Consider the following 72,089-nt stretch of genomic DNA (forward strand, 5'->3'; position numbering starts at 1 on the left):
GATTGGTGTTAAGGGATGGCCGAGCAAACTTTTGGTTGAATTTGTTTGTTTTTTAAGGTTAGCATTTACCCAAAAAGCGATGCCAAAGACCCCCCAAAATTGTTAAAATTTGAAAAAAGTCAAACTTTAACATTAAATATCTCCCGAACGGCAGGGAATATTTCAATTCTGCAAAAACAGGTGAATCCGGAGTAAAAAATTGGATATCCCTGAATTATTTCAGATTTTTAGGTCCCATAGCGGAATGGGAAAAATAAGGGGGGTCCATGGATTTGGTGCACTTGAGTGGTGGATTGCTTGTTAAAGCTATTCAAGATTTCATGTTATTAGCTTTTGCAACGAAGTTATTTTTTGTAGCTCTCATTTAAAGCGATATTGAACCATTCAGACCTTAAAGAGCCGCTGCCGAAAGTAAACCTTTGTAATCAAACAAGGAAAAGTCAAATGTTAACAAATAAACAACCCCCAAAACAACCCTTTGATGTACTTCCTCATATCGCTACAGCGTTAGAAAATCACTTGTAAGCAAGATGTTAACATTTGGTTTTTCAAAGGAATGCATCGCAATCGCAATCGCTGTTGAATGTTTTTATTAAATTTGGATTTCTCTTCTCACGTCGCGTGGAGTGTATCCTGTCCCGAGGGAAGAAGAGAAGAGGGAAAACTGCCGGACCCCTTTGTTCTATCCTATTCTCTTCCCTCTTTTCTTCCCCCGGGCTAGGATTTCGTCCCTGCGCCACGAAAATTAATCGACATTTTTTCTTTAAAAAATCGGCAAAAATCAGCATTTCATTAAAAAAAATTGAAACTTTTTCCAAGTTCCAAGTTTCAAGTAATAATTGACATATTTGAATATTTAGAATTAATTATATCTAATAGTCTAATATTATGCCAACTTGCCCCAAAAACCTGATTTTCAGATCTTCTTGTTGTTCAATAACGCGAAAAATATCACTGCATTCAAGTTAACAATATCCCAATTCCAAGTTCGATGACTTCTTTGTCTTCGTTGAGAACGTTGTATATGTCTGTCATCGTCCATCATCGAACTTGAGAATAGTCTACTCAGTTTACATCTTCAGGAAGAATATTGGTCCCTGGATCCCTTCAAGTATATTTATTTGGACGATATTTCATAACAGTCCATATGCAGGACAATAAGGAGAAAGAAAACAACGGCAAGGATTCAACAAGATTTAAATGGCATAAAATGTTAAACGACATAAAAGAATATGTCAGCAGATACGAAATTTGCAAAAAAAAAGCAATTGGAGGAAATAAAGCTCCTTTAACTCTGGATTTCTGGAAATATGCGTTCAATATTCATGTAGATCTTGCGTCAAGCTGATAAGCCGTATTAGTAGGACGGCAGTTCATAAATGTTTCAGGATACACATTTGGGTAGTAGTTTGTATTTTTCCTACACTGTGGAACCTATAACATATAAAAATATTCTTGTGTTTTTTTTTTATAAAATAGACTTTTCCACACTTTCACAATTCACGACAATAATGACCTTTGTTTTTAAAAATTTTAAAATATGCTTTTGTACACTGATTCACAATGTTAGTGCTCCCTAATATTTGTGAGAAGAAAAATTTGAAATTATATAAGTATACTTTTTTGGGCAGTTTTTTTGGTAATTTCTTTGATAACCATACAACTGTCGCTGTCGAAAACAAAAAAATCATTATTTGCGTGGAATTTTGGGTCGATAACGTTATTTTCACTCACCCACAACAAAGAAAGATCCTCCTTTGCAAGCGACTAACCAAAAAACTGGAGTTCCTCAGCCTCAACTGCCAGGTCAGTTGCCTAACGAGCACAGTAAAGACAGCAAAAACGTATACGCCACAAAATCAACGCGAAGAAGTGAGCTGAAACCAGACAAAGACATCCTTCGTCTCTATAATAATGGTGGTCTGTTGAAAATTCTTTAAGAATTAGTTCTGCGCCTTTAAGTTCTCTCTGGTTGGAAATCTGCTCACACCACCCCTGTCTACAAGAAAGGATCCACTGACCACTAGAGAAACATGCGGTCCATATACCTCCTTTCCAAACTCTATAAAAACCTTTCCAGTTCTGTTGCCTCTCGTCATTGTTACAAGCCACAAGGAATGGATGTTTCCGGAACAGAAGGTTTCTGTCCTGGGGTCCACGGGATCCAAGAGCAGAACACGGTACTAGAATTTTTCATCGAAGAGGCGAAGCTGAAGAAGGCCAACATAAATCCCGGTCAATTCGAGCTTTAAACAGGATCTTACAGAAATACATTAATTAAAAATCAAGAAAAAAAAAGTTTTTTTTGCTGAGTTACTTTACTGCAAAAAAATGTAGGGAATCGTGGAGGGTAAACATTTTAATACCGCTTCGAAATTCAAGATCACTTCCAGTTCACAAGATTTCAACTGATACCTATTCCATACGATACCACTTGCTATCTTCTTCATAGTGCATACACAAGTGCAGCCGGGTTTTGCGTTTGGAATAAATGGTTTAAGTTCACGCATATCCATTTCCAGTTGACAGGAGAAGTAGTCCTCGAGGAGCGCAATAAATAACTTCTTGAACTTGATTAGGTGAGATCTCCAGTTGCAGTCCTTGATGGATGTTCTCACTTAAACAGATTGCGTTGGATAACAAGAAAAAATAAATTAATCGAGAATAATTATGGCTCAATTTATCAAGTTTAGCTTACAAAAGTTGACCACGATTCAAACCACTTGTTGAAAGTACATCAACAAAATAGTTTTTTTTTAAATATTACCAGACTAACAGAGCAGATGCATTGGTGAATCCCATCCCAGTCTTGACCGGACGAGATAATGAGCAGCTTGGGTTGGTTTATAATGTCTTTCAACTGTTGTCGTATCTAGCGCATGGGTTTGTGGTCGATGGAAAGTTTCCGTTATCATGCAGACGAAAAACTGTAAACAGAAAAGAGCTGAACTTCAGCATTATTGACCAACTCTTTATATTATTACAATTTTTCTTGATTGACATTTCTACACATACTGAGTTTGTCAATCATTTGACTCCAACAGTAACGCCTGACTCCGACAGTACGCTTGTCTTTCAAGGTCTATTAAAACCATAATTTGGATGACAAAGATTATGAACAAATATTCTTTCACTTTTCAATTCATTACTGGAGGAATTTCCTGGTATGGATACAGGTTTTTGTGAACATCCATGGCAGAATCCACCGCGTTAGCTTTGCTTAGAAAATCCAGTTTTGCCCACCAGAAAATGTATTAACTATTATGAATCTATAATGCAATCAAGTAAGAAAGAGATAAAGTTTTGGTGATTTAAATATCAATATTAATTGGTTTCTTCTTAAGACGTGAATAGATTGCAGGTTAATAAAGTATGGAAAAGAATGCATATAGTTTCATACAAGTACAACCTTGTAAGAAATGTTAAGAACAATTTAATAACAATCCCGTCGACAAGCGCGAATCCTTCTGGGAACATAATCAAAAAGGAAATTGCCGAAACGTGGACTAGTGAGTTTTGATGGGTTTTGGGGCTACGGCCAACATGTTTATCATTTCTGGTTTTCACTCTACTCCTCACAGCGGGGATAACTTCTTAGGTATGTTCAACTTGGAAGCTTTTTTGTCAATGCGACTACCCGAGTTAGGGACAATAAAGGATTATTCTCTAGAAGTCTTGAACCTGGTACGGGTCTTTTATGGGATAAGCCGTTATTGAGGAGCGCTTCTTAATATCAATAGTTACTAGTCCATCTTAATGATACGATAAGTTTTTTCATCAGTACCTCCCCCAAAAAATAATCAAGAACTGAAGGTATATACTTGATATTTTATCACAATTTGATTATTAACTCAGTATGTTGCTTTTTATTGTGAATTTAGGGAATATCGGAATTATAAACACCGGTGAATTTCTATTGTGGATCTCTGAATTTGGTCAATCTTGCAAATTTCTGTTCCCGATGAAGACTAGAAAGCTTCTTTTTTACATCAAAACTTTTGACAGTGAAAGTGCTTTGCAAAAACTCAAGGTCCTGATTCAATGGGAGTTCGAATCGCTCATATAACAGGGCATACTGGCCGTCTTCCAACAAAGCAAATAACCGTGAATCGCGAGTTGTTTTTGGAAGAAAAAAAAATTTGCATTGGACAGGATGTAAAAAAAAACAATAACACAATTCTAGAAGTGAAGTTTGAAAATGAAGTGAGTAGTTATTTTCTACTGAATCGTCATGATCATTTAATTGATTTTTTTTACTTTTCAAAACTGACATGGGGTGGGCCCTACAAAAGAATTCTTTGCGATACTTTTCAGAGAAATTCAAAGGTTTCATCTGAAACTATGGCAAGCAGAAGAAAAATTCCAGACTAGAAGATACCGCAGTTGCTTGCGTTCACTGTGCAAATGGTCTTTTTTATTATTAGCATTATTACAATAGCAATTTTTAGCAATTCCCTACAAATATCAAGTCAGCCGGATCACACCGTCACAGTTAAATTACTTCCTTCAAATGTGTTACGGATTCAAGACAGGTGTGTAATAATAATTGATACGATTCTTCGTAAGGTCAACGCTAAATTTTGTCATTCTTTATTAAGTTGGATATCTTTTTAAACCCTTTGTTTTTCCATTGGATAGTTGGAAAAGAGCGATATATCTCTTATAGAAACATAAAATAGTTGGAGCCGGTCATGGAAAAATCATTCCATTCTTTATTGCATATTTTAAATGAAAGAGACCTATTGCCCAGGATTCTACTCTTACATCAGTCCCCAGAGAGGATATAATCCATGGCTTAAGGGAATAAGTTGAAGATCTTGACCTTGATTTTACCTTGCCCCGTTCGTTAGTCCTTGAACTGAAAAACAACAGAACGGCAGAACGAGTCTCTCTCCGTATTTGTGTAACTATTAGAGGTAACATTGCCGCTTATTTTGTTCACTAATACGATTTAAATTACACAATATCTTTACTTTATCTAGTTGTTGTCCTACTGGATATTGGTCGGTGGAGTAAATATCGCTATGCATGCTTTGGAAGCATGTTTTGAAAGTGTGTTCCCCATACGAAACTTAAATTTTTTTTTCTCTGACGAGCTAGAGTTCATTTTCTGTGGGGCGTCCGAGTTAAATATTTTTTAAGGGGATCTAAATAATTAAGAAATTTGCCAGCCAAGTTGTTAAAAACATTTTAAGTTAATATTCATATCGTGAAATAACCAAAGACTAGAAATATGTAAGAATTGTCAGGAGAAAGGGGAAAAATACGTGACGTCCTCGTGCAACGAAACTTGATTTCAAGACCACAAACTTCTTCTGGGAATATTTCAGGTTCTATCATCTACAGCTTCATCCTAGGTATTTAGCTTTTCATGAATCAAATGCAACAGCTGTTAATTTTTGATAATTCTCAGTGCTACTTTACTGTTACTGTTGACTTTCTTTCAGGAATTGGACATTCATCAAGGTTGGGAAACATCAATTCGGGGTTCTCCAATACTTCCCCTCATCACTTTTGCTACACTGCACTCATCTATTCTGCTACATTGCAAGTTTACCAAGTAAGTTCAGCAACTATTTAGGCACAGACCTAAACCTTTAAAAAAAGGTTCGTTCGTGTTGTTTGTTTTTTTGCCCGAGTCTTCTTTTTTTCCCGTTGACTATCTTGTTCGGAGGCCCATTTCTTTTCAAGTGCGGTGCTACTCTAGGTTAACTGGAGTTTTTTAAGGCTTTGGCTGTTGCTCTGGCTTGACTGTCTCATTTGTGTTCCACTTTAATTCATCCGGGCTTTCCGCTTGCTTGCTTTCTAGCTCGCTGACTGGTACTTCAGAGCGGGTTCGTTTGGCTTCTCTTTACCTTTGGTGGAATTCGCCATTCACGAGATCGGTCATTTACGATTGGTAAAAATTCCGAATTAAAGCTGAAAAAAGCCTTCTACGTCTACGCGTTCGAGAAAACGTGCCGGGTGGCTTTGTGACCCAAACACATCGCTTAAAATGGTAGCACACCTATACGTCGTCCTTGGAACTGGTGCAAGGCAAGTTCAAGTCGCGTGCGAGTCAATGCTATAGTCAATGTTACGCAACATTTTAGGTGAATTTCTGGTATGTGGGTTTTGTGAACTTGCAAATATTGCGAATCTGTGTTACGATCTATCACGTTATAGTCGGAGCGTAGTTCGAAAACAGTGACCTTGAACTGACGTCTTTCGAAATCACCTGAGTCAAGTTCGAGTCAAGTGTTTTCTTCTACCTTGTTAACAACGATAGAAAATACTTGCAAATCTGTGAGAGTTGTCGGTAGAGAGTGCAAACAAAGACGTGACGTTCTGGTGCAACGAAAATCGATCCCAGGACCACACAATTCTCCTTGGGGGATTTCAGCTTCTCCCATCAACAATTTCTTTATGAGAATTCTCATTGCTAATTTACTGCTAGTGTTGATTTTGTTTTAGGAATTGGACATTCATCAAGGCTGGCTAAACATCAATTCTAGGTTCTCCAAGACTTTCCCATATCACTTTTGCTATACATTGCACTTATCTATTCTGTTAAACTGCAAGTTTACCAAGTAAATTCAGCAATTATTTATACACAAACCTTAACCTCAAGTTAGTTGTAGAGAGTTTATACTGCATTCTTTTCACTGCGATTGAAAAGGGCTTAGCTAAAAAGGTCCACACTCCGACAACTTTTCTTTGCTGCCCCAGGTACTTTCCCCCGCATGAGGATTAATGTAAACTGAGTTGGCAAGGCAATTCTAATGCATTGCAAATTAAAACGAAAGAGACCATTTTTCTCATGATTCTACTGTGACATCGGTCACCCGAGAAAGAATATTACGTGGCTTAACGGAAGTAGTTGAGGCAGTCGACCATGATTTTACCTTATACCCGGTTTGGTAGTCGTAGAACTAAAAAACAACGGAACGACAGAACCCGTCTCCCTTCACAATTTGGATAACTATTTAGACGTAAGATTGTCTCTTGATGTGTTATTAATACGATTTAAATTCATAATTTATTTACTTCATCAAGTTGTTTTCCTACTTGATATTGGTCGGTGGAGGGAAAAGCCTATGCATGCTTTGAAAGCAGGTTTCAAATACGTTTTACCCATACGAAACTTTAAAACTATTTTTATCTGACGAACTTGAGCTCCTTTTCTGTGGGGCGTCTGAGGTATATATTTAAAGAAGAGATCTAGATAATTAAGCAGTTTTCGAATTACTGGATTGATTTTAGTTCTTTCCTAAGAGCTCAAGTTATGGCAGAGATGGCTTCAACTTATGAGAGCAACCAGAGAAAGAAATTTTTCCAATTTTCAACAGGAGATTCCCTCGCCTTCCGTGGGCGGCAAGTTGTTATATAACTTATCAAAATTTTATTTATAGTTTTTATATATAACGTTGCCATTAAAACAATGTGCAAATGAGGCTTCAAGGCCCTTAAACCAAGGCTTATGGTGATGGAGCGTCTACTTCAACCAGATGATGGCACAGACGAGATTTATCGGTCACAGATGCACAGATGTGTACTAATCTGTTGATGGAACAGTATCCTGCAAAAAAATCCGAACAGCGATTTTTTTTCAAACAGCCACCTATCAATATTGCAGGGAACTCTGTTTTGCTTCATATCATTATTTTTGATTTTGGGGGGAGGGGGTCTCTTTCTTTCCACCTTTCACTTCCTTCCTTGCCCCAAATTTCGGCTAAAAGCCCAACACAGTTCCTTGCAATATTGATAGGTGGCTGTTGGGTTCGTTTATTTGGTGGTAAGGTTCTTCCCGACGACACTAGGCTCAGCAGGGCTCGTAGTAGCGCTCTTATCATCTGTATTAATCGCCATTATAATAGTTTTATTTGTATGATTATGTACAGCGTTAGCAGCGAAACGGCTCTTCTTGTAGATGTTGCGGTTATGGCAGCGGCTATTGGAGCTCATTTGCAAGAACAAATAAGAATGAAACAAAACCGGTTAGATGGGTATAATAAATCAGAGTTTAAGACGATAAGATAAGACTGGATCTCGTGGCGGTAGAATCGGATACCCCAAACGATCTATTGCTAGAGCGGAAAGTGTCATACATTTCAGAAAACTCATCTTCAAATTCCTCTTCGTTTTCTAGATAAAAATTAATTATAGCTTGTGTAAACTAAATGAAATGACTTATTTTAGGTTATTTGTATATTCTTCTTCACATTTTTGCTCTTCGAGTCACATACATTTTTAAAAATGGAATTATTAAGCACACGCCAAACTTTCTCTCGCTTTACGTTCTTCATCAAAGCCGGTCTGTATTTTCTCTTTTGCGATGTTGTAAACTTCATCAAATTCGGCATTCAATACTTCTCCGTCAACTAGATAAGAATTAATTTAATTAGAACTAATAAATAGTTAACTAAATTAAATAACTTACTTTTGGACATGCTTTCGGAAGAACTCTGACCGTTTTCTGGTTTCCCCATAACGAGTTTGGATAACTCGAGAAACTATAAGAGTCACAAATTCCTGCTGAATTTCCCTTCTAATACTTCTTTCATAAATTCTATGTTGGTGTTTTCCTTTACTTTTCTTTTTATGGAGTCACCGACATTTTTTAATGGTCTCACTCAATACATTGCAATAGTCATCGCGGTTTACGTTCTTCTTCAAAGCAGTCTTGATTTCCTCTTTAGGTTTTTCTTAGCCTATAAAGCCAGTGTATGTGAGTTAAACTCAAGAAACATTAATCGGCGATCCTGAGGATCTCTCAGCGAGTAAATGATGGTTTTGGCTAGCCAATCTAAAGAATTAACGACATAAAATAAAAATTAAATACATGATTTAATATTTTGCGTGTGGAAAAAAAACTGGAATTAGAATGTGTTCGTTATACCTGCAAGCTTTGCGAATTTCTTTATTTCTAAATCACTCTTGCTAGTAGAGATCAGTCCAATAACTAGAAGCTGATTAGAAAAAAAAATCGAAGATGTAATCTGCCGCCGTTCGTTTCCAAATTGTTCATCTAAACAACAGAATTCAAATTTATCAAATTAATACACCCATTCTCAATAAACAAACAATTACAACAATACCTTAACCATGGCCGTTTGAGCTTCTTCAGTGGAAGTGTAGGTAATGAAGGCATATTTTTTATTAGAATCTGTTAGGGTCATGAGCCGAAGACTCCTGACAGACCTAAAATTTTCAAGCATAGAAAGGCGTACTTTTCAAGCATAGGACTTCGAATTGGTCATTATTTGGTAAGTTTCCACAAAATACCTAAAATAAGAACAGTTTTTAAAAATTTTCTGGTCATTATTGTTTAACGGTTTGTGGTAGGACGACTAACCTCACAGCAATTTGGTGGAGCAGATTGGAAAACCTTGACGCATGATGGTTTGCCTCTTACCCACTTTGTTTTAATTTCAAGCTTTTAAAAAAATTGTTTAGGTATATCTTTTAGTGATGGTTGGGATAGTAGGGCTTGTTGCTGTTCCATAATTTCCCTTTCTGCTCTCAATCTGGCAAGTTGGCTGACCATCAGTTCACATTGCGCATCAATGCTGCCTATTTCAGCTTCAACTTGAACTATCGCTTTCTGCCTATACACAACAATACAAAAAATGAGCATATCACTAAACAAAACATCAAAACGATAAGTAACTGAAAGAACTCTGACCGGATTTCTGTTTTGCCATAACGTTATCGGATTCATTTAGTGAATTCATTAAGCCATCCGCTTCTTTTTCTACCATGGTTTGCAGAAATGCATCCGTTTGAGTCTCTGCCAAGTAGTTGGCCATAGCTCCACCTAAATTTCTTCCATATAATTCATCAATGTCTTTCGTGAATGAAGTGATCCTTGTTTCCACACGTCTCATATCGAATGCCTTCACGGAAATCTTGACTACCGACATACAGTATCTCGATTAGAAATAACGCTGAGATGAAAACGCGCGAAAAAACTAATTGAGGCTACTTGGTCGTGAATTCCAACAAGCCAAAGACGATGCATTTGTTCCAATGCAGTCCAAGTTTCTTCAATATCCGTCTGGAGTTAAAAAATGCTTGCTGTTTTAAATGCTTCGCGCTTTTTTACAATAACGAATTCAGTTCTTCAAGACTTTGTACTTCACATTGGTTTCTGAAGAGTAACTTTGCAATTTTCGACTGACGGTGAATAGATTTTCCAATAAACGTTCCTTCTGAAGAGAAACGAAATGTCATGGCTTTTACCAAGCAGCTCACTCCATACTCGTAGGCGTCGGGATCTCCAAAAAGGATGCAAGCTTATCCGACGAGCTCGTGTGCATCAATAACTTGATCTTTGTTTTGTTCCTCGTTATTTTCCCGAAGCAAGTGAGGAAAGTAGTTGATTAGAAACTTCACCATTTCAGGCTGGTCAGTGATGATAGCAGCAAACAACGCCGGTATTTCTTGATAAGTAAAGCCATTGCTTAGAGAAATGTTTCCAATATTTTTCAGATCCACATCTTCATGGACCAAAATCTTCAACTTGGTTAAGTCTCTCTGTTGGATTGCGAGCTGGAAAGAGTCAATTTTTCTTTTCTTCGACGGATTACTTTGATCTTTATCTGCATCTTCATTATTGATGGCAGAATTCATTTTCAGCTTTTGGTTGTCTGTAACTTCTTTGCAGAGCTTGGTTAGCTTTAGCTAAAAAAATCAATTCAAATAAAATAAAATTTTTAATTGCAAATAACCGAAGAAATAAAAAAATGAAACACTCACCAACTCAAGCTTCAGATTCAAAACATCAATACAAGGTGTCCAAAAACCAACGAGATGAAATAAAAAAACAATACAGAGACCTATTTATATCTCATCACGTCAAAATAATCTGATACCTACAGAGAAAAAAGGAAATTCAGTCAGAGCATAAAAAAGATAACTAAACACCAGGTCACCAGTAGCTACTCACCAGAAGAGTAGGCTCAAGCTAGAGATATAAGACAACAGATTCAAGGCAGAAAATGAAAGGAGTCCAAAACCCGTGAGATGAAATTTAACTACAGGCCAGACCTACAAAAAAAAAGAGGAATATCAGTCAAAGCACTAAAAAAAATTTATCAAACACAATGAACAACTCATCAGAAGAAAAGGTTCAAAGCAGAGATATAAGACAGAAAACAAAGGAAGTTCTCGAGACGAAAATACGAAACAGTGCACAGGCCAAATTCTATCTCATCACGTAAAAAGAATCTAATACGGTCCATCGGTTCCTAATAACGGTGCGGAGGCCCCTGACGGCTTTGGCAGAAACACAGGAGATGTTGTCAGCGATCACTTTTGATTGCGATTCATCGCTGGATACATCGATCCTGGCTTCCAGTCGTCGTGCCGCCTTTCTTTTCCGCGACCAGGTGTTGGAGCCGGCCTTGTAAAAGCGGGTGTCGTGGAGACCACCCACCGTGGACCCGGAAAGATAGTCGGAGATGGGAAGTGGTTGAGGTGGCTTGCCGGAGAATTCCTTCGTGATGTTCTCCGCAAATTGGGCGCGCGCGGAGAGGCGAACGACAGGATCACGGCTATCAAGGAGTTTTCAGGCCTTGGCAATAATCCATACGTCAGCGTCTTTCTTGAGTTGAGAGGCGCCCAGGCCGCCGGCCCTATGGTCAGAATACAAGAATCCGTTATGAGCGGTGTGGGGGATGTTGGAAACAAATCTGAGAAATTCAGAGCAGCGAGCGTCCATCTCGCCCAGGAAGCCACAAAGGACCCGCCCTGTGGCAAGATGATGAGAGAGAGACAGAAGTAAGTAGGCTCTGAATACTTACAGTTTTTGCCAGGGCGCCAGATCACAGTCAGCTAGTTTGGTTAGCTTGTCAGGCAGATCGGAAACGGGGCGGAAGGTGAGACGAGTTCCCAGTTAAATGAAAAATGAAGAGAGAAAAAAGAAGAGGGAAACCAAGATAACTCTCAGTTTCGCCCTCTTCCAGTCCACGTAGAGGGGTGCCGTGTGCGGTTAGGTGTGTAGAGTGTGTTGCCTTTCCTTTTGATAATGCCAGGTAGGAGCATTTCCCAACGTTGAACCGGAGTCCAAATTGGCCGCCACCACAAGCATAGCGTCAAGAATGGGCTGGAGCTGTTCCGGGGTAGTGCCGATGAGAGAGACGTCCTTTGCATAGGCTGTGGCTTTCAGCATGGCGCAGAAAAGGGGAAAGCCAGAGTTGGAAGGAGATTTTGCGCAGCGGATGAGTGGTTCAGCTGCAAGGTTGAAGATGATGGAACTGAGACCATCACCTTGTCGGACACCAGAAGTGGGATGAACGGTGATTAGTTCTCGGCCAACCACAAACTGGAAGATGCTGTCGGTGTAGATGTCAGAGAGAAGGTCGCGCAGCTCAGTCGGAATCGGGAGGGACGCGAATAGCTGGTGGAGAAAGTCGTGGGGGAGCAAACCGAAGGCATTAGCAAAATCCAGCCAACAGATGGTGAGGTTGCTTTTCTTCAGTTTCGCCTTTTGAGCTTGTAGGCAATTTCCTGTCTTGAAGGTGGTAAGGAGATCAGGGAAAGATCATCGTCCGAAGGAGGTTTCCATAGGCATTCGTCGTACTACGCCGCTCTAGCTACCAAGACGTCATCTGGAGGAGGTCGGGGCTGCTCATAGGTGGTCTTGAGGAAAATAGTGGCTTTTTCAGACGAACCGGTGTAGCTCTGTGAAGTTTCTCTCAGCACCTTGCGGACAGCTCGCTTGGGATATCTCTTGAAAAGAGCTTGAAGTTTGCTGGCGGCCGCCCTGTAGAACGTCGCCCTGTGAGAAATCGTTTGACTGGTACAAGTACCTTTCGTCGCCTTACAAAGAGATTTGTGGGTTCGTCCACTTACTGATACTACAGGAAAATATCGGCAAACGTCACCAGAATTCTTTAGGTTTAATCCCGCAATGACTTATCGATTTGGGCCGTGGATGAACCGTGAATTGAAAGTTTTACAATACCACACGTGTTGGAGCAAATTCAACGACTTATAACTCATTTCCATATCCGTAGTCGACGGATATGGACGGAGTCCCCAGAACCGCTGGCCGAAAACCAAGCTCATACGGCACAGATTTCCTCACGCTCCTGTCTTTTATTTGCACATGATTAGTATCAAATCTGGTTCCGTTTGTTCGATAAACAAACATCCTTCCACATTCGTCGGATCTTAAATAAATGAAACATACATATTATTAATAATTAGACATTTTAGTATAATGTTAATCGTCAATCACAACTAATGTTTTTTCATCTGAAAAAAAAAATAATCCAAAAAATTGATGATAATGATGATGATCCTGATCTCTTTGACCAAATGTACATGTAAAACAACAACGAGAGCACACAAGTGGTTTTGCTAGTGTTTTTTATCAATTATGACTGGTGAAACAAATCAACTGATCCCCTACCAGCAGACCGTCACCCTGTGAGAAATCGTTTGACTGGTACGAGTACCTTTCGTCGCCTAACAAAGAGATTTGTGGGTAGTCCACTTACTGATACTACAGGAAAATATCGGCAAACGTCGCGAGAATTCTTTCGGCTTAATCCCGCAATGGCTTATGGATTTGGGACGTGGTTGAACCATGAATTGAAAGTTTTACAAGATAGCAACGATAATTCATTGCCACACGTGTTGGAGTTAATTCAACGACTTATAAACTCATTTCCATATCCGTAGTCGACGGAATTCAATTTTAGGTTTATGGTCATCGACAAGATTAGAGGCTGATCTCTACGATGGACCCAACCAATATTCGATGGACCAAACACCAAATGTTTTATGTCATTTTTGTCATTATATTGAAAACGTTTACGAGAACACAAAAAGAAAATAGTAATTTAAAACGTGATGCTTATTCTTGAATTTCCGGAAGTTACTATCAACATTTTCAACATTTTCGAGAGAGCGGGATCCAATACTAACTCAACTATCTGCCAGTCCATTGGCATTATGCATCGGTTTCTTCGAGAGCGCTCAGAGTAGACAGCTGGAACAAAGAATTCAACATGTTTTCCTTTACAATTAAAAAAAATATAATATCTCTCTTTGACTGAATAGTTTTAAGCTTGTTACCTGGGAAGGTGGATCCATATAAGGAAACTGGATGAGATCCTGAACGCTCAAGGATTTAAGAAAGAGGATGATATTGTAAAAATTTGTTCAATGGATTTCTGCCAATGTTGTGAAGATCATTTCATTGTTGTACTGCCGTTCCGTGAAGAGACTGAAACATTGGCAAGGGCTGGTACGTCCGGCTCGACCTTCCCACTGGTTTGCCTAAACTTGACTGATGAGTAAATTTGAAGGTCGTCAATACCAATGCGCGGATGCACTTTGAACTCCAAAATCCGGCGTCAATGACAAACATGATGCCGTAGACTTTCAGCGACATCTTGGCGATGTTGGTAGCCACGACGATTCAACCAGCGGACTTTTGGAAAATTTGGGCTTGCAATTCGGACGGAAGTTGAGAGTGGATGGGCAGCAGTAACGGCGGTTCGTCGTCAATTTGTCGCAATTTATTCCAATTGCTCTTGTATTACCTCACAAGTGACTTCAATGTCTTCCTTTCCGGTCATGAAGATCAAAATGTCTCCTGTAGCCAGTGAAATGAGTATTTAATGTATTCTATGGACTAGATTTCATCATTTTTTAGAAACGCTAACCTTAAGTTGGTTGCAGGTGGACTCGAATGGCCTGTTGAACCGCAGAACTCACGTATTCCTCGCACAGTTCTTACTGAAAATGAGACCCACGAGAAAAGTAGGACGGGGAATGATGAAATCGAGTACATTGCCGAAGAAATTTGGGCTAGTCCATCGTAGCCGACGTGAAGATCAGCTTCAAATCTCGTCTACAGCTATTGAGATGTCCATTTTCTATTGATGTTAACTTCTAGGCCAATCCGCAGAATCGGCGCCACACGCTAAAATAGTTCCCCTGCATTGAATCCATGACCCAGACAGTTGACTAGATCTCGCCAGATTTCAAGGAATTTTCCCCATACATATAGGTAAGGGAATGATAATGGTTGGGGGATGGTTACATAATGGTAAGGGAGCGCAAAAATATTTAAAAAAAATATACGTAAATTGTTCAAATATTCAACATGTTTCGAGCTGACCGTGGGAGGAAACATTTAAATGACCAAGAACGTGTAGCCATTGTTGCGTTTACTTTAGCCGGTCAAACTATGGCTTTAATTAGGGAACGCTTAGATGTTGTGGCTGCTAACGTGCCTTCATGGCAATATTGGTTCCGCGAAACCGGCAATGTAATGAGGCAAAGGGGCTCCGGTAGACCGAAAGAATAAACCCTTGCAAATGAAAAAGATATAGTGCTTGCCGTAAGGTTTCAGAAACAGACGGTGCATTGGAACAGATCAAAATGGGGATTGGGCAAATTAATGAAACGAAAACAGATATAGCTGCCAATGCAGTTTATTTAACGTGATAGCAAAGAGCTCACAACTCCAAACTACGAGTTTTTTAAGTTTAATCGTTGTTGACTTCTTCGTCTTCCGTTCCACGCCATTCTTTTTGCTTTAAAACTTATCTACGGCAGCTTTCTTAATGGAAGTGAGTTTCTTCCTATCAGCGACCCCACCATCCTCATCCACTGCATGGCAAAAGCAGCTGGTCCCATTTCCTTTAGAATGTTGTCGTTTGTCAATTCTTTGCTGGTGGTGCTGGCCTGACGCCAAATTATGTCTAAATTAAAGAATAAACAAAAAATATTAAAACAGGTAGAAAAAAAAGGAATTGCTTTAAAAATTTACCCATAACAAAGAGGCAAATCATCTTGATATCAGTAAAGACGTGTTTACCTTTAGTTGCCTTAAGAGCAAAGTACGTCATTCTGAGCTCTTTAGACATAAGGTTCTTTAATACACTTCTTACAATAGCCTTTAGGATCTCGTTGGTCCCCACCAGGGTAAGGGCTTTCCTGATTAGCGTTGCATCATGCCTCATCTTAACTAAGTTCCTCGAACAACTTCTGAGTTGTCACAGGAAACTCATCAGCACGGTCAGTTATTGGTGGGCCATTTATTGGTGTAGGCAGGCTGTTAGCGATTTCCGGTCTCATCGCCATGATTAATTCAGTCAGCTGCTGCATTCCCATTTCGATCTCAATCAGCATTTTTGCAACGCCAACCTGTACCTACATTGCTTTTTCTGCTTGCTGGATTGCTACAACAACAAAATAGTAAACAAAAGAAATCTTTAGTAGTTGTCACTTGGGTGTAGCAATAAAGACATTGTCCTTACCCAATATGTCTTCATCGCTTACAGAAATAACACCTGTATTACGTCGCCGTTGTACACCACAAATTCTCTGGTTTCTCCAACTTGGGTGTGAGCCACATTCCCTTCTATCGGTGGAGTTACCGTTCCATCTTCTCTGGTCTCTCCAGCATCTTGGGCGTGAAACCCCCCCCCCCCCCTTCTGGCGCTGGATAAGTTCCGGTTTCATCTGTATGCGTATTGCAGCCATTTGAATTCTTTTCTTCCGTCTCGTCCTCTGGCGTAGATTCTTTAGAGCTATTGTGATCTAGATTTTCAGCATTCTTTCTAAACGGACTGAAGGGTGGGCTTGTTACAGAACTGTCACTGTCTTCTGCTTCAGACGAATCAGACTCTGGCTTTTCTGTTGGAGTTACTATACCACAAATATAAAAATTTATAATCTGGACTTACAATTTCATAATTCAAATTATTACATATCGTACCTTTTGACTTCTGGGCTTTGGTTAAAGTCTTATTTGATGTTGCCGTTGTTAGGTTTTTTTGAAGCTTCTGAAATAAAGAAAAACCAGTATGTTATTTCACCATATAACCTTCAAATACCGTATAGAATCACCTGCTTGTGTTGCAGAGCCATCATTCTTTTCCTTGTGGTTACTCTCTTTCACTTTTTCATTCCGAGTTAACTTTCCTGAAATACACAAGGCAACATGATAACTGTATTGAGAGAAAACTATAACAAAATTTCATATTGAATATACCTTTGGGAATACGTGGTGCAGCTTCAGGTGTAACTTGCACTACTTGCTTAGACTTCTTTGTTGCCTGACGATGATGATGATGAAGGCTCGGCATAATTAGTATTTGGCAGTTTCCTTTTGGTTCTGTTTTTTACTAAATTTGGTTCTGGGGAAGGGGCACTATTAGCCATTTCACTGGTTTGGATCAAAAACACAATATTGTTGCGAAATCGGATAGCTTGGTGGGCCATGGTGGAAATCCACATAAACTGACGTGTCTGATTCACGGGAAAGAAAAAATATTGCTCACAATATTGCCCAATGTGTCAAGTCTATGTTCATTTCGGTTTGGTTCACATTGGTTAATCTATCTAGATAAATGCAAAAAGGCTTGAAAAATGTTTGGATTACGAACATTCCGCTGACACCGATTTTCTCAGCTTAGACCAAAGCAGACATAATGATGATTAGTTTGGTACCGCATTTGGTCAAACTTGCCAGTCCAATGCAGCAATTCTAATCGTAGCCAAAATTCTACCAACATTACATATTAAAGTGAGAATTATTCACAGTAGTCAGATAGGTTAACCAACATTTCGCTGACACCGATTTTCTCAGCTTAGACCAAAGCAGATATAATGATGAAGAGTTTGGTACCGCATTTGGTCAAACTTGCCAGTCCAATGCAACAATTATAATCGAAGCCAAAATTCTGTCAACATTACATATTGTTGCGACTCTCTTTTCGCTCGGTATTCTTTATTAACTCACTTCGACTTCGACACACAAATACAAATAGACTAACACAGAAAGACAAGACACACAAATATGACTCGAACAAAGAAACAAGACAGCTTACGACCTCCAAATTATACCTCCAAGATACAACTCAGACAACTACAGAATAAGAATGATAGACATTTGGTCATAGGTTCTGTCCTCTTATATACCCCCCCCCCCCTCTGCTAACGTTTACTCTACTAATGACTTCTGCGTAGGCCTTGTAGCCAAGGTCTACGCGGAAGGGCGGAAGTCGTCTCGTCTTCGCCTGAAATTGTGAATCATTCGAATACTCCGAATTGAGTCCGAATTTCACCCGTAACAATATTAGAGTGAGAATTATTCGCAGTAGTTGAACTCCTACATTAGTTTAGCATAGGACCCAGCTTGAAAATTACACCGCAAAATATAAGTTACATCGGCAAACCAACGTTCTGCAAATAATGCATTTCTGTATGACACTGATCAATGAAATGACGAGTACAACAATACGCCAAACTCTGAAATCCAAATGGGGAAATACAAGTGTTATTATTTATTATTAATTAGTAGTTATGATTGCAAATGACGGAATCCAATTCTTGGCTATGGCAATGAGCGAATTTTCCGCTGCAATCTGAGTGTATTGTTTTACAACGGTTATTAAGCAGAACAACCATGTATTGAAACAGTTTAAACGTCTTTCTTGGGGTGATGTTGACCTTCTGATATTTCGTCAATATTGGGTTACGAAAGAAAATCTAGATTGGTTAAAAACGGCCCTTCGTCCCATCTAGAAAAATAAAACTTTAAGAAGGGTGTTTATATTCAAATCTTTGAGCAATTGTAAAATAATCTGTTACATACTTTGTCGTAATATATGGTGCAGCAAAGGAACGATACAGCAGCCTCGGGTAGTGGGTATCACCCAGCATTTAGACACCAACAGCAAATCATCGATATGAACACATTTCTGTTGTTCTTTCATGCCCCTCGTTTTACTGATGTCTAGGTTTTTGGACTTGATTTTCTAGTGTTGAAGAAACTCATAATTATGACAACCATTCCAGTGTCGCAAAGGAAAAAAGAGTCTTTCCTTGTACAAGGTTTTACATGATGCTTTAGTGTTCTCAGCGAAGCAACTGGACTCTCATGGTTAAGAATAGAATTCTTGATCGGTGTTTCCATCTCAGATACTTTTCAAGTTCAGATATTCTCTTTGCGATTTGTGCGAGCACTTTGTTCGGGGATCTCACGACCATCTTCACCTGACCCAAGAAAGTTTCAAATGGAAAAGCAGAGCAAGAATCAAGTGAGCCATCGATCTCACAGTCATCAACTAAATGAATGAGTGAATGAACATTGTAAATGAGGTTGTTCTTGCCATAAATTTCTCCAAATTGAAAAGCAAAATATTGCGAACAATCTTGAGCCAATGGACAATAGCCTAGGGGTCGAATTCCAAACTTTTTATAAGACTTGGCTTGAACTTGACTTGAAACAGTCTTAGTTAAGTACGACTTAAGTCAAGTATTGGGTTGAAGTTCGAAACTTTAGTTTTCAAGTTGAAGTGTGATTCTGAACAAAAAAAGCTGTCTTTTTTCACTAGACTTAACTAAGATTTTTTACTTGGCTTAGGAACGCTACTTAACTTGAAAGTGGCAACAGAGCCAATGGCAGAAGGTCTTACTAAGAATGTTTTTCGTCTTTGCAGACGAATTTTAACTTTTCAAGTCCAGGTAAAAAGGACTTGGAAATCTTACAAACACAGACTTTTATTTCTAATTAGCGTGCCAACCAATTGAACCAATGGCGCTTGGGATAACTGCTTTTCAGCATATTAATATTTTGGCTATATGTTAAAAGGAATATGAAATGGAAATTTAAATATATCCTTCTATTAGTTTTTCAAGTTATTTTAGTTTTTGGGAAATGAACGTGGTTTTCCAATATAAAAGATAAGGGTTGAGAAACTGCAGTTGTGTAATATCGTGACACAGTTGTTTGGCGGTATCAGAGGACTGCGAAGAACATTATAAATACAATTTTAAAAAAGTTTTGGTTGCGTAGTTTTGCAAAATAAAATCAATGTGAAATCGAAAGAAAATGAATTTCGGCTTGTTTTTGCCTTTTGTGTTAGTAAAAGATGGACAATAAGTCATTGAAAATCCAAAGTTTATGATAGGGAGATCATTTCTTACAATATTTATTATAAGGTAAACCCTATGATGTATTCTAGTGAAGGTCAATCAACTTATAAAAATATGTTCCATTTTTCATAATATAGAATAAGACAAACAATTAGGAACTATTTGATTGTTATCACTTCCCGTAGTTAAATATTCCAAATCCTTAGTTAAATTATTCATATATTGTAAGAATTCAAGAATGACATCATTACAATAATCGGCCATTGTGTAAACAAACACAACGCCACCGCAAATTTTCACCGCAACTTAGTGGACTTAAGCCCGTAAGTCAGTTTCAAGGCACCTAGGAAGGTACCTTGAGATTTTGGAGACTTAACTAAGTTTGGTGACTCGAATTTTGCGTTTTCAAGTAGAAGTTTTCAACTTGACTTGAGATTTTTGTGTTCGGAATCCTACTTGGATGAAAGTCTGAAAAAACTTTCAAGTCAAGTCGGAAAACCACCTAAGTCAAGTCCAAGTCAAGTAAAAAAGGACGTTTGGAATTATACCCTAGGTTTTAGACAACGTATAGTAGAGCAGAGTTGCCAATGTAAATACAAAAAATGGGTGCACTTTTCTCTTATTAAAATTCCCTTGGAGATTACTGGTCCAACATAAAGAAGAATTTTACGCAGTTCGTTGGCTTTTAGCTGTTTGGGATATTTCAGTGTAGTAGTAATTCTGTGAAATTCTTCTGGATACGACAGACAAATCCCACGTAGTCTTTGCTCCACTTGAAACTTCTCCCGTGTGCTAAGTCGATGTTTAAAATGCTTAATTCCCCAGCATCCTGTCCAAATCGTCAACAACCATTTTAAAACACCAAGAAGAACAAGATGCATGTAGTCCAAAGGGAAACTCGATATTATGTTCATCTTTAAATGAAGCAGTTAACTACTTCTTTAGTGGTGGTTCTTGTGTACCTGATTGCGGAAAGTGACGTCTGTTCGAAGAAAAACATCGACTAACTCCGGGAAAGTAAGGCAGTGATAGACTAGATCAAATACACCAGTTTGGCTGCAACGTTCGCAGCCACCATAGCCCCCATGCCCAGTAATGGCCTTTAGAAATTGTCTAGCAGGAGCGTCACAGACGAAAGAAGTTATTTCGACTGCATAAACTTTGCCTTCAAATTCTAAAACTTAACTTTGCAATTGGATCAGCTCAGTAAGAAATGGCCGGAAAGGAAGAAGAAAAGGCAAAGAATCGAGTGCATTGGATACGCTACATAGTATTGGCCATAGGTCGACGGAATTTCTTTTGAAGTCACTAGTACCATCAATGTTAATTTGGATTTTGATAGTATGAATATGTTATGGTCAACCAAGCCTTTCTTCAACTTTGCCACGAGACCTTTTTTCAAAGAGAAATGATGGAATGACTTGCTATTTATTGGAGTATTGGTTGTTTGGAGTATAGTCCTTGCTTGGGTCAATCGGCATCTTTGTGACCCAGTGCTGCTATTAACTTAGCAATAGCTCCAAGGGTGCTAAGAGAAAGTCTTTTCTTTAAATATAGTAAGGCAAGTTCTTTCGTCCTCTTTAATAGAAATATAATGAACGTGATCGCTTAATTCACACCACTATCGGTAGTTTCCGAAGACGCAGTAATTTCAAGAATATTACCAGAACTGAGACTTGGTTATGTCATCCTGGTTTCCAACATTAATCTGCAGTAGTTGGCCTCCATCATCATCTGAGATAGTGGGGTTTTCTATCTCTTCATTTCTGTGCACGTAATTTAAAAAGTTTACAATGTAACGTTTTGATGTAATGTTTACAATGTAATGTTTTGAAAGTCCCGACCTGTATTGCCCAAATTAGTGCTATTATCTTGTAACTGGAAAACGTGTTGGCTGCTCAACAACAGTTTGACAACTGGCTTCTTTTGTAGTTCGGTCAACAGCACGTTTCCTTGCGAATCTTGACACTTTCTTCATGTTCTAACACACGCCAAGGAAAATACCAGGAGGTTATATAGTAGATCTTGTATTTAGAGTAGAAAAAATGTCAGTGTAGTGATGACAGTTTACGTGTTCTGGAAACTTGTAATCTTCGGGACGCGTGTTACAGATGGGAAGTATGCACATTTACAAATTAGGCAGTTTTGACATGTATTTATTTTTGCATACATTTTGAAAGATGATAATAAGATTCTGAAATGCGTTGCCGAGGAGGAAGTGCGTCGTTTGGGAGAGTTGTGTATTTCCCAGCCAAATCCGGAAATAGAGGACAATGGAGAACTTGTATTACATCAAAAATTATACAATCGTTTTATGTAATGATTCAGCCCTGTTTCAGATTAAAGCCAATTCTCATTGTTTGAAATACATTTGGTTAAGGCCCATATGGAACATTTATTTTCATAACATTTTCCATTTTGTTTGGTAACATACGTTATTCAGCTCGGTATTCAGTCATGAAGTAATGTAGGTAAAATCAGATGTGGAGTCTAACCTTTTTTGAATGGGTTCCTAATCTTGGTTATATGCTGTTTAAGTCTTGTTATTTTATTATTGAAATAAGTAAGACAAGTATTTATTGTTCAAATATTGGTTTACGGATAGAAGACTGGTAATTGCTTGGTATGATTTCCCAAACTGGGTCCTATGTCAAGTAGTTATCTAGTTATTTGGATCACTTTTCACGAGAAAGCTGTTTTGGTAGAATATTGGTTAGCCGATGAAACTCTTGAATTTTCGATGTGGGGTTCGTAAGCTTGACCACACATTTCTCCAATCTCGTAATTGAATTAACTTTTATAGCTCAGAAGTTTACCAATGCAACACTTTTAATCTTGTGGACCAATTGCTAAGTTTGACCCTATGACTACGTAATGTTAAAATTGGACTACTGGTTGTAAAGTGTTGGTTGAATATTGGTTTTACGATATGGAATAAAAACAAAAATACTTTTTGGATACCAAAATGAATCATCACGACTCCTACTTAAGCCTATGAAACAACGATTTCGGAAATAAAAGCGCTATTTCATGATTAGAATTTTTATTCTACAATTATGTTGCAGTGTACAACTTCATTCATTATGGTGGTGCCTTGTTCGCTTCTAATTGGCTCTTGGTTTAGACTGCGAATGCGATTGTTTGTAGTATGGTGGACAGGCAATGCATTTCCAATGCTATTCTTGCTGTTTCTTTCAATTTAATATCCTACTTGGTTATTAAATGTACGTATTTGACCTTGCCATTGTGCTGTCAAATTGCATTATTAAATGTAACAGCCGATACTCAATTTATAGTGTCACATATTTCCCAGTTTGATTACCTATATATTTTGCCAAAATAGATTTGTAATTGGCTGCAGTTTGAATAAGTAAGTACCAAAGGTTGAAAGTTTATTGGATATGTTATCCAATGCCAAGACTGTTCTTCATGCTTTTTAAATGTTTTCCTAGCTTGAAGCTATGCAAAGTTAACCTCAGAATTCTATATTTGGTTTCCCCTGTATGCAGTTTGAACTAGTTGTAGATTAGGTAATCAACACGTATCCAATTTCCAACTTGTGTTCTTACACTCTGATTGCCTTGGCCGGCCCTGTGCTAGTGGTCGGCATTCAATTATGGTTTAAGGTGGCGTAGGAGATTAATGGGAAGACACTGGATTTGTGTGCCAATGTTGATGCAATACATTATGATAATCTTTATGTGAATTTCTAGCTCTATCCAATGCTTAATTAATCTCGGAATTCTACTGTTGGTTACCCTAAAATATTTTAGAATTGTTTGTAGATTGGGTAATCATTGCGAAACCGATTTGGGATTTGTTTTATTACAACCCATTATCTTTATCAGCCTTGTGTAACGTTTGACTTGGACGGTAATTTTTTTGATTTTGGATAGTCAGTTCAATATCGGAGGTTAATTGGGTAACATTAAGTGTTTACCAAATTCATTTCTTCTCAAGTTTGGTTCATTGTCATATTTGGTGCGGCAGAACAGTTTAGACACATATAAAATCTTAGTGTGGCTCAATACCAATTTTCCTTCGGCTTTCTACTACTTGATTGTAAAAGAAATTTGGATGCTGACCCAATTCTGATGACATTCAAAAGCAGCAACTTGAAATTGTAGAGATTTGCTAAATATTGGCAATCAGTTAATAGATTGTCGCTTATTTGTCTAACGTGTCCCAAGCCGGAATTATGCCTGATGTTCTTAACATTGAAATGCCTACCATTGACTAAATATCCCTGTTCCATACTCATAATCTTAATATCGACAAATGGATCGACCAATGCAGAAGTTTTATGGACATTGGATGGATATTGGCCAATATAGCATGCTACCCGGGTAAGCAAGCAATAAATATGAATAGCCTATAGTTGTCTTTACATTTCTTTTTAGTGTCCTCAGTTTAGGTTTTGGTGATCTTGGTGTTTTAGGCTTCTTTTTCAACAAGTATTATATTTTTCTAATAATTGTTTTATTTGTAATTTAGACTTTAAATGAAGAATTTAATTTCGTGAGGCTGTGTGGACTGCTGCAACACCACATTCAACACCGAAGAAAAACGAACAGCAATAATCGGATGGAGAAAAAGAAGAATTGGTTGCACAAACTTGAGTTGCCGACAGAAAGAATCATCGTCGAGTGAAGAAAAATGGGAGAATGCAAAATTGACAGTTCCAGAAAAAATCGGTACTCCCAAACTGGTGGAAGACAAGATACCAAAAGCGGAGTTGATTCTCTCTCTTGATGCTGGACTTGATGACAGCCAATTAAAGGCTTTGTCCCATCGAAAACGAGCAGCCGAATCGGTGAGCAAGTTGTCAGAAGAGAAAAAACCTCCGTGTCGAGCAAAGCGCACTAATCCTAAATGCGATGTCCAAGTAATAGTCGAAGAAAATTCTGTGACTATCGACGTCAACTAAACTCACAATTTCTACTCAATAGTCGACCAGCGAGGGATAATAGGTGAATTCTTCGACAAAACCTAGACGAAGCCCAGGTCAACCACGGCATCCACAAGACTGTGAAGAAGACCTCTGGTTCAAATAACTAAACTTCATTCCGGTTGCTATTTTTATACAAGCAGTGTCGCAGTATTATTCTGAGTGTTGACTTTGTTTAAATTCGAAATTCAGAAACCAAGTTTGATGCTGTTTAAGCACGAACTATGTAGGGGAGAGTAGTAAGGGTTGCCACCATTTTTTTTATTTTCTCTCCCATATCCCTCCATCAATAACTTTTTGATATCTTTTGGTCTTAAAAAATGAGCAAAAATTCTTTGATCTTGAAAATATTTTTGGAAAATTTTATGAGTTACAATTCCAGCGTAATTAAAGTTAGAAACCGAAATTAAAAATGACACAACATGCCCCTACAACGGGGCTAGTTGCCTTTCTCTGTAATTCTAATGGGAGAACAGCCGATACGGGGGTTGATTTGAAACCTCGATTTTGATAAAATAAATCATAATAACAACAATTTATTTTTTCAGTGTGGTTTTTATATAATTCCCTTGATTAGTTTTTAATATCCATAAGTAATTTGAGCTAATTCTAAAATTCAGGTATTCTCAGCAATGGCAATTTTCCATAAGCCAACTAGCCCTACAGTGAAAGGCAAAAATAGCGCCAACAAGGTCGTCTACACAAAAATATATTTTAACTTTTAAGCCACTATAATTTATTTTTCTGTTTACGCCTTTACATATAATCGATAGAGGATAAAATTCTTTATTTCACTAGTATTTTAAATATTTTTATCATTATTCCAAAAGAAATTATCTGAAAAAGCTTTTCGAAAAATCTTACATCAGAAAAGTCAAAAAGTGTTTGTATTTTTTATCTTCAGAACGGCTAGTCATATATTCTTGAAATTTCCAATATAAGTGCGCATGATAATGATGCACACATGGTTAAAAGCTAAATTTTTTAAATTAAATACAGAGCTAAATAACTAGAGAAGAGCGACCTGCCCCCAAGCCTTTTGGCCCCACTCTTCCCTATTTAATTCTGAACTAAACCTTATTGAAAAGGCTATTTGTAGATTTATTAATATAATGTTATTTTTTTAAGTATTTTGTAGGTTATGTGCTATTTTGATTTTTTTCATGAAAAAAAATCGCAACCATTTCTTCGGGTAACGGGTACCTTGCTAACGCAGGTAACTGACAATTTAAAAAGTTGTAATAATTGACTACTAGAGGGCACTGTCGGTCGGATAGACCTGGCGAGTTTTTCGTCAATTTTTTCTTTTTGAATTCGCAGGCAAAACTTTCGTAAACTATTGATATTTTCCATGGCGCAATAGTATGTTTGTTGTCTATTTATATTTTCATCATATTTTTTGAATCTTTACGCAAAACGATTGCCGTTGGGAAGAGGAATTCACGTTATGTAATGCCAAGAATACCAAAAACCCATTCGAATATATGGACCCGATTAAAGTTTTGCGCTTTCCTATCCAAACGAATGCCATGCAAACTAGAATTATTCTAAATCAATATCTCATCAAATTACCATAGAATCGACTCCAGTTAGTTAGATAAAGGAAGCTTTTTATATCATCAAACTATACGATGCGGAAATAGCTGTAAATATGTGTCCCAAATAAGCACCTGGAAAGTAGCTCATCCATCAAGTTCTATTCCTCGACTAGTCCTTACATAGTTATGCGACTGAAATATCTCCAGTAAACGTGTCTACCTTATTATAAACTTCTGATAACGATGCATTTCTATTTCTTTTTATTTATTTTACCAACAAAAGTTTCGAGCCCAAAATGTCCAACTTTTTCCAAGAGGTTGGTAACAAACCCGAAAAAGTCAAACACGGTCCTTTCAGACGTCAATCTATTACCGACTCAATTTTTTTCTGCTCGACCATCCATATTTCCCATTGGAATCGGTCAGCCTATAATTATTTCAATCGATGAACTTGCTGAAATTGTTATTCAGTTGTCATAGACGGACATGCGCCCATCAAATATAACTCTCTGGTTGACGGTTATGTCGACAATTAAATGTTACACGATTTGCCGATTATTCGTCACCTTTTCTACATCATCAACTTGAAGTGGGGAGCTGCAAAAAACATTTCGAGGTGAGCAGACATGAACGGCACGTGGCCCTTATAATTGATGCGTGTCTAATGCAATGGGTCAAGTGATGAAAGAGTTGTTGAATGTACACTCCCGAAATAAGAAAACCGGTTCTGATAATAACGTGTCTGGCGACTTCTTGTTCTGCTGGACATCAACGGCGAATAAGATTGTTAGAACGTCGTCTGTGCATAGCTATAATAATGAATTGCTTCACAACTCGTTCTCATCAAACAGCACGACGAATATAAGTCCTTATAAAAACGAAGCAATTTGAGATAACAAAGTGCAAGTGATTCTTCTACTAGCAGACTAGCGTCAAACGTGATTGGGTTTTTTTCTCAGAAAAGCTTCCAGCGCAGCCAACTGACCGAATGTTCCAATTTCCCTATTGACGCGATGGCCCATTTGAAACGAATCTGGAAAAAAAGGAGGCTATAATAACTTGTATATTTTTCAGTAGTCTCGATCGAACCATCTACGTATATAATCGTTTGCTTCGTTTGTTTCTCTCGTCTAGAGTCATTCACGGGTATATATTCATTCATAGAATTATACAGGTGAATAATTGATGTTCATCCTCATTAATTTAATTCCGTGTTTGTTTGTTGGTTTGTTTGTGGGGTGTGTTATTATAGTATAGTTTCGGCATGAAGATATTTCTGGCAGGCTGCTTATTGGTTGCGGTTATAGCGGGTGCCCAGCCGAGTCATCGTGATGACGTCATAATGTATTCCAGCTCCAACGGCCAGGTGAAATATTGGCTCAACTGCGAGTTCCACGGCAACGACGTCGAGGAGAAGCCCAGCACCTTGGGGCAATGCGGAAGCGTCTGTCTGGCCAACGCGGACTGCATCCATTTCACATGGACCGACGGCGTTTGTTACATGAAGAACACCAAAGACATTGACTTCCGCACTCGACTCGACGGCGCCGTTTGCGGATTCGTCAAGTGCAGAATTTTCGACTGTTAATTCTAATTCTAATTCACAATAATGTATTGGATTCTCTTGCTAAAATAAATGGTAATTTATGCCAATAACCACGATCTCAAAACTTATATTTTTGTCAAGGGACAAATGAATTAGCCAGTTAAATTCTACAGCTAGACCTACTACAAGCAAATTGAATTAAAATAAAATAGGCCCTACAAAGGACGTTGCATTGGACAGTTGAGGGGCTTATCGGGATTGAAATTTCGACAAGAGAAATGTGAGCATCATAGCCGAAACATTTTGAAATGGTTTCCTATTTTTCCATTCAATAGTTTTTTTTTTTAATGCCATATGTTTTTTTTTAAATCGTTCGATTTTTAACTTGGGAAATAAGATGAAGCCGTAAAAATCAAATTGCTTTTCGTTCAAGTCGAGATTCTGCTGAAGTAAATTTACTGCTTAATGAATTCCCAATAAGTAATTGGACAATAAAATTGCAATTTGAACTTGGCGAAGGCCGCTGCCGCCGCGCCGCCCAAACTTGGCGACAATTTCTGCAATTATACGGAACTTGACGGAAGTTTGAGTCAAACTCCGTTAATTGCTTTTGCACTTTTTGTTCCACTTGTCGGCGTGAAAAGGTCACGCAATCATTAGGCGGAATTATAAATCACGACGATAAATCTGGGTCGGTCATAAAAAAAAAAAAAAGTCTATATATAACGGATGCCATCTTCCGTTGGCCGATGGAATAGGATTCACGGCGGGAATCTCTTTTATTCTTCTTCTCTCCTGGGCGCTTGTGTTAACATTGGACGACCTTGCCTCGTTTAGTATGCAAATCCACTTCTGCTGTACACCGGGCCCGCCTCAGCCAACAAACACGGAAGACACATTTTTCACGTCGCTGAATGTGTCCAAGTTGTACACACACCAGCAAAGGAGCCCGTGTGTATATATGTGGCTCCTGTGCTGTAATATAATAGCGTCCCATAAATCTAAACTTGGGCGCCATATGTCATGCTGTAGGTTGAGCGTGTATATATGCAAATTTCTCTCTCTCCCGGGTTGTATAACTTTGATATGTCAATCAGTCCGAGTTCCGGAAATATTCCCTTCCCCCATCTGAATAGCATACGTCGTCGTTCCAGTTTGGCCAGGAATATCTTAAAAAAACGGCCGTCATAAAAAGAAATGATTTTTTTCGGTTTATATAGTCTATCGATTTTGATTTAGTCAGTCCGTTTTTATATAATATGTTCAATCAAAGCGTCACTGCAGACAGGAAAGAAAAGGGGGGCGATTTCAAAAATATATAGCCTAAAACGATCGGCTTCTCCTGCTGCAGTCTAGTATATTATCATCCAATCATCTCGTGACTTATAAATACGTCAGTTGCCTTTTCTTGAACCAACACAAAAAAAGAGCACAGCTGATGTGTTTTTGTGTTGTCCAGAAAAAAAAAGAAAAGAGAGACACAAAGTTGTTGAGCTGCACACAGCAATTACTCGACGATAAATCCAATCTCTATCAAAGACAGAGCCAAGTTTCCCTTTTTTTTTTTTATTTCGGCTTGGCCTATTTCTTTTTCTTTTTTCTTTTTGGGTTCCGGCCTCTTTTCACCAAAACAAAAATTGTTCAAAGAAAAAAAAAAATAGTGTCGTCCCTTCCGCTTGACCGTCTTCCACTCCCCCCCCCCCCCCCCAACCATCTCTGCACGGAGCGTGCCAGGAGATATTGCGGTCACGTGATTGAACGAAGCGCGCTCTGGCCGTTCCTCTATCGTGTCATAAAAGTTTTTTTTCTATTCTTCTTATTCTTTTGTTGTTTATTTTCTTATTTTTGTGTAGATACCCCGGTGCTGGTATACACATGTCGTCTACCATTTATGTACCACCGCCACCATTTTTGCTCGGATTCGCTCGGATTAATTTTTTTGATAGAAAAAAAAATTTCGTTTAATCCAATCAGAAACGACTCTAATCCATTACGTTGTTATTAATTCAATAGACCGGGAATGGATGTCATTTTTTCTTTTTAAAAGGAAAATAAATATCTTAGCGCAGATTTCTTTTGAGCAGAGAGAGAGGAGAGATGATTGATTACAACGTCACGGTCTCCTTGTTATTATTGCACGATAGGGTGGGGCCGCTTTTCGTGAAAAAAAAAGAAAAAGAATAAAAAAAGGAAAATTCCCGTGATGAGGGATGACGTTATATTGTACACACACAAAATCCAATCCAGATGCGATCGAATAGTCGAAAAGAATTAGACAGACATGATCATATCAGATTTAGACCAAACATCTTTTTGTTTGCGGAAAGAGCTATAGAGCTCAGTATGTTTTCCTGCGCTCTTTACCGATAGTATGTTGAACGAACCCCGTCAGCGGGAATCCCGGGACAGCGATGAAAGAGATCCGGCCTTTTTAGCTGGTTCCTTATTTCTTTTGCCTATATTTCTTTTCTTTTTTTGAGAGATATATATTATACAAGATCTCATCTGTTTCTCTCATTTTCTTGTGTATAACCATCACACAACAGCCGAGCTTTCGGGAGAGGACTAAACCCCCTCCACCCCCTCACAATATAGAGGGTCGGGGAGGGGATAAGAAGTCCTTTTCAATTGTCGTACTATATAGTATATTCCCAGCCTATTTTTCTCTGCGAATCCAACCACAATCCCGCAATAAAAAAAAGAGCAGGATCACAGGATCCGCTATGACTATAAAAGATGCAGAAACGACCCGTTGAACCCGTGAAGTTCCGCTTAGATTCCAATCTCCGTGAACTATAGATGACTATATTATTACCGCCGTCGGGGGGAGAAAAAAATCAATCACCATGACGTTTGTGTATCTCAAAACATGCCAATTTCTTTATATAAAAAAAAACCCTTAAAAATAAAAAAATAAAAAAGCTGATCATAAAAATGTTTGTGCTGTGTTATATATGCGATTTAGACGCGAGTATATGTACAAAAGGGCGGCACATGTCTATCAAAGTCCCGTAGGGCTGTGTAGACGCCATTGTTCCATCTATACAAATAGGGATAGCGCAGCAGTGCTATACTACTACACCACATCATTATCCGTAGAGTATACTCTACAAAATACATATTCTCTCTCTCTGCAGTAGCAGCACATCGTATATAATCATCTCCCTCCTCTTATTTTTTTTAATTATATAGTTGCGATCGAATAATATTCCACAGCCCGCGAAATTCAATTTTCCTGTAGTGGACTACTACTATAGGCTGGCCTACATAGTAGTGTTCACCTGGTTACCATATTTCGCTATACCGCGCGCCCTTTTTTAAAGAAAGTTGATTTACCCTGCTCTCTCAAATTGTTAGGCGTCCTCCCTCCCTCCTCATTTGCATCTCTTTATGCGCGTTTGACTCGAGTGGATATACTCTCTCACCGGTAATGGCCGCCCAACGACGGATGGGCGGAGTGGAAAAAAAAAGAATAATAAAAACAGTTTTCCGTGAATTGAATCAATTTGTTGTTTTTTTGTGGTGTTATTTCGGTGTTTAAATAATAATAATCGTTTCACTCTCGTTGTTATATATGATGCCCCACAGATGGTTTAGGGGTTTAGGCTTATTTGATATTGACGGATAGATGCTGCTGTTTGGGCGCGAGTGGTTACGTAAGCGGTTTTCCCCAAGTCACGAACGAGTGAGAGAGACTTATGGATTTCCGATGGCTGCGTGAATAAAACGAAGTGAGCGGGAATATTTTGGGGTTACATACACACAACGGCCGGCTGCATATACATGTTCAGGCTTCATTAATCTAAAAGAGATTCTCTTTTTTTTAAAAGGTTTATTTTTTATTCTTTTTTTACACCCTTGTCCGTCCAATTTATTCGCTTTTACTTTCGTGTCAATAGGAGACGAGAGAAAAAAAAAACCTGACTGCCCTTGCATATTAGAATGTCCGTCCATCACACAGGCCAGCATCATCCAACCGGGCAGCCCTTTATCTTTTATATATGAAAGCGCGGATCTCATATATATGTACTATACAATGGGCCCTGGGACATTGTGAAAATTTCCATCTGCATTTAGACAACAACAACTGACTTTTGAATTATTCATACAGGGTAGTCGTCTACGTATATATATAGCCGGAATCTCCTCTCATCCGCCTGGACGTTCCCGCTGGCCTTCCCACACATTTGATGTGCTGCCCAGGACATTTCCGATTACTGGTGATATTCAGCATTAATAATCTCTTATATATTTGTTGGCCTTTTATACACACACACACGTCTAGAGATCTATATATTGCACATGTATAAAGTGGGTGTGTGGCGCACAGATCTATAATAGCGAAATCATAGGCCTATCGATCGCTTTTAAAAGAGATTCCTTGACTATATTTCCAAACAGTATTCTATTACCTTGCCCCATCAGTTGCGGATAGATCCTATTCTCTCCTTTTATTATTATACGAATAGACGGAATAGATAGTTATATAGTCTACATGTACTACCTGGATCAATAGGTTTAATTAGACCCTGGTGGCTGTTTCGTTTGGTGGATTTTTTCTTGTTCCTTTTCCTTATATTTAGCTGTTCCTTGCTGCATGCTGTTTCGGCGCATTATTCTTTATTTATATGTGCAGACATGTTTTTTCCTCACGTTGCCTCCGTGAGAAGATAAAAGGAAAACGGGCAAAGTCCTTACAGTGTGTATAGCAGTAGCACAGTCGCTCCGGGGGAGAAATCAACAACACACCAACAATTGGAATAAGGAGCTATATAGCTGCTGCATGGGCTCCTGCAGCAGTCTAGGATGTAGCCTATAGAAAGAAAGGAGGATATAGGATGGCGGAATATAACGATGCGCATCAATCGCCCGGGTCCAACTGCTGCTGTGTATATCACCTTCTTCAAGTCCCATCGCAGTCGTTTTTTTGAAGTAGTAGGGAGCGCGCGGGAGAAAATAGAAAAGGGACGCCGCCGGTCAGATCCTGATTCAGTCGTCGACGGGATCGCGTCGCACAACGACGTGTGCACAGCCCGCCGTTGTATATGTGTGTGTGTCTGCTATAGATTCGTGAGTGGGGGGTATACAACAACAACAAGAGAGTGAAGTTGTGCGTGCAAATCATTTGGTCATTCATCTCTCCGGGAATTAATAACCGCAGGTAAGAAACAAACAATATAAGACATAAAATAAGAAATAAAAGAAATAGAATAAAAGAAAGAGAGAATAAGGATTTCAATTTGTAATTGATTGATTGTGTCCCCGGAGGGCAGGGTTATTAGAGAGGGTGGGATGGATGTATTCCCGGACAGGGAACTCCACTTTGATTCATGATGGAATAACCAACGAGCTCTAATATAATGGCCAGTGCTGCTGCTGCTGCGCTGTGTGCTGTGTGACAGTTTCACAATTGATTACATTATAGAGCCAACTGGCTATATGATACAGCTATATAGGATCCCATTCTCTATCTCATTATAAATCCTGCGGATATGCATATCTCTCACCACCATTTTATTTTTATTTGTTGTATTTTGTTCAAATAAATTCCGGAATGACAACTCACAGAAAGGCAAAGTTTTCTCCCGGGAGGATTTTTTGGGGGTTTTAAAAATAATTGCAACACGGAATTATATTTTGTGCAGATTGAGGGACTCTTTTGAGTTGAGGATAGAAAAGGAGCAGCACGTCCTATCCACATGCGCCCGTCCATTTAGACTCCAAGTGCGTAATAAAGGCCAGCAGCTTGAAAGGGAAGACCCCCCACCCTATAGCCTACTATACAACACAACATAGATGGGACTTGATTGGATCAAATGGACTCGGCCGTTTAGAACGTGAAATGCTCCTTTTTTTCTTTGCAGGCAGCTCCTGCGCTGCTGGCTCCTTGCCCGAATGTGTAACTCCCGTTGATTGATTGATTGATTGACAGCTTACAAGCTTATACATCTGGACAGAGAAGAAAAAGAAGAAACTATATAGCCAGCACTTCTTTACTTTATTCTTTACTTTTCTCTAGCTCTCTCTGCCCGGGTAAATAGTGTGTGCACACTCGGACGTCATTTCGGGTCCGATTATCTAAGGAAGTCGACCCAAAAAGCCTCTCCTTCCTCTTATTTTCTTGTCCATAGCTCTTTCTCCGCCAGCAGAGAGGATATAAGCCAAGTCTCTATCGAATGTGTTTCCCATTTGGCCCAGTTCTCACAGGAGTTCGGCTCCTTCTTCTTCTTCTTCTACGTGAATTTGCGCGTGACGACCAAATGGCCAGACGCGTGAAAATGTCCGTTGTGTGTGTACAGCACTACAGACAACAGCAGCACACAGCATCGATTTGTTTTTGTTTGCCGTCCACTCCTGGAGGAAGGAAAAACTATTTGATCCTGGACGTTGCTCCTTTTTGGAGGGGGATGATGCTGGGCGAACGCGGGAGAGAGTCTGTTCCGGTCGTCGGGAGGCGTTGGAGCGAGAATCTTTCTCACAGCTCTGATATTACTTCCGCTTTTCTAAGCTACGTATAGTGATGTATAAAAATGTGGAGATAGGGTATAGGACTATAGGCGGCGCTAATAATCCAGCAGGCGGGGACCTCGTCCGTCTTCTTGGCCCCCCCTCCGGTCCGTTTAATCAATCAATCAACTATCCAATCAACACCAGACCCATCCCCATCCCCCGCGAAGAAACAATGAGAAAATGAGCTACTCTTTTTCGTATTTCTTTAATATTGATTTGTTGATGCAATTAACACTAACGTTGTCTATTGTTTCATTGAATAACATATAGCTACAGGACTATACACGAATAGCCATTCAAAGGCAAAAGAAGAAGAGAATACAAGGAGCCTCGATGTCACTGGTGGCCGTCATCGCTGGTTCGTTAACAAATCAATTATAATCAATGTTATATACGTAGATATGATGTATAGAAAATAACTGTGCGAGCGCTTGGGAGACGGCGAGTTGATTGAGATCAGAAGTAGATTACGTATAAATAATGATTTCTTCTTCTTCTACTTTTTTTTCTTGTTTGCAACTCATCTCCGGTCTGTCTCAGCTTTTTTCTTCTTCTATCGTCGTTTCTAACATATTGCTTCGTTTTTTCTTCTTCTTCTTCTTCTGTCTTGGCCTTTTGATCTCTTCTTCTTCTACTTTTTATCTGGTGGGCGTCGCAGATTGCATATCCGGCGAAGCGCATTCCGGCCGCCCCCTCGCGGGCCCATTATTATTCAATCAGATCTATCGGTCGTATAGCTTATACATATAGCCACGGCAAAAATAAAAAATGTCTGAAAAAGCCACAGATTATAATATTTGAAAACTTCTTCTTCATCATCTTTTGTTTTATTTCTGTCGGCTTTGCAGATTCTTCTGCAAATCGATCGATATTTGTGTGTATAGACATGTGGGAATTCGAAATTGCCGCCCTGTACAAATATAGAACGTATTATTATCAAGGAACCCCGGGAGGGAGAGATAGTCCAACAATCATTTGAATCCGTATAATTGCAGTTCAGGGGTGGTGTGCTGCTGGTATTCATCAAGAAAGAGTGCTGTGTGTCTATATATATAGAGAGAGTGTGTCCATAGTGTTTTTTAATCAAGCCAACTTGATTTTCTGGCTGCGCGCTGAGTCGACGAGTTAAATAGAAAGAAAGAAAATGGAGTTTGTGTGATGTGACGTGCTGGGTTTCTCTTGTAAATTTTCAAAAAGGGGCTTCCGGTTTAGTTTGTTCGTTTCAATTCAATCTCTTGCGTATAGTCTACTCCGCTCAACAGACAAAAGGTTAAGTGCACACACTGATGCTGTCTGTCTATGGTGGCAGCAGTGACAAAAGGGCATTCTCGAGTGCTCAGACACGCACAGCACATCACCCAAAAGTTGAATGGATCGGCGGTGTAAAATTTCAATGTTGTCGCTTTTTTTGTATTTTTAAATATTTGATTCCATCTAGCTCACTTCCGGTGTGTTAGTAGTGTGGGTGTCGTCTGTAATGCGAGTCGGCACGTACTGCTCACCTCCGTACCTCGCCCATTATCTATATTGAACGTGCTGCTGTTCACTCGCCGAAATCAACTTCAACCGAATGATATAACAAATAAGGTCCTAGATTCAATTGTCGATCGATTCAAAGTTAAAGGTATTATTTATATAAAATAAAAGGGAAAGCCTTTTGGTTTAAAAAAGGTGACGACGTTTGAATCAAAAGCGACGCGGGAAAAACGATCGCGAATATAAGCGACGAGGCACATACAGTTGAGCGGTCAGAGACTTTATAGAGAGGCGATAGAGAGGGAGAATATAAAGGGAGGAGGTTTCTCCTTTTATGTGTGGAGGGGTCGGTTTGAAGGAGGGGAAAAAAGGGGGGGGGGAAGGTTTCGGGCGAAAAAGGCAATATTGCTTAAAAGGGGGGTGCTCTATATTATGATTATTAAGGGAAAAGGGAATTTTTTTTTTCAAGCGATAGAGGGAAAAAGTAAAAATAGTAGCTACAGCAAACCTATCGTCTTAGACAAATTAAAAAAACAATTTGGTTGTTACCCGATCAAGCAGGAGGCCACTGTGAGGACGAAATAGTTACTGTAGACGAATAATCCGCCGCAGATGTGCTCGTCAAAGTGAGTCAGAGAAACTGTGTATGGGAATTCCCCAAGTAAAGCGTCATCGCCTTGGTAAAAGGCTGCAATTATTGCAGTAGGGGCCCCAGTCAAATCAAAAAGTCAAATCAGATTAACGATTGATTAAAGCACGTCTACGTAAACTATTATACCCAAGGCTGATCCTATATGAAAATGAAGGCTATCACAATAACAAACTTCATTCTACTGCTGTTACAAAGCGACCTTAAAAATTCGTTCGGGTTTTTTTTATTTCTTAAAAAGTCAGCATTCGTTCCCGTCGACAAGATTATCGCGTTGTCCAACCCATTATCGTGCCCGTTGCTTAACTTGTTTTTAATTTTTTTATATTTTCACCTCCATTGCTCGTATACGTACTGTAGACGTCAAAGAATTTATATGATATTATCTAAGTCAATAAAAGCCTGTTAAGGGTTCGGTAAAACCAGTTTATCTGGTAGACTTAAATTCATATTGCTTTATTTACATTTGAATAGTTACAAAACAGTCTTATTTATTTATTATTATTTTTTTAAATTTAGGCTGCACTGCAAGCCGGTGGTTGTTGGCCAGCATTCCGGTTCAACCACGCATAATAAGAGGACAGAGACCTGAGTAGCACCCAAGCCCATGACAGTAGCTTCTGGAAAAGTCGTGTTATCTTCGTTGTAGCAGATGAAGTCGACATGGCCCGCAGTGAATGCCATTGACGAAGATGTCTGTGTCCCAAAAGTCAAAATTGTGACAGCTGTGCGATAATGATTAATCTCTATGTACCGACCTCGATGACTGCCAGATTATTCAAGCCTAGATTCGCGTCATAGTTCTCGTGTGGAATGATGCTGATGACTTGATATCGACGCTCGTACGGCTCGGTGCTGGAGATGAGAGACAATTGTCCTACAACAACTGAAACTTGCGACGGTGACAAACTGTTGGATATTGACAAATATTTATCCTGGAATTAATTGTAATTTTTAGATTTTCTTTTTACTTTTGGACGCATGTGACTGTCGCGACGATAAATCGCGGATTGTAAATAAATCCGGCGCAGAGGTGCTCACCGTTTGTCGTGATGGAAACGACAAATGGGAATTCTCCTTCTTGAGCTTTAGTTCCTTCTAAAATTCGCTCTTGGTCATTTATCACATTTTCTCCTGTAAAATCACGACATTAAAAAGAAATCCAGTTAAATTGAGATGTTTGCGTACCTGCTAAAGCGTTATGGAGAAGACAGCAGAGAAAAATGGGAATGGTAGTCGTCAGTTTCATGACGGCGGCCGATTTAAAACCAAACTTTCCAAGTTTGAATCAGAGCAGCTGGTATCTATTAAAGCGGTTGAATTTTTCCTAGTTGATCACTCACCACTGGCGCTCTGCTACCTTTTTTACTTATGGAACGGCGCGGGGTGATCCCATAGGGGAGAGTGGGGCGATCTGGCGTTCGAGTTGGTTGGCTCAATTGAATTCTTGATAGGTTAGAATTGCAATAAAATATTGAAAAAATCAGGAGATGTAGATGTTAGTAATGCGCATCTTAAAACCAAATTTCATGGTAGTACGACGAACGGTTGAGGAATGAAAGGTAAAATAAATTTTTCGTCTTAAAATTGGGTCTTCCTACTTTGACTTTCGAATCAAATATCGGCTTTCCCGATTACTTTAAAATTATAAAAAAATCTGTAAAATACTCTACGTTATCTCTTCTTTAAGCCTGTTTAGTTTGTTTCATAATTACAATAGTTTAAATAAGAGATATTCAATAATATACTAAGACCCCTTTGTTTTATGACTTGAAACTTGCACCAACGGTAGACGACATAGTCTTCTTCATTTGGACAAAGTTTCAAATTTTTTTAATTAAACGCTGATTTTTGCCGATTTACATTTTTCATTTAAATGTCATAATCTTCAATATACCCAACAATAAGACAATTTCGGGAAATTTAGGAACGACGATGGTGACGGTTTTTGTGCCTATTGAAAGAAGGACGTGATGGTCTCTTGTTTTTTTAGCTAGCTTTTCCATCATAAATAAGGCAATTGGTCCTGGCGACATAAAGTTCGCACTCATATGCGAGTTAAACCGAAGGATCGTTTGACGGTTCATTTGATTTTGATTACCCTGCGGTCTAAATTGAAATTGTTGTTGAGAATTATAGAAGAAAGGGATTAATTGTGAATTATTATCCTGTTTTTTTTTCTTGTACCAACATCAAGTTTATTATTCTGTTTTTTTTTCTTACGTGCCCGATATAATGTTTCAGTGAGATTATTTATTTGGATTATCGTGTGATGACGGACGAGGAAATGATTCAGTTTGACGTCGTGTGGCTCAAATCACTTTGATTGCGTTTGTTGGATCTATTAGAAATATATAGACTCGAAGTTAGCGCGGGCCCAGTTGAGTGTAATGGATTTCCTTCCACCAGAGAAAGAGATCAGAAATGACTGTAAAGGGAAAACGTCAAACGATTGTTGTATTTTTAACGAAAAAAAGAAGGCAAAATACGTTTTGTTTTGTTTTATTCGCATCATCAGGTCTCATAAGTGGTGCTCCCATTTTTCCAACGTGGAAGTAATATTTCCCTTCGCAGAGGTTGATGTCTTTGTGACACTTTTCTAACCAAAGGCGTATCATGGTTTATAAACTGGAGGTCGAAGAACTGTAGTCTGCTTGCTTTGGTGTCTGCTTAAGCTTAAGAAAATGTTGGTGCATCTACTACGCGGAATTTTTGCGCTGGCTTCCCGGATCTTAATTGATCCCCGGATAGTCGAGAGCTGGACTAGATGTAGCCGCTGGTATTGCTGATCAGGTAAAGTAAATCTCGTTTTTATTGGGTCTCCCAGTTATTTTAAAATCTACCTACGAATTTGTGCACTTTCATCTTATTTTTTCTACTTTTATCTTATCAGCTAGAATTACACCCAAGCAGCTGGGAGAGGCTTCCTCAAACTCGCTCTAGCTCGTTTGGTAAGAACTAATGGAAATTTATTTTTCTTACATTGTTCTGCCTTTTTAAAAATTACCCTCCTTTCTCTCTCCTTTTCTCTTATATCCCTTTTAAATAATCATAAAAGAAGAAAAAAAGCGTGCAAAAATGTAATTGGAACAAATGCTTAATGATAAATCATTTTAATTTTTCGTTCTGACGGTCGACATGTAGGATTGAATCGATATAGTCGGATTGAGAAGAAGCTGCTTGCTTTTTCAGATTGTTTTTAATGGAAATCTCAGTCGTGTATCAGTCCTGTAAATCATTAATCTTAGTTTTTTTAAATGTAATCTTTGTAGATGACAAGGAAATTTGATTTAAAACAAAATCAGTCGTTTCTGTTTGGATTACTCACAAGATATGTGGGAACTTCCTTTTGCTTGAAGACAATGAAGCATCCCAATGGGTATGAAACCACATTGTCAGTCTACGGAGAGTCTTCTGCAGTAACACATTGTGATCGTGTGATGGATCGGTCGAATAATTATTGCCTATTACGGTACATCAACAACCTTGTAGTCAATAAGTACATGACTTGGATGTCCGGGTACGACGGGCATCGAAATAACTATCCTGTACGATATCGTTATCCGGCCCAGACAGAAAGGTTTCGAATCGCTATAGTACCATCAATCAAGTTTATCCTGAAAGTAATGAGCGTGATGATGATTCCGGTCGTGAACGAGCTGGGGTCGTTCATAATTACGCTTACCAGAACTCTGTATTAAACTACAACTACGGATGTCAACGTAATACCAACGAATATCATCAACCTGACAGTAATGGGGTAACACACAATAGAATCACACAACAAATGAGTCCTGGACAATTGCCCGTTTCTTGCTTTATTCCGGTAGGTGCGTCTGCCGAACCTGATACGCAAATACAAGACGACGCTCCATATGCTGACTCTAATAACCCGGTTAGTGTAATAGAATTTGAAAGCCCAGACCATGTTCCACCAAAAAATGATAACCCGGGTCCCGGACTGGATTATGATCCAATGGACGCTAATACACAGAACCAGAAACAACAGATGCGGCGTACGAAGAAGAAAAAGCCGATCTGGAAGCAGAGGACCATCACGAAATTTCACCAGATGCAGCACCGGAAGCAGATAAGGAAGTTGGTCAATCAAATTTTGAAGATCCCCCGTCATATCAAACTATGATTCCAAATGTATCGGAGAACATTGAAAAATCCCCGAATAGGTCCATGAAGTAGGCCTACTACCTCCAATTAAAAAAAGCAAAAATGGGTTTCTTAAAAAAATAAATTTGTTTTAACCAAGGAGACCGGGTGATGCAAAAAAAAGATAAGATTAAAGATAAATTTAAAAAAAAAAAAAAAAAAAGAAAATCCACGCAAAAAAAGAGCGCAGCCCTCTGTCCTTTTTGCTGGACTCTCCTAAGTGTAGGCCTAAGTGACGTAACCAAGAGACAAAAAATTCAAGTCATATGATTTCTTTTTCATCGACATCAACATCCTCTTCTTCCTCACTAGCTTGTTCGCTTCTTCATCATCAACACCCACTTCTTCCTCACATTCTTCTTTATCAAATTTTCAATTCACCCGTGAGATGTAATCTTGGAATTATATCACAACCAAATATTGTTTTGTAGTGGTGAAATAAAAAAAAATAAAACCTATAGTCAGCAGGACAAATCGTTGGTAGAACTTTGAAACATATTTTCAAATCTTCAATCGCCGAATCAAGGTTTTTTTTACAATTGCTATATCGGATGACTGCATAAGAGCTTCGTAAAGGTTTTGCTTAGCAGTAGAATCTTTTCGACTTTCCTGGAAAAATACAAAATCAAATAATAATGAGATAAAAATGTTTTAGTAAAAGTAACAAAGATTACCTTTAACAAGCAATCCACCACTCAAGCGCACCAAATCCATGGACCCCCCTTTTTCCCATTCCGCTATGGGACTTAAAAATCTGAAAAAAAAATTCAATATTCCCTGCCGTTCGGGAGATATTTATTGCTAAAGCACGGTCTAACAGGAGAGGTAGACAAACGCCATGGCAGCAGACTAATCAAGGGACTTAGAAGGTTCCTTAAAATTCCGCTTGGATCGCGGGCGTAGCTTGGTCAGAACTCTTCAATGCTGCCATTGCCGCTAATTGCCGCTGGCGGCTTGGGGTGGGATTCCACGAATATATCGAGGGAGGGGGGAGAGGGAGACTGTGCAACACAAACACAGCTGGTGGCCAAGCCACGCCCGCGATCCAAGCGGCATTTTGAGGAAGCTTCTAAGTCCCTTGATTATTCCGGCTGATCAGAGGGATAGGGCGTTTGTCTACCTCTCCTGTTAGACCGTGGTTAAAGTGTGGGTTTTTTCAAATTTTAACAATTTTGTGGGGTCTTTGGCATCGCTTTTTGGGTTAATGCTAACCTTTAAAAAAAAAAATTCTTACAAAAGTTTGCTCGGCCATCCCTCAACACCAATCCAAAAGAAATTTACATTCCGGATTAGATTGGCCGAGTTATTCCCAATCTAGTAAAGTGTAATTTTGACAAGTTTCCCACCCAGCTTAATCGCCATTTTTATCACTCTCCCTCGCGTTCCTGGCGGATGACAGCTGAAGCATACGAATTCTCTGCACCTCGGGCTTCATATTGCTGGCCAATAGACTATATGAAAGGGCCTACAGTATATTACCCGGTCTAAAGTGAAGGCCAGGAAAGCGTAGCTTTATAGCCGGCTTTATGCCGGCTTTGTTCCCATCGTTCCTGTGGCTTTATGCCGGCCTTGTGCCCATCGTTCCTGTGGCTTCATGCCGGCTTTGTGCCCATCGTTCCTATGGCTTTATGCCGGCTTCGTGCCCATCGTTCCTGTGGCTTTATGCCAGCTTCGTGCCCATCGATCCTGTGGCTTTATGTCGGCTTCGTTCCCATCGTTCCTGTGGCTTTATTCCGGCTTCTTGCCCATCGTTCCTGTTGTTTTATGCCGGCTTCGTGCCCATCGTTCCTGTGGCTTTATGTCGGCTTCATGCCCATCGTTCCTGTGGCTTTATGCCGGCTTCGTGCCCATCGTTCCTGTGGCTTTATGCCAGCTTCGTGCCTATCGTTCCTGTAGCTTTATGCCGGCTTCGTGCCCACCACTCGGACATTATATTCTTTCCGGTCGGTGAGTACCGTCTCGAAAAAACCAACCGTCCGAGACACAACAAAAAAAAGTCTTTTTCTTTTTCCAGCAACAACAACAACACGAGAAAAAAACAATTTCACGTTCCATAATTTTGTTTTCATTCATTCTTTCTTCCCAAAAAGAAACAATTCAAGAAAAACGGTACTATACAGAACAAAGTGTGCATTATTATTTCCCATTGATGAAAACGCTGGAATAAACAAATTCATCAGCCGAATAGAGAAAACCAGAGCCCAGTATTTCTTCGGAATGATGAGTTTGCTGGAACTTGTTGTCGTCCTTTTTTCTTTTTAGCCCTCGACTTGCTCTTTTTTCTTTTCACGATTTTATGAATGATGAGAAGCGCTCGTGGGGGACGACATTTACTATGTAGGAATGCGAGTGGCTTTTATGTTGTTGGTTGCACCGATATAAAACAAGATCTGCCTGTCGGGGACAAGCGCGTCGCATCGTTCCTGTGGCTTTATGCCGGCTTTGTGCCCATCGTTCCTGTGGCTTTATGCCGACTTTGTGTCCATCGTTCCTGTGGCTTTATGCCGGCTTTGTGCCCATCGTTCCTGTGGCTTTATGCCGGCTTTGTGCCCATCGTTCCTGTGGCTTGAGAAAGAACTGAGAGACTAAGAAAAAAGCCACCCCACCGCGGAAGAAGAAAAAGAAACTACGATTCTGGTCCGTTCACTGCGGAAAGATCCAGCTAAACTAAATGCCTCATTGAATCACGTTCATAATTTTACGCCTTTCGATCACACTGGCTGGTCATTTATGGTTATGGCAGTAGCCCATTTCTTATCATTCATGATTTTTCCGTACGCTGGACTGCCTTTCCTGACAGTCATGTCATTGAATTGTCATGTCTCTCTTCAAACTTAATTCCATCTTCTCTTGTCCTTGGGACCGTTTCTTTTTACACTTTCACTATCTTGTCCATATGGGATCGTCTTTATATATTGCATCAGCACACTTACACTGTTCAAAGCTACTAACCTCTATTCTTTTTCTGTTTTTTTTTAAATGATGAGTTTGATCAATTCTATTTCCACAAAATCGCCTCAAAAATTTGCCCGACAAGCTCCTCCTCCATTCCTCCATCATGATTTCGTCAATGCCATCGGGCAAAATTACGAACACGGCTTCAGACTCTGTCAAGAAAGAGTTCAGTTGAGTTTTAGTTTAGTAAAAAAATGAATTTAAGTCACTTTGAGTTCGATAAAAAATAACGCTTAATGCTCATGTAATTGGATAAAAAGTTAGAAAAGAAAAATAGTTGTGGTTGTAGTAATAAACCTTTTTATAAAATTAGTTTTTGCTATTGCTCCCCAGCTTTTCAGAAAAGCGATGTCAAAGAACCCCCCCATTTCTGACAAAATTCAAAAAACCCTAACTTTAACTCTTAATATCTCGTAAACGGGTGGGAATTTCGTCTTTTTGCAAACGCAGGTAAATTCGGCTTGCAAAGACGAACATGATAATATTAATTTTTTATTTTTAAGACCTTTTCCGGATTTAGACCTGGAAAGCCGTTCCGGGATTTCGTTCTACTTGATTCGTGGATCGCTTGTTAAAAAATTGGTTTTTCTTCAAAGATTCTATCGATATACATTAGTTCACCATCTGATTCCAGTTTTAATTATGCATTCAAGGATATAGTAAGCGACGAGTCAGCTAAAGCGTTAACTGAGGATCTAGATGCTTAAATTCGATTCCCATGATAAGAAACGATGCTTTTTGACTCCGGCACTACTAAACTTCTTTTAAACACGCAAAACTTGAAAGTTTCCTCCTGAAATTATACCAGAGTCTTAAATTATACAATATCAAGCCAACAACCTATAAGGACTCACGCGTTCCAGGCAGTATAAAAAGCCCAATGTTTCCCTCCAGAAGGCAGTCTGCTCTGGACTTGCCTCTGGTTATATCCCTCTTAACTATTCTCTGTGGTCTATTGTGAAGTGTATCTGTATGTCTAGTGTTTAAGTGTAATACATAAGCGTCATCCTCTGATGATCAATTGTGTGTTCATTTATCATAAAGGAAGTAAGGTCTTGAACGACCCTAACAAACCATATCTGGACTGTTATTTTTATAGCAAGATAATATACACTTGAGAATCAGCCACGCTTTTCTCCATGATGCGTAAATGTTATGCAATTACCGGTAGTTCCTCCACGTAGCACAAAAGGAATTTTCTTTAATTTCTTTAATTGTCCTGTAAATGTTTCAAACATTATATTTATGCTTTTCAACTATCACCCACAAAAAATTGATTCAAAAACACAGCTATATGTTTTGAAAAAATGTTATATGTTTGAAAAAAATTATTTTTTCGACTACTAGATGGCTCCCGTGGGCTTACCCGTGTGAAGAAAAAATAGGGGATGGGTGAGAATAATCGGATTCAATTTTTTTACACCCCATTTTTTCCCAGAAGTTATCCCCCTTCAGGACCGCCCCTACCACCAACTCGCCAAGTAAGGCAAAGCTTCCGGAGCTCGTGGAAAGGAGCAGTGGAGTCAAATTCGCCGTCTGAGGAGGAGGAGGGGGCAAAATGTCGACTTCTTGACTTTACAAGAGTGACCCATCTCCTTATCTCAGCACTATTCCTTCCTTATTTCCTATATAGACAACTGGTAAAAAAATTGACAGTTTTTAAAGTGTCAACTTGAGAATAAGTTGAAACTGCGCACGATTAATGATTTTGTGCCAGGCAACGCCGCATAAAACATCTTTAGCTGAATTTTGACGCCCTCCATTCTCTTTGGTTTCCTTAAATGTAATAGGCTATGGGGATACCTTACGAATATCCCGCTCCATTTTTGTGATTCTTTCTCTTACGCGCTCTCTCTGAGAGTAGGTCGACATGTAAACCCTCCCAATTCATTACGGATCGTTCTTTTTCAAGCATGTAATGTAAAAACAAAGGGTTGAAGGAAAGATCAAACTTTACAAAAAAAGACAAAGACCTTTACTTAGAATGGTACCAGTCACTACATACATTTATGGAATCCATAATAGATTTGGGAATTATTGCAAGCACATTGTCGATGAAATTGAAGTTCATATGGGGACGTTATCGTGTGGTTTACTAACTTTACAGCATTAGTAACAAGAAAAGGCATTTTCAATGAACGTAGGCAACTGGGGCAACTGTTTACTTAAGTTGTTTAAATTTCCATGCCAACTGAATCAATACTCCTTTCCACTATGTAATATCAAACCTTTGTAGTCATACTAGCCAATTAACTACAGGCAGTTTCTAATGTCCACAATAAGGAATTGGAAGAATGATTCATGTTAAGACTATTTGGCAACTTGACAATCTCTTGGTTTGGTATTTGTACAGGCTCTCCTTCACCCTTCAGCGTAAAAAAGCGGCAATGATTACAAAAACGGGCCATTACGATCCCGGCATGTTGTTCGTGATTGTAAGCAAGAAAATCAACACTCGTTTGTTCTTGAAAAGAAGAGACACACACACACACACACACACACACCGAATCACAATCACACATTAGCTTACCTATGAGCTAAAACAGCTTCCACGTGATGGCGTGATCCAATTTCCCAGGTCCTCCTTTCAGGTGAGAAGCCATCATGTGGTTCCTGTTTTACAACTATACAAAAAAAAATTAGAAAAAAAAAATTTAAGAAACAAAAATTTTAACCTTACCTTCGGCTGGACGATTTCTTGGACGATTTCTTGTACGATTTTCTTTCGGAGGAAAAAACTTCGTATAGTCCACCGCGTCGTTTAACCGAGAACTTCGTCTCATTGTGACGAAAACCTGATTTCCAAAAACTGCAATCACAAATAAAACAGTTAGATAAATTTTCACATAAAAGTAAGAAAATATAACATTCACAATATCACACGAAAATGTAAAAACTGTTTATGCTAAGAGGCAAAATAACATGATTCGTACAATACAGATCTATCTAGGAACAAATCCAGGTGTGCCAGATGCTGGCTCACCTTGATTTTCCAACTTGACGATCGCTTGGTTGGGTATAAGTAAAGGCACTCCTTCACCAGCTTCAGGACCATCCAATAGATTGATAATCAATGGATTTAGATTTCTAAAAGATAAAAAAAGATATTTATTTTAAAAGTTTTAATAATTATATTTAAAAAAATTACCTTTCCAAGTACTGAAGAATAAGTGCATCACAATTGCAGTTCTGCGACTCTTCCTATAAATTGTAGTTCTCGTTGCTGGGATAATTTACCCATTTCAACAAATATTCTAGTTTCCCAGCAGCGTTATATCTGTAAAAGAAAATAATATTTAAAATTATTTTGCCATTGCCATCACACACCCTGTTATATAATCCCCCGTCATACTAGCCATCCCAACAACGGTCGTGTGTGATTGGCAAATCAGAAAATTTTTCCCAAAATAAAACAAAAAGGGAGTGAACGAGAGAGAGAGGGAGAAAAGACAGTCGCTAGTTTCATTGGCAATATAAAAAGAAAAAAAAAACGTAGGAGAGGTACCGTGCCGTCGGTGCCGAGCAGTGCCGTGCGTGTTGCAACGGACAGGGGGGTTTGCTGGTGCACATGTAGGGGGGGGGGGCGCTCAAACAAGACACACACACTGCGTGTAGCTCCTATGGACGAGCTTAGTCGGAGAGTAATAGAAAAAGAAGAGCCCCAAAATGGAATAAAAAAAGAAAAAAAAACGAACGGACGACGTCCAGTTCGATGGAACACATCACGCTGTTCGTTCTCTCTGGCCTCTCTTGCAATTCAAAAAGAAAACCTGGCCAGCCATGACTTGTATGTATATATACTGCTGTCCCGTGCTTCCATCCCCCCTTTGAAAAGAGAAAGAAAAAAAAAACTTTACGTGTAGTTACTGCTCAGCACGAATATGACCGGCGAATGGCAATAACGCCACAAAAGCCAGATTCAATCGACCTCACCTCCCCTTAAAACTCTACACTCTCTACGGTGTTGGAGATATAGGAGCTACTATTACCGGGTAGTGTGTTCAAATATCTAAAAAGAAATAGGGAGGGGAGAAGAAATTTACTCCATTTTTTCCGTCCTTAGGAAGTAAAAATTGGACGCCCATTTTACGACATAATAAGGAAATCCAATGGATATCCTCACAGTAGTTCCAAAAAAGACAAAACGTAGTTTGGAAAAAGGTAAAAAAACTGCACATCCTATAGATTATGCGTGCTTGCAAGGTTATGTGCTAAATAGATCTGAAGCTGCCTTAAGATCTAGATCTGGATTTGAAAATTGATCAAGAAGGTTTTTAGTCTACTATCGTTTTTAATATGAGACAGTTGTTAAGTAGGTAAAATATAAGGCGTACACATAAAAAACCTATATTGGTGATCATCGACAATTTTGGGGTCTATTTCATTTGTCATCAGGAAATAACAGCAAATCATCCCAAAACGAATTTTTTTCCAAAACTAGCTATAATAGTAAAGAAAAAACTCGATTTTGACAAATTTTGATTTGGTTTAAAACTACTTCATCAACCCAAAATTTCATGCATTTTTTACGATAACTGTGTGGATATTGAAGAAAAATTAAAAATTATATTCAAAAGTGTAATCTAATATATTTTCTTATCATGTTGGAGAATATCCCTCTCACAATGCGCAAGATCACATTGAATCAGTGTGGGAAAACTTTTTCTGCAATAAAAATAAAAGATATCTGATAGTTTGCAGAGATAATGAAGAAACAACCAATAATACTACACAGTCTACCCTAGTAGTGTATCCCTAAAACTTTGCCATAAATCGTGCTAGAGCCCTTATCCCTTTATACTTATAAAGTTCCTTATGGTTGTGGATGAGTGTGAAATTATCTATTTTACAATAAAACAAAAGATTACTCTTTTTATAAATGATCTTTCATGGTGTTGGTAGAAGCTATTTTTTTCTTGATGTGTCCATGGAGTAGTCTGGAATCCATCCTCCAGGAAATTTGCAAAAATAAGCGATGATTACTAAAAAATGAAAAGAAATATATAAAATTATAAACTGGTCATGATTATAGACTTATAAACATTGTAAATGGTATCAAGAAATTATTGCACTGGAGCATCGAATGTTGCTAAAAACATTAACAAAAAAGACCAAATTTAAAAGCTTGCAGCTTGGTAGTATGCTGTGTACTCTTAAAAGGGCTTAACAGAAATATAAATTTGCTTTTAAATTCATTTTCTCTACAGCAGCACGTATTTAAATTTTAAATCAAATAAAAAAAACGGTTTCGTCCAATCGACGGATCAAGTACGACATAGTTAACTCGGTACAGACGATAATTTGACAGCTGAGAGCTGACAGAAAATTGCGAAGAAATAAAAGCAGCCCGCAGCCCTGTCTAGTGGCGAATGTTAACATTAGAAATTGTTTGAAGCACGCGATTAAAAAAAAATGCGGGGATAGCAGAATCTTTGCCAAAGTTTTCGCATTATTTAAGGCCTATCGTGGCGTAAATTCATCTAACGACACGAAATTCTGATATAGTTACACCGACTAGTTTTTGATTTTTTAAAAATCCTAACGATAGTTTGGTTATTTAAAAAATAATATCGTTGAGTTTGGGGGGAGAGGGGAAAAGCAAATATCACAATAAAAAATGTAGTTTCTAATTAGCTTATACAATATAAAATGAATTAACTATGTCAAGTTATGGTTGCAAAGAATTCAGGTTGGTCGATTTCAAATCGACAAGAATCATTTTCTCTCAGAATGTCATGACTATTCTTATCAAATTTGTCATCAAAATACGAGTTCACAGCAAACTTCTTTTAAGTTTATTGTTTTCTCATTCTAAAGACCACACCCTGTAATGAAAAGAGAAATAAACTTTGTCAGGTGCTTTTTGACTAAGTAGCAGTTGGTTCATTGGTTCATATGACTATTGACTATTACTATTATTTGTTGACCACGGACACTCGAAAATGGACGGAGGGGTTAGTCCGCTCCTGAAAGGTAACGGAATGGAAGTTGATGAAGACGTGGTGGAGATTTCAAGTAATTTGCCATCACGAGACACGTCGAACAAATGAAAGATCGCCAAACCAAATAAAATATCTTTAGAAGATTTGCAATACTCGTATTGAGTTTTCACTCAGGCTATAACCTTAGTCTTACTTTACGGGGAAATTTAACTGGAATGAATTTGGACGTTGGATGAGTTTGGATTGGCGTCGTGGATAACTAATTGACTGGATTTAGAGAAGGATTCACCAATGAATTGATAATGAATGGATTTAGCATCCTAAAAGATAAAAGAGATATATATATTTTTAATTTTTAGAATTATATTACAAAAAATTACCTCTCCAGTTATTGAACAATAAGCGCATCACAATTGCAGTTCTCCGGCTCTTCCCATAAATTATAGTTTTCGTTGCTGGGATAATTTTCCCATTTTAACAAGTATTAAAATTTTTAAGCTGCGTTATTTAAAAAAATTTAAAATAATAATCACAGCCTTCTTTATCTTGTAAGAAAGGAATACCAATTAACAAGAGCAAGTCACTTATTTTATGCTAATTGTTTGTTATTTTTTTCACCACGCATATGTGTTTTTATTATTTCTTAGATTGTGAATCTATTCAAAGGAATATTCGAAATAGATGATAACATTTATATTTGTAGACAATATTTATTTTTAGTTCATCATTTAACCCCATTTGGTGTTTTTGTAATGGAATTAAATCTTTCTGATGAAAGTGATGCTAATGAAAACGATGTCGACAACAGGAAATTTATTGATTACATAGCAGTAGGTAATGAATATTTTGTTGTTGAATTCTTTTACTAATTTTTTTATATCATAGAGTATTGATGTAGAATTTTTGAACTTGTGTTAACAACTTTTGGAAAAAATTTGTCTTATGCGTCAAAAACGTCAAGATTCTATCGGTATTAATCAAAATTATTATAGGTTAAGTATTATAATTTTTTAAAATTTACGTTTATATGTAGATGAATTAAAATTAACTGATTTTTGCCAGATCTGTGATTTTCCTTTTCTTGTGTCTAAAATATCAAAATTGGACTCGAAAGATAAGAAAATCAAAAATTTTTCAGTACTGCATCTATATTTGTATAAATTCCGGCAGTTTATCAAGACACTACAGGATTCACAAATGCTTGGAATATAAAAAGGAAACAAAACTACATATTGATGAAGTTTTAAAAACAGCGAGATTTAATAATTTTTTCTTTATAATTTTTATTCTTTTTTGTTGATTTTATATTCTAATTTTTTTCCTAGGCACAGTATAATTGTGATGATGATGTCATTTTTGTTCACGAAGTAAAATCTTATGGTACCCACAAAAAATTGCCTTCTTCAGATTCCGTCTTCATCCATTCTTCTAAGACAGTATTGGGGCCAGCCGATTGCCAGCCATATTCTAAGATTGTTGTTAATGTCAACCTGAAGAAAGCCACGATTCAACAGCTGTTGAAACGCTTCCTGCTGCCACCGAGAATGAAATGATTTTGCTGTCGGACTTTGTGTCTGTTGATACTTTGGATGTTAAACTTCTTTTTCCCGTTACCACTGCCACCATTAACAATAACTTGACTGTCGTTTCTAACGTGTCGAAAGTTTCGAACGTTAAGGAAAAAGTCTCTTTCGACCCGATTCTATCTGGAGCGACAACTCCATCAGAGACAGATCTGGTTATTCGGTCCCTTCGTCGTTGAGGTCGCGTAAAATCATTTCGTTTGAAGAGGAAACCAAAGTGGAATTGGTCAAAAAGCGACGTTTATCCCTCGAGGAGATGGAACGCTATTCCGAACGCGATCGCCTAAGAGCTGAGGAGGATCGTCTTCTTGAACAGGAGCGACTAAGACAGGAAGGACTTGAGGAAAATTTGGCCGACGAAGAATTTGACTGGATGGCGATACAAGTCATTCAAGCCGAAGAGGAATGCTTTCAAAAGTATATTTCTAAAATATCAAAATGTATTTTTTTCAATTTCTTGTTTTCAATACCATTTCTCTTCTTCCAGTGCCAATGAGGAATTGCAGCGCCGTGAAGAGGAAGAGCGATTAGATCAGAAAGACCTAGATCTTCTTGCAATTAGAGCATGTTTAAAGCAGAAGGTATTTAAAATAATTTGTGTCCAAACATTTCCCAAATCTGATTAATTTTTTTTTATAGGCAATAAAACAAATAAGCCTCAATTCCCATGTTACAACGGATGTAATTCCTCATTCAACTACTGGTGGATCTCGTCTTGCCTCTGCATCTCCCGGTGTTGTCATTCAGCCATTCTTAGCCAACAGAGAAAATTTATCTTTCGGAGCTTTACCAAAACGAGGACTTGCTATTCAAAGTGATCGAGCTGTTCCTTTACAAGACCAAGTATATAATGGTCAATTTCTGTCATGCCCATGTGGGATTAAAGATTGTTTTGGATTTACAAATTTAACCACATCAAAACTTCAAGAACTCGGTTTGTCCTTTGGAACAAATCAATGCATTTGGGAACAAATTGCTGGAAACAAACAATTGAGCATAAAACATTACATCGTTGGAAATAATAATGTTTTTTTTTCTGCAATTGTTTGTCACTAGCGCAAATTCGAATTTCTGCACGAGGTTCTAGATATGTCAATTGTTTTAAGAGGTCAGTAAAGGATGGAAGACGTAATTTTTTTTAGATTACATTGCCTTGATTCCCATTTGTAATTCTTTCATTCATTTTTTATTAACCCCCTTTTTTCTGAAACTGCCAATTAATTGTAACCCTTACTGGTTATTTATGGTTATTTCATTGCCATTCTTTGTTATTTCATTCATTTTTCATACTTATTTTTTTCTACCTAAACATGAAATGTTAACTGAAATACACAGTAATCGAATTGAATAATTCATTCTCAAAAATTTGTCCGACGCGCCGACGCGATACAATACATCTCAAACATATCTGGTCCCTGAGGGTTTGGTGAGACGATACAGTTACTGGCTTTCATGTCAAAATGTTAATTAACAAATAAAATGTCTTACTTAATTAGAAAATGCCTTGAAAATTATGCAAATTATGGCATTGATTTCATTTTTCAATTCATATTTCTAGTCTTGCTATCCCACTGATATCTTTGCAATCTTTGTCCTCGGTAACTGCTCCTCAGGAACCTGTCCTATTTTTTCTATATTCAGGCCTTTTGCAAAAACAGCGACCAATAGCTGGCGAATCTACTAACACAGCTTCAGCAGTTGAACCACAGCAACAAAAATATGTCCTCCGGCGTCTGGCATGGCAAACTTGGAGATTACCGTGCATCCAGCATTAACAGTAACCTTGCAGCTCCGACACCACACCCTTTGGCGCCAACCTTAACTCAGCCAACGACTAGTATTCCGACGCAATCGGATTCGATGCATCTGGTCGTGCTGTTGCCTCGATCAGCTCCATTGCAGCAACAATCCTAACTGAAACTGGTGGTACCAATTAACGGTCAAACAAACAATTCATCCGGACACATTCCTCTTCAATCACATCAGCCGATAGGGCATCAACCACAGTAGCAGCAGGCAAAGGCGGGATTCCTTTCCAATTCGCGGTTGAATCCTTTTTCGTTTTCGTCAGTGGAAGATTCGGGTGGAGAAGAGTAGTCCGTTGAATTGGTTTCTGACCAACAAAGTTTAAGCTCGTCCTCTTCGACTGGCTTGGTAGGGCGAGCTCTTGGAGCAGCTGACCCGGCTACCTCCCACTCCTTTTCGTTTTCGTCGTCTGGGCCGATTACCGGCTTAGTTGGAGCCGATGCTGCTGCCACTGGCTCCTCACGAGCTGGCTGAAATTATCTTGGAGCTAAAACTGGTGCCACTATTTCAGCTGGGGTTAGATTCGGCAATGGAACACGAATTGGAGCTTGAACTGGTCGAGGGGCTGGGTACTCTATTGCGGGTAGTGCGGGCGAAGAGCATCTCTCAATGGTTTCGCGTTGATAAATTGTCGTGTTATTGGAAGAAGGCCTTGCAAGTGTGGAGTCAAGGTTTCTCGTGGCAATTCATCATCCAGAATTGGAGTTCGTACTGGTGCGACGTCACGGGAAAGGGAAAAGAACGAGATATATTGGTCGGGTGAAGTCATCCGAGTGTCGAAACAGGACGAACTGTTGCAATGGGTTGCTAGGTTAATGGGCTCCAAGATCTAGAAAAATCAAATAATTGGTTAAATGACAAAATGTTCGGAAAAAAAACATGGAAAATAAAACCGCTAATTTTGCTGTTGAGCAAAAATTAATTAAACATAAATTAAACAAGATACAACTACAGAGTGAAATTGCACAAACTTTCAATTCAATTTCAAGAACATCTATTCAAATCACAAAGTCACAAACTGTTTTCTATTACTTGTTTAGGCAAGTGAACAGTAATTTGAAACATCAGCAAAGTTTTACCTCAATCTGCTGTTGGAAAGTATTTTGCATGCTCTTTATTGGGTGGTGGAAGCTGTGTGCTGGGATGTAGAGAGTTAGTAAATCACTACTTTATTATAACACTATCAACAATAACTTCTTCGTAAGTATCATCAGTATTACAGAATCAATAGGGAGCCTGTTAAATAAAAGAAATATTATTTTCTTGATAATATGAAGTATTCAGGGACCTTTTGTTGAAAACGAGAATAATCATTATCCATGACTAGAACCTCATGAGACAACACACCATTTCTGTGAATAGTAAAATACTGGATTTGCGTAACAATACTTTACTTTTGGTTTTGCCTCATGATTCCCTTCATCAAAGCGAATCTGTTTAAATTCTGCTATGACTTCTTCAATAGGCGATTTCTTTTTTAGGGTCTTGTTAGGAGCCAAGGTTAGCAAAGTGGGGACAGGGGATGTGAATCACCTATATAATGACGATCCAATTGTGGAAGTGTATACCATCAACAAAATTAACCAGAAATAAATTCACGACAATATCAAGTGATCACAAAATGTGAAAAATGAATCTTTTAACCTATTTTAGGGGGTGGTGGTTGTGGCTTCATTCAAGGTGGCGGAATCCCTTCTCGACGCAGCTGCGCCTTCCTGATTGTCTGCGACTTCTTGCCTATATTTTCGTTGAGGTTTGGAGTTCCTTTCCATTTTCATCTAAAACATTTGCGAAAGACAGAGAAAGGAGAATTTGTTGCTGGTTACGGCGCAATAATGAAAGAAAATTGAAAAAAATGGCCGTCTATATGAGAGACGGCACACACCCAAAAAAATTTCAAATGGCCTCCTAAATTTTAGAGACGGCTCACACAAAAAAATATGCAAATGGCCGTCCAGAAAAGAGACTGTACCGAAAAAATACAAAATTTTCGGCTTGGTGATGATTTCAGCCATATTGTCAATTGTTACTGCCCAAAAAATAATATTTGCCACACCTTCAATGAAAATGAATTCGTATCTCGTGGGAAAATCGAACACGCTAAAGATTTGAGAAAATTGGAGGAAGCAGAAGGTTAAGTTCTTGCTTGTTAGAGGCCAAAAAAGGGATGGTGTGCTACATCGTTCAAAGTATTATCACACTTCTGAAAGTGGAACTATCGATATAATGCGTATTCTTCCAGAGGATTTACATTTATGAGTTGTGTCCTTTTCGAGTTTATACAGGTAAAAGAAAATAACGCTCGAAACGCTTAACGCAAGGCGTTTGAACAAGTTTTCTGTTCGACGTAGAAAAGGGAATGCGCCTACTCAGCTTAATGATATTAAATCCCCTGGCATTGTTTTATCTCCTAAACTCACCGCAAATGAAAGTTTGTCTTTGTTCCACCAGCTTACCTACATTTTGTCTGATTTAGTCCAAGACTAGGATACCGATAACCACTGGAAGTTGATAATACAAATTGCAGGAGGTCACAGCCATCGTTTTTGCCACAAAATTAACAGAGAGTTTGTTAAATTATTTTTTAAAATGTACACGAAGCATTTTAAGTTATTCCAAAAGCTCTACCCTCATTTGCCAATGAAACTCAATCAACACTTTCTACTGTACTACTAGTTTCCGTCTGTTGTACATGACAACGGCCCTCCTCATGTTTCAAATACGAATTAAGAAACAGTTTCAACAAAAAATTACCCGCATAACATGTAATCTAAAAAATATTTCTTGCACATTTTCAATTCGGAATCAATTAGTTTCTCTAGCTTATTCGGTAAACCAAACAAGATTGAGAAATAAATGCGAAGAGACGCACAAATGTGAAAAAAATTTTAAAGGTAATATTGTTATCTTAAGAAATTGTCCACAAAATCGTGTTTTTAGAATTTGGCCAAATCATGTCTGTTGTTTGGTGTGAATCCGATGCCTATTTACTTGTTCAAGAGTTTGATATGCGTTAGGCTTCGATAGCTACATGAACTGCTAAAAAGTGGAAAACAAGACAGAGAGTTTATTTGGTGTACATTCTCCTTCCGACCTGCTTGATTATCACCCCCTGACGAATAAATGCCGTTTCTCGACGGCAAGTTCTATGTAAGGTTGAAATATTTAGTGAATTGAGTGTAGATTTCTAATTATTGACTATAGTTACGTCCATGTTTTTTAAATATTTTAAGCTATTCAAGATTTCATGTTATTAGCTTCTGCAAAGAAGTGATTTTTTCTAGCTCTAATTTAAAGCGATTTTGAACCATTCAGACCCCAAAGAGCCGCTGCTGACAGTAAACCTTTGTAATCAAACAAGGAAAAGTCAAATATTAACAAATAAACAACCCCAAAAACAAACCTTTGATGTACTTCCTCATATCGCTACAGCGTTAGAAAATCGCTTGTAAGCAAGATGTTAACATTTGTTTTTTCAAAGGAATGCATCGCAAGCTGTTGAATGTTTTTATTTAATTTTGATTTCTCTTCTCACGTCGTGTGGAGCGTATCCTGACCCGAGGGAAGAATAGAAGAGGGAAAACTGCAGGACCCCTTTATTCTCTCCTATTCTCTTCCCTCTATTCTTCCCCCGGGCTAGGATTTCGTCCCTGCGCCACGAAATTAATCTACATTTTTTCTTAAAAAAATCGGCAAAAATCAGCATTTCATTAAAAAAATTGAAACTTTGTCCAAATGTATGTCGTCTACCGTTTGTACAAGTTTCAAGTAATAATTGACATATTTGAATTTTTTGAATTTATTATGTCTAATAGTCTAATATTATGCCAACTTGATGACTTAAACCTGATTTTCAGATCTTCTTGTTGTTCAATAACGCGAAAAATATCACTGCATTCAAGTTAACAATATCACAATACTCACAAGTTCGATTACTTCTTCGTCTTCGTTGAGAACGTTGTATGTCTGTCATCGTCTATCATCAAACTTGAGAATGGTCTACTCAGTATACATCTGCAGGAAGAATATTGGTCCCTGAATCCCTTCAAGTAAATTTATTTGGACGATATTTCATAACAGTCCGTATGCAGGACAATTAAGAGAAAGAAAACAACGGCAAGGATTCAACGAAGATTTAAATGGCATAAAATGGTAAACGACATAAAAGAATTTGTCAGCAGATACGAAATTTTCGCAAAAAGAAAAGTAATTGGAGGAAATAAAGCTCCTTTAACTCTGGATTTCTGGAAATATGCGTTCAATATTTATGTAGATCTTGCGTCAAGCTGATAAGCCGTATTAGTAGGACGGCAGTTCATAAATGTTTCAGGATACACATTTGGGTAGTAGTTTGTATTTTTCCTACACCGTGGAACCTATAACATATAAAAATATTCTTGTGTTTTTTTTTTATAAAATAGACTTTTCCACACTTTCACAATTCACGACAATAATGACCTTTGTTTTTAAAAATTTTAAAATATGCTTTTGTACACTGATTCACAATGTTAGTGCTCCCTAATATTTGTGAGAAGAAAAATTTGAAATTATATAAGTATACTTTTTTGGGCAGTTTTTTTGGTAATTTCTCTGATAACCATACAACTGTCGCTGTCGAAAACAAAAAAATCGTTATTTGCGTGGAATTTTGGGTCGATAACGTTATTTTTCACTCACGCACAACAAAGGAAGATCCTCCTTTGCAAGCGACTAACCAAACAACTGGAGTTCCTCAGCCTCCACTGCCAGGTCAGTTGCCTAACAAGCACAGTAGAGATAGCAAAAACGTATACGCCACAAAATCAACGCGAAGAAGTGAGCTGAAACCAGACAAAGACATCCTTCGTCTCTATAATAATGGTGGTCTGTTGGATATTCTTTAAGAATCAGTTCTGCGCCTTGAAGTTCTCTCTGGTTGGAAATCTGCTCACACCACCCCTGTCTACAAGAAAGGATCCACTGACAACTAGAGAAACTTGCGGTCCATATTCCTCCTTTCCAAACTCTATAAAAAGCTTTCCATTTCTGTTACTTCTCGTCATTGTTACAAGCCACAAGGAATGAATGTTTCCGGAACAGAAGGGTTTCTTTCCTGGGGTCCACGGTATCCAAGAGCAGAACACGGTACTAGAATTTTTCATCAAAGAGGCGAAGCTGAAAAAGGCCAACATAAATCTCGGTCCATTCGAGCTTTAAACAGGATCTTACAGAAATACATTAGTTAAAACTCAAGAAAAAACAATTTTTTTTGCTGAGTTACTTTACTGCAAAAAATGTAGGGAATCGTGAAGGGTAAACGTTTTAATACCGCTTCGAAATTCAACATCACTTCCAGTTGACAAGATTTCAACCGATACCTATTCCATACGATACCACCTGCTATCTTCTTCATAGTGCATACACAAGTGCAGCCGGGTTTTGCGTTTGGAATAAATGGTTTAAGTTCGCGCATATCCATTTCCAATCGACAGGAGAAGTAGTGCTCGAGGAGCGCAATAAATAATTTCTTGAACTTGATTAGGCGAGATCTCCAGTTGCAGTTCTTGATGGATGTTCTCACTTGCCCAGATTGCGTTGGATAACAAGAAAAAATAAATTCATCGAGAATAATTATGGCTCAATTTATAAAGTTTAGCTAACAAAAGTTGACCACAATTCAAACTACTTGTTGAAAGTACATCAACAAAATAGTTTTTTTTTTATGTTACCAGAGCAGATGCATTGGTGAATCCCATCCCAGTCTTGACCGGACGAGATAATGAGCAGCTTGGGTTGGTTCATAATGTCTTTCAACTGTTTTCGTATCTAGCGCATGGGTTTGTGGTCGATGAAAAGTTTCCGGTATCATGCAGACGAAAAACTGTAAACAAGAAGCAAAGAAAAGAGCTGAACTTCAGCATTATTTACCAACTCTTTATATTATTACAATTTTTCTTGATTGCCATTTCTACACATACTGAGTTTGTCAAGCATTTCTGGTTTATGGTGATGGTTCTTGTTGGTGAAAAAAACTAACAACTGAATTGAATCTCTAGAAGTCGTGTAACTTCTGGATTGCCAGACTTGGTTCTGTTTCTGCCTGCATTTTTTCAATTGCCTGACTCCAACAGAACGTTTGTTTTCAAGGTATATTAAAACCATAATATGGATGACAAAGATTATGAACAAATATTCTTTAACTTTTCAATTCATTACTGGAGGAATTTCCTGGTATGGATACAGGTTTTTGTGAACATCCATGGCAAAATCCACCGCGTTAGCTTCGCTTAGAAAATCCAGTTTTGCCTACCAGAAAGTTTATTAACTATTATGAATCTATAATGCAATCAAGTAAGAAAGAGATAAAGTTTTGGTAATTTAAATATCAATTTTAGTTGTTTTCTTCTTAAGACGCGAATAGATTGAAGGTTAATAAAGTATGGAAAAGAATGCATATAGTTTCATACAAGTACAACCCTGTAAGAAATGTTAAGAACAATTTAATAACATTCCCGTTGACAAGCGCGAATCTTTCTGGGAACATAATCAAAAAGGAAATTGCCGAAACGTGGACTAGTAAGTTTTGATGGGTTTTGGGGCTACGGCCAACATGTTTATCATTTCTGGTTTTCACTCCACTCCTCACAGCAGGGATAATTTCTTAGGTATGTTCAACTTGGAAGCTTTTTTGTCAATGCGGCTACCCGAGTTAGGGACAATAAAGGATTATTCTCTAGAATTCTTGAACCTGATACGGGTGCTTTATGAGATAAGCCGTTATTGAGGAGCGCTGCTTAATATCAATAGTTACTAGTCCATCTTAATGATACGATAAGTTTTTTTTCATCAGTACCTCCCCAAAAAAGGAATCAAGAACTGAAGGTATATACTTGATAATTTATCACAATTTGATTACTAACTCAGTATGTTGCTTTTTATTGTGAATTTAGGATATCGGAATTATAACCACCGATGAATTTCCATTGTGGATCTCTGAATTGGGTCAATCTTGCAAATTTCTGTTCCCGATGAAAACTAGAAAGCTTCTTTTTTACATCAAAACTTTTGACAGTGAAAGTGCTTTGCAAAAACTCAAGGTCCTGATTCAATGAGAGTTCGAATCACTCATATAACAGGGCATACTGGCCGTATTCCAACAAAGCAAATAACCGTGAATCGCGAGTTGTTTTTGGAAGAAAAAAAAAATTTGCATTGGACAGGATGTAAAAAAAAACAATAACACAATTCTAGAAGCGAAGTTTAAAAATGAAGTGAGTAGTTATTTTCTACTGAATCGTCATGATCATTTAATTGATTTATTTTACTTTCCAAAACTGACATGGGGTGGGCCCTACAAAAGAATTCTTTGCGATACTTTTCATAGAAATTCAAAGGTTTCATCTGAAACTATGGCAAGGAGAAGTAAATTCCGGACTAGAAGATCCCGCAGTTGCTTGCGTTCACTGTGCAAATGGCCTTTTTCCATTGGCAATTCCCTACAAATAACAAATCAGCCGAATCACACCGTCACAGTTCAATTACTTCCAATTTTTTAGACAAAGTGCTCGCCAAATGTGTTATGAATTCAAGACAGGTGTGTAATAATAGTTGATACGATTCTTCGTAAGGTCAACGCTAAATTTTGTCATTCTTTATTAAGTTGGATATCTTTTTCAACCCTTTGTTTTTCCATTGGATAGTTGGAGAAGAGCGATATAGCTCTTAAAGAAACACAAAGTAGTTGGAGCCGGTCATGGAAAAATCATTCCATTCTTTATTGCATATTTTAAACGAAAGAGACCTATTGCCCAGGATTCTACTCTTACATCAGTCCCCAGAGAGGATATAATCCGTGGCTTAAGGGAAGAAGTTGAAGATCTTGACCTTGATTTTAACTTGCCTTGTTCGTTTGTCCTTGAACTGAAAAACAACGGAACGGCAGAACCAGTCTCTCTCCGTATTTGTGTAACTATTAGAGGTAACATTGCCTCTTGTTTTGTTTACTAATGCGATTTAAATTACACAATTTCTTTACTTTATCTAGTTGTTTTCCTACTGGATATCGGTAGGTGGAGTAAATGTCGCTATGCATGCTTTGGAAGCAGGCTTTGAAAGTGTGTTCCCCATACGAAACTTAAATTTATTTTTCTCTGACGAGCTAGAGTTGATTTTCTGTGGGGCGTCCGAGGTAAATATTTTTTAAGGGGATCTAAATAATTAAGAAATTTGCCAGCCAAGTTGTTAAAAACATTAGAAGTGAATATCCATTTCGTGAAATATCCAAAGACTAGAAATATGTGAGAATTTTCAGAAGAAAGGGGAAAAAATACGTGACGTCCTCGTGCAACGAAACTTGATTTCAAGACCACAAACTTCTCCTGGGATTATTTCAGGTTCTCTCATCTACAGCTTCATCATAGGTATTTAGCTTCTAAATGCAACACCTGTTACTTTCTGATAATTCTCAGTGCTACTTTACTGTTACTGTTGACTTTCTTTAAGGAATTGGACATTCATCAAGGTTGGGTAACATTAATTCGAGGTTCTCCAATACTTCCCCTTATCACTTTTGCTACACTGCACTCATCTATTCTGCTACATTGCAAGTTTACCAAGTAAGTTCAGCAACTATTTAGGCACACAACTAAACCTTTAAAAAAAGTTTCGTTGGTGTTGTTTGTTTTTTGCCGAGTCTTCTTTTTTTCCCGTTGACTATCTTGTTCGGAGGCCCGTTTCTTTATCAAGTGCGGTGCTACTCTAGGTTAACTGGAGTTTTTAAGGCTTTGGCTTTTGCTCTGGCTTGACTGTCTCATTTGTGTTCCACTTTAATTCATCTGGGCTTTCAGCTTGCTTGCTTTCTAGCTCGCTGACTGGTACTGAAGACCGGGTTTGGTTGGCTTTTCTGGACCTTTCGTGGAATTCGCCTTTCACGAGATTGGTAATTTACGATTGGTAAAAATTCCGAATTAAAGCTGAAACAGCCTTAGTGTCTACGCGTTCGAGAAGACGTGCCGGGTGGCTTTTTGACACAAACACATCGCTTAAAATGGTAGCATACCTATACGTCGTCCTTGGAACTGGTGCGAGGCAAGTTCAAGTCGCGTGCGAGTCAATGCTATAGTCAATGTTACGCAACATTTTAGGTGAATTTTTCGTTATGTGGGTTTTGTGAACTTGCAAATATTGCGAATCTGTGTTACGATCGATCATGAAATCGTCGGAGCGTAGTTCGAAAACTTTGTGACCTTGAACCGACGTCCTTCGAATTCATGTGAGTCAAGTTCGAGTCAAGTGTTTTCTTCTTCCTTGTTAACAACTATAGTAAATACTTGCAAATCTGTGAGAATTGTCGGTAGAGAGTGGAAACAAAAACGTGGCGTTCTCTTGCAACGAAAATCGATCCCAGGACCACACAATTCTACCTGGGGGATTTCAGCTTCTCCCATCAACAGTTGCTTTATGAGAATTCTCAGTGCTTATTTACTGCTAGTGTTGATTTTGATTTTGCAATTGGACATTCATCAAGGCTGGCTAAACATCAATTCTAGGTTCTCCAAGACTTTCCCACATCACTTTTGCTATACATTGCATTTATCAATTCTGTTACACTGCAAGTTTACCAAGTAAATTCAGCAATTATTCATACACAAACCTTAACCTCAAGTTAGTTGTAGAGAGTTTATACTGCATTCTTTTCACTGCGAGTGAAAAGGGCTTAGCTCAAAGGGGTCCACACACCGACAACTTTTCTTTGCTGCCCCAGGTTCTTTCCCCCGCATGAGGATTAATGTAAACTGAATTGGCAAGGCAATTCGAATGCATTGCACATTAAAACGAAAGAGACCGTTTTTTCCATGATTCTACTGTGACATCGGTCACCCGAGAAAGAATATTACATGGCTTAACGGAAGTAGTCGAGGGAAGTCGACCATGGTTTTACCTTACCCGGTTTGGTAGTCGTAGAACTAAAAAACAACGGAACGACAGAACTTGTCTCCCTTCACAATTTGGATAACTATTTAGAGGTAAGATTGTCTCTTGTTGTGTTATTAATACGATTTAAAATCACAATTTATTTACTTCATCAAGTTGTTTTCCTACTGGATATTGGTCGGTGGAGTGAAAAGCCTATGCATGCTTTGAAAGCAGGTTTTAAATGCGTTTTACCCATACGAAACTTTAAAACTATTTTTATCTGACGAACTTGAGCTCCTTGTCTCTGGGGCGTCTGAGTTATATATTTAAAGAAGAGATCTAGATAATTAAGCAATTTTTGAATTACTGGATTGATTTTAGTTCTTTCCTAAGATTGACAAAGACTGTGAGATTGAAAATTTAGTCGATAGCTGGGACTCGAGTCCCTCTCCACGACCAGCTCAAGTTCTGGCAGAGATGGCTTCAACTTATGACAGCAACGAGAGAATAAAAAATTTCCCAATTTTCAACAGGAAATTCTTCGCCTTTCGTAGACGGTAAGTTGTTATATAACTCATCAAAATTTTATTTATATTTTTTATATATAACGTTGCCATTAAAACAATGTGCAAATTAGGCTTCAAGGCCCTTAAACCAAGGGTTATGGTGATGGAGCGCCTACTTCAACCAGATGATGGCACAGACGAGATTTATCCTTCTGCACAGACGAGATTTATCCTTCTGCACAGATGTGTACTAATCTGTTGATGGAACAGAATCCTGCAAAAAAATCCGAACAGCAATTTTTTTTCAACCGCCACCTATCAATATTGCGGGTAACTGTGTTTGGCTTCATATTACAATTTTTTATTTTGGAGGGAGGGGGTCTCTTTCTTTCCACCTTTCACTTTCTTCCTTGCCCCAAATTTGGGCTAAAAGCCAAACACAGTTCCGTGCAATATTGATAGGTGGCTGTTGGGTTCGTTTATTTGGTGGTAGGGTTCTTCCCGATGACACTAGGCTCGGCAGGGCTCGTAGTAGCGCTCTTATCATCTGTATTAATTGCCATTATAATAGTATTATTTGTATGATTATGTACAGCGTTAGCAGCGAGACGGCTCTTCTTGTAGATGTTGCGGTTGTGGCAGCGGCTATTGGAGCTCATTTGCAAGAACAAATCAGAATGAAACAAAACCGGTTAGATGGGTACCGGTCTAGCCGAGTTTAAGACGAGAAGATAAGACCTGGATATCGTGGCGGTAGAATCGAATACCCCAAACGATCTATTGCTAGAGCGGAAAGTTTCATAAATTTCAGAAAACTCATCTTCAAATTCCTCTTCGTTTTCTAGATAAAAATTAATTATAGCTAGTGTAAACTAAATTAAATAACTTATTTTAGGTAACACTTTTCTTACCAGTCCTGTTTTTTCCATAATGTGATCAAATGGCGGGAAGGAAATCAAGAAAGTACCACTACCAGATAGGTAGTGTTTGTATCTTTAATTTTTATGTTCTTCTTCACCTTTTTGCTCTTCGAGTCACATACATTTTTAAAATGGTATTATTAAGCACACGGCAAACTTTCTCTCGCTTTACATTCTTCATCAAGGCGGTCTGTATTTTCTCTTTTGCGATGTTGTAAACTTCAACAAATTCGGCATTCAATACTTCTCCGTCACTTAGATAAGAATTAATTTAATTAGAACTAGTGAATAGTTAATTAAATTAAATAACTTACTTTTGGACATGCTTTTGGAAGAACTCTGACCGTTTTCTGGTTTCGCCATAACGAGTTTGGATAACTCCAGAAACTATAAGAGTCACAGATTCCTGTTGAATTTCCCTCCTAATACTTCTTTCATAAATTCAATGTTGGTGTTTTCCTTTACTTTTCTTTTTATGGAGTCACCGACATTTTTTTAATGGTCTCACTCACCATATTGCAATAGTCATCGCGGTTTACGTGCTTCTTCAAGGCAGTCTTGATTTCCTCTTTAACAATTTTACAAGCTTCATCGTATTCAGCATCCAATACGTCTTCGTCACTAGTAAATAGTAAACAAATTATATAACATACTTTGGTCACGGTGACGTTGCTAGGCTCATCTGCCGGGTCGGTCACGGTTACGTTGCTAGGCTCATCTGCCGGGTCGATCAAAGTTACGTTGCTAGGCTCATCTGCCGGGTCGATCACGATGACGTTGCTAGGCTCATCTGCCGGGTCGGTCACGGTTAAGTTGCTAGGCTCATCTGCCGGGTCAATCACGGCGACGTTGCTAGGCTCATCTGCCGGTCGGCCATGCTGAACTTGACTGCATTAGTGCTTAGGTTTTTCTTAGCCTTTAAAGCCATTGTATGTGAGTTAAACTCAAGAAACATTAATCGGCGATCCTGAGGATATCTCAGCGAGTAAATGATGGTTTCGGCTAGCCCATCTAAGAATTAACGACATAAAATAAAAAGTAAAGACATTATTCAATATTTTGCGTGTGGAAAAAAACTGGAATTAGAATGTGTTCGTTATACCTGCAAGCTTTGCGAAACATTGCTTTATTTCTAAATCACTCTTGCTAGTAGGGATCAGTATAATAACTAGAAGCTGATTAGAAAAAAAATTTGCCGCCGTTCGTTTCCAAATTGTTCATCTAAACAACAAAATTCAAATTTATCAAATTAATACACTCATTCTCAACAAACAAACAATTACAATAATACCTTAACCACGGCTTCTTGAGCTTCTTCAGTGGAAGTGTAGGTAATGAAGGCATATTTTTGATTAGAATCTGTTAGGGTCATCAGCCGAAGACTCCTGACAGACCCGTACTTTTCAAGCATAAGAAGTATTTCGACTTCGAATTGGTCATTATTTGGTAAGTTTCCACAAAATACCTAAAAGAAGAACAATTTTAAAAATTTTCTGGTCATTATTGTTTAATGGTTTGTGGTAGGACGACTAACCTCACAGCAATTCGGTGGAGCAGATTGGAAAACCTTGACGCATGATGGTTTGCCTCTTACTCACTTTGTTTTAATTTCAAGCTTGAAAAATTGTGTAGGTATATCTTTTAGTGATGGTTGGGATAGTAGTGGTTGTTGCTGTTCCATAATTTCCCTTTCTGCTCTCAATCTGGCAAGTTGGGTGACCACTAGTTCACATTGCGCATCAATGCTGGCTATTTCAGCTTCAACTTCAACTATTGCTTTCTGCCTATACACAACAATACAAAAAATGAGCATATCGCTAAACAAAACATCAAAACGATAAGTAAAGGAAAGAACTCTGACCGGATTGCTGTTTTGCCATAACGTTATCGGATTCATTTAGTGATTCCATTATGCCATCCGCTTCTTTTTCTACCATGGTTTGCAGAAATGCATCCGTGTGAGTCTCTGCCAAGTAGTTGGCCATAGCTCCACCTAAATTTCTTCCATATAATTCATCAATGTCTTTCGTGAATGAAGTGATCCTTGTTTCCACACGTCTCATATAGAATGCCTTCACGGAAATGTTGACTACAGACATATCTCGATTAGAAATAACGCTGAGATGAAAACGCGCGAAGAAACTAATTTGGGCTGCTTGGTCGTGAATTCCAACAAGCCAAAGACGATGCATTTGTTCGGATGCAGTCCAAGTTTCTTCAATATTCGTCTGAAGTTGAAAAATTCTTGCTGTTTTAAATGCTTCGCGCTTTTTTGCAATAACGAATTCAGTTCTTCAAGACTTTGTACTTCACATTGGTTTCTGAAGAGTAACTTTTCAATTTCCGACTGACGGTGAATAGATTTTCCAATAAATGTTCCTTCTGAAGAGAAACGAATTGTCATGGCTTTTACCAAGCAACCCGTATATACTATACCAAGCTTATCCGAAGAGCTCGTGTGCATCAATAACTTGATCTTTGTTTTGTTCCTCGTTATTTTCCCGAAGCAAGTGAGGGAAGTAGTTGACTAGAAACTTCACCATTTCAGGCTGGCCAGTGATGATAGCAGCAAACAACGCCGGTATTTCTTGATAGGTAAAGCCATTGCTTAGAGAAATGTTTCCAATATTTTTCAGATCCACATCTTCACGGACCAAAATCTTCAACTTGGTTAAGTCTCTCTGTTGGATTGCGATCTGCAAAGAGTCAATTTTTCTTTTCTTCAACGGATTACTTTGATCTTTATCTGCATCTTCATTATTGTTGGCAGAATTCATTTTCAGCTTTTGGTTGTCTGTAACTTCTTTGCAGAACTTGGTTAGCTTTAGCTAAAAAAAATCAATTCAAATAAAATAAAATTGTTAATTGCAAATAACCGAAGAAATAAAAAATAAAACACTCACCAACTCAAGCTTCAGATTCAAAACATCAATACTAGGGGTCCAAAAACCATCGAGATGAAATAAAAAAAAAACAATACAGAGACCAATTTATATCTCATCACTTCAAAAGAATCTGATACCTACAGAGAAAGAGGAAATTCAGTCAGAGCATAAAAATAGATAACTAAACACCAGGTCACCAGTAGCTACTCACCAGAAGAGCAGGCTCAAGCTAGAGATATAAGACAACAGATTCAAGGCAGCAAATGAAAGGAGTCCAAAACCCGTGAGATGAAATTGAACTACAGGCCAGACCTACAAAAAAACAAAGAGGAATATCAGTCAAAGCATAAAAAAAAATTTATTAAACACAATGAACAACTCATCAGAAGAAAAGGTTCAAAGCAGAGATATAAGACAGAAAACAAAGGAAGTTCTCGAGACGAAAATACAAAACAGTGCACAGGCCAATTTCTATCTCATCGCGTAAAAAGAATCTAATGCCTTCAATGAGGAACTCCAGTGAGAAAATTCAGTTGAAAAAACTCATCACCATGTTTTGCTCACCAGAAGCCGGGCTCAAGCTAGAGATTCAAGGCAGCAAATGAAAGATGTCCAAACGCCTTGAGATAAAATTGCTTCACAGTCCAGAAGACAAGTTGTATCCAGTCATATCTAAAGAAAACAACACCTACAAACAAAGAGGAATTTCAGCCAGAGTACTAATAATGCAAAAGAAGATCAAACACAAAGAACAAGAAATCAGAAGAACAGGCTGAAGCCAGAGATATAAGACAGCAAACAAAGGGAGTTCTCGAGATGAAATTACAAAACAGTGCAGAGACCAAATTCTTTCTGATCACGTATAAAAAGAATCTGAAACCCTCTATAAGGAAATTCAATGAGGAAATTCAGCGAGAAAATTCAATTACAAAAGTTCATCACCATGATTCACTCACCAGAAGCTGGGCTCAAGCTAGAGATTCAAGGCAGCAAAAGAAAGACGTCCAAAAGCCTTGAGATGAAATTGCTTTACAGTCCAGAAGACAAGGATTATCCCATCACGTCCAAAGAATACGACACCTACAAACAAAGAGGAATTTCAGTCAGAGCACTAAAAATAATGATCAAAATTATCAAACACATTGAAAACTCATCAGAAGAACAGGCTCAAGCTAGAGATATAAGAAGTGAACAAAGGGAATTCAAAAACCTCAAGATTTCATTATAAAACAGTGCAGAGGCCAAATTCTATCTTATGAAGAAAGTACACATATCGTATTTAGCAATCATTTTCATTATTTTCTCCAACAAATTTGGCAACTGATCATCCTTTTTGACTGGTAAGACTAACAACTCACGGTTTTACTAGGTTATAAGTCGATGAATCATCCATGTGATTTAATATGAAGAGTTCTGGGGTCGGTTCTTGATCCCATGTATGGCTGAACCCATGAATCCCGTTGATAAATGGTCCGACAAAAGTCTCTCCAGGTGTAAAGTCTCTGGATTGTGGCCTTTTGCCTCGACACAGAAGCGGCTGTTATGCTGTGTATGAAAAGTATTAGTAAATGTACATATATAAAGTGTAGTAATGTACTACCTTTGTTGGAACGTGTTCGATTAAAAGGGGTTATAAACAACTGGTTCTGGAACCGGTAATTTGACTTCATCGTATTCCTGATTCGATTAAAAATTGTGCTTGATGTAGGTAATTGGCTCCACACACAACAGACAGCCTGGCTTATTATTAATAGTTTGATGTTAATAAATATCTCTCCTACATCTTTCAATCTTTATTGAAGAAGTTTCAAATTTACATACCTTAGTCCATTCCAGCAGGCAAGCAAGAAAAAAATCATGACTGCAGTTATGAGTATAGGATTTGTTGGTAGGTCGTTGAACGCAAATGGGACAGGAAGGTTGTTGCTGTGGGCTAAGTCCAATTCTTTGGAAAATCTTTTAAAATGAAATGACCTGGTAGGACTGGTTGCTGACGAAATGATTGCTCAACATTGGAAGATAAGCCGGGTAACAGTTGCTGCTGCTTTTGTTATTGCAGTTTCCTCCAACTACTTGCTTTTTTTATTATTGCAGTGGTGGACACATGATGAGCAAGGACAAAAATGATGTAGGCAAGAACAATGGAGCAGCCGGAATATCTTCTTAGCCTGCGACTCCAACTGGATCGGGCGGAATTCCTTCCTGAAAAAAGACATGAGATAGTGTTTTTCTTCTGCAAATTGGGCGCGCGCGGAGAGGCGAACGACAGAATCACGGATCTTAAATAAATGAAACATACATATTATTAATAATTAGACATTTTAGTATAATGTTAATCGTCAATCATACCTAATGTTTTTTCATCTGAAAAAAAAATAATCCAAAAAATCGATGATAATGATGATGATCCTGATCTCTTTGACCAAATGTACAGGTAAAACAACAACGAGAGCACACAAGTGGTTTTGCTAGTGTTTTTTTTTTCAATTATGACTGGTGAAACAAATCAACTGATCCCCTACCAGCAGACCGTCACCCTGTGAGAAATCGTTTGACTGGTACGAGTACCTTTCGTCGCCTAACAAAGAGATTTGTGGGTAGTCCACTTTCTGATACTACAGGAAAATATCGGCAAACGTCGCGAGAATTATTTCGGCTTAATCCCGCAATGGCTTATCGATTTGGGACGTGGTTGAACCGTGAATTGAAAGTTTTACAAGATAGCAACGATAATTCATTGCCACACGTGTTGGAGTTAATTCAACGACTTATAACTCATTTCCATATCCGTAGTCGACGGAATTCAATTTTAGGTTTATGGTCATCGACAAGATTAGAGGATGATCTCTACGATGGACACAACCAATATTCGATGGACCAAACACCAAATGTTTTATGTCATTTTTGTCATTATCTTGAAAACGTTTACGAGAACACAAAAAGAAAATAGTAATTTAAAACGTGATGCTTATTCTTGAATTTCCGGAAGTTACTAGTTATCTTGAAGTCATTTTATTCTTTCGGTGATTTACCAATTGCCAGTGAAGACAGCAGAAGTATTTTTCTACGTCTTTCTGAAATTGTTTCATTTTCCTCTCAACATCTAACGGCTTAATGATGTAAAATCTTTTCGGTGCGCAAATTGTAGATTTAAAGGAATATCAAAACGAAGGTTAGACAAAAAAATTACCTTTTGACAATCTCGGTGAACCTGTAAGCTTCAATCATTGCGTCACTCACGCTCATTTTCTCTTTTGCTTTTTTTCGCTCATTAATCGCTTTACGGCTTCGGAACTATTTCTGGGGAAAATTTTGGAATTAGTTCTGTTGCTTGAATAAAGATTACATCTACGACGCGAGTTCATTACCAGGTGTAGCAGAGGTGGGAGTTAAGCAGTCTTCGGCATGCACGCCATCAGTAGTTATGGGCGTAGGAAAATTATGCCATAAAAACTATCAGTGCGAGGGTCAACTGTGATCACAACATGGTGTATTGTTTCTGGAACAGAATCCTCGCCCTTTAAGTGGATCCAGGTTGGAAAATGCATAAGACAATCCTAAACCAAAAAAAAACTTAAGTATTTCTTTAATACTACATTGTTTTAAGTTAAACACCAGCATAATCTTAACTTCGAACGAATGAAGTGTAGGAAAACAATTAATCCTTGTAAGACGTTTTTCGTCCGTGGTGATCTTCGGGGCTCGGGAGTGCAAGCGATTTATTATCTCTCCTTGACCTGGTTGCAATAACCCATCTACTTCATCTAAGACAAAAAAGCGGCAGTAGGTTAAAAGTCGTGAGAAAAAATTTGAAAAAAAAAATAAGAAGTGGTTATACACCGACGAGTTTTGACCAACACAAACCATGGTCAACTCGAGTTTATATCAAGAGCCAACAGCAATATGTCGACGAGTGTTTGACCAAAACAAAGCCCGGTAAACTCGAGTTTAAAACAAGAACCAACAGAATTTGTGGGGTAAACTCCGCGAGACGTCGACGAGTTTTCGACCAACACAAAGCCCGGTTAACTCGAATTTGAAAACAAGAAGAAAACAAAAATCCGGACTAAAACTATTCTGCTCAGAATCGCAAGGCGATTCCAACGGAATAAAGTCCGGACTAGTTTCGTTCCCGAGATAATCGGGATTGAAAATCGTAAAATAAAGTCTCCCCCTCCGACTACATTGCTTTTAGCCGTATATTCGGCTTCTAAAAAAACCAGTTCAAAAAAAATGTAGCCCTTTTATCCCTCTTTCAGAATCCAAAAGAATTTTTGATAATTCGCTAAGATGTCTGAGATATCACGATTTTCGTGTTACCCCCATTTCGACACATTTTTCAGCCATTTTATTCGGCGTTGCCGATTGCCGTATATGTGACTTCGCCCCCACTCCTTCACTTTTTACATTTTTTCCTATATATCAAGCTCCATTTGTATCGATATACAAGGCCTTGATACATAGGAAACAGGGATAAAGCGAAGGAGTGGACAGCAAAGGGGGCGAAAAGCAGATTAAGAACTTTTTTTTACCTATGGCGAGGAAATCGGCACTTTAATTCATTCCGACAAATGCGATCAACATTTTCGAGAGAGCGGGATCCAATATTAACTCGACTATCTGCCAGTCCATTGGCATTAAGCATCGTTTTCTTCAAGAGCGCTCAGAGTAGACAGCTGGAACAAAGAATTCAACATGTTTTCCTTTACAATTAAAAAAAATATAATATCTCTCTTTGACTGAATAATTTTAAGCTTGTTACCTGGAAAGGTGGATCCATATAAGGAAACTTGATGAGATCCTGAATGCTCAAGGATTTAAGAAGGAGGATGATATTTTCAAAATTTGTTCACTGGATTTCTGCCAATGTTGTGACGATCATT

The 72,089-nt window shown here is 38.3% G+C and overlaps 3 long non-coding RNA genes across 3 annotated transcripts; 2 read left to right on the top strand and 1 right to left on the bottom strand.

Annotated features, from left to right (window-relative positions):
• The first annotated feature begins 27,392 nt into the window (after positions 1-27,392).
• LOC124328888 lies at positions 27,393-28,026 on the top strand. Its single transcript, XR_006916530.1, has 2 exons — positions 27,393-27,516; positions 27,628-28,026. It is a non-coding gene; the product is annotated as an uncharacterized LOC124328888 (long non-coding RNA).
• Positions 28,027-32,922: 4,896 nt separating this feature from the next.
• LOC124328879 lies at positions 32,923-41,175 on the top strand. The gene is made up of 6 exons (XR_006916528.1): positions 32,923-33,077; positions 34,697-34,784; positions 37,071-37,498; positions 39,070-39,344; positions 39,445-40,311; positions 40,382-41,175. It is a non-coding gene; the product is annotated as an uncharacterized LOC124328879 (long non-coding RNA).
• Positions 37,064-38,159, bottom strand: LOC124328883. Its single transcript, XR_006916529.1, has 3 exons — positions 37,740-38,159; positions 37,310-37,685; positions 37,064-37,247 (listed from the first exon to the last, which is right to left on the bottom strand). It is a non-coding gene; the product is annotated as an uncharacterized LOC124328883 (long non-coding RNA).
• Positions 41,176-72,089: the final 30,914 nt, after the last annotated feature.

This window comes from Daphnia pulicaria, chromosome 1 (genome assembly GCF_021234035.1).
Source record: "Daphnia pulicaria isolate SC F1-1A chromosome 1, SC_F0-13Bv2, whole genome shotgun sequence".
NCBI classification, from domain to species: Eukaryota; Metazoa; Arthropoda; class Branchiopoda; order Diplostraca; family Daphniidae; genus Daphnia; species Daphnia pulicaria.